The 72,089-nt window shown below is 34.2% G+C and overlaps 2 protein-coding genes across 3 annotated transcripts; one reads left to right on the top strand and one right to left on the bottom strand.

The window, feature by feature from the left end:
* The first annotated feature begins 45,060 nt into the window (after positions 1-45,060).
* LOC107909080 (probable transcriptional regulator SLK2) lies at positions 45,061-52,310 on the top strand. The gene is made up of 10 exons (XM_041074709.1): positions 45,061-45,181; positions 45,831-46,850; positions 47,150-47,281; positions 47,484-47,532; positions 48,228-48,442; positions 48,520-48,588; positions 50,241-50,341; positions 50,712-50,805; positions 50,899-50,968; positions 51,119-52,310. The coding sequence occupies exons 2-10, from the start codon at positions 45,942-45,944 to the stop codon at positions 51,997-51,999; spliced, it is 2,520 nt and encodes an 839-aa protein (XP_040930643.1). The 5' UTR covers positions 45,061-45,181; positions 45,831-45,941; the 3' UTR covers positions 52,000-52,310.
* A 2,400-nt stretch (positions 52,311-54,710) lies between these two features.
* On the bottom strand, positions 54,711-58,201 carry LOC107909149 (DNA-directed RNA polymerases II and V subunit 6B). 2 transcript variants are annotated; one of them, XM_016836627.2, is made up of 6 exons: positions 58,015-58,201; positions 57,626-57,659; positions 57,327-57,502; positions 57,209-57,260; positions 55,195-55,262; positions 54,711-54,971 (listed from the first exon to the last, which is right to left on the bottom strand). In XM_016836627.2, the coding sequence occupies exons 1-6, from the start codon at positions 58,047-58,049 to the stop codon at positions 54,902-54,904; spliced, it is 435 nt and encodes a 144-aa protein (XP_016692116.1). In that variant the 5' UTR covers positions 58,050-58,201; the 3' UTR covers positions 54,711-54,901. The 2 variants fall into 2 exon arrangements, with proteins under 2 accessions (XP_016692116.1, XP_040930642.1); XM_041074708.1 differs by having other exon boundaries at positions 57,827-58,141.
* Positions 58,202-72,089: the final 13,888 nt, after the last annotated feature.

Below are 72,089 nucleotides of genomic sequence, written 5' to 3'. Positions count from 1 at the left end.
GGAGAAAATGTCTGATACATGGTTTCCAGCATTGGACGCAAATGGAAATGTTTTATAATGGATTGAATGCTCATATAATAATGGTTTTTGACGCCTCTGCCAATGGGACTTTACTCAATAAATCATACAATGAGGCTTATGAAATTCTAGAAAGGATAGAAAATTACGATTATCAATACCCCACTACCAGAGTTGGAACTAGCAGAAAAGTTGCAAGAGCAAAGGCGCTTCATGTAATTACATCTCTAACAGCTCAAGCATCATTTTAACAAATATGATTAAAACACTAAAAAGGCCATCTATAATGCAGGAAATGAAATCAATAGAGTTAGCATGTGTTTACTGTGGAAAAGATTATGTTTTTGATGAATGGCCATTGAACCCAGCCTCAGTTTATTACATGGGGAATTTTAATCGCAATAACAACAACCCATGCTCTAACACAATCTAGGGTGGAAACAACATGCTAATTTTAGTTGGAGTAATTAAGGGGTGGGAAATGCCAGTAATGTCATTCGACAGAATGCTGTGAGTGTACCACCAAGGTACAATCAATCTTTACCACGGTAAAATGCCCAGCAAAATTTAGCTTCAAGTTCTTCATCTATGGAAGCTTTATTGAAAGAGTATATTGTAACACCCTGATTTTGGGCTTAGTCGAAACAGTCGTTTCGGGACCACAAATCTAACGATGAAAATTTTATTTTTTATTATATTTTTATGGTCCACGATTTCACAGAATAATTTCGTAAAAATTTTGTTTGAAAATTTTGACGTTTGGGCACTTAATTTAGTCAAAAGGACTAAATCATAAAAAGTGCAAAAGTTGAGTTCTACATACTAGAGGTGTCCAATTGTTATGAAATTTTAAATTGAGGGTCCTTAAATGGTAATTAGACCATTGGTTAATTGCTGGACAAAAATAGACATGAAATTGGTGTAATAAAATATTTGTAAGTTAGGGGTATTTTGGTAAACTAATAATTAAAAGAATTAAAAAGGGAAATAAGCCAAATTAGCTATCATCTTCTTCATTCAACAGTTTCTACCACAGCAGCCATGGTTAAGTTTTGTTCAAACTCCCAGGCTCGATTAGCAAGGAAAATTGAAATTCGGGCTAAAATCGAAAAATATCATGTTGTGGACAAAATGGTAAAAATGACCATTTTCGCATACGAGGTAAGTTCATATGATTTTTAATAATGCAATGTGTAATTTAATGTTATTGCCTTGATATTAAATGAGATGTAAGTTCATGTGTAAATGTTGGTAACATAATTGTCATTTTAAGTAATTTAATGTTATTTATATGATATGATGATTATTATTATGAAATATTATGCTTTGTGGTTATTGTTGAGTAATATGCAAAATTATGTGAATTACTTGATAAATATGAAATGCTACCAAGTATCGGTTCCAACATTCCGTGGAAGACGACAAAGATGTGTGATCAAGGAAAATCCCATTCGAACCTTAGGAATAGATTAGGATACAAGTGACATGTCACTAGGATATTTGAGGTTCGAGCTCGTTGAGTTGAGTCCAAGTTCGTGAGATATAACTAGGCATCCGAACTCGTTGAGTTGAGTCCGAGTTCACTTATGGATGCATTCCGTGTATCCGATTATATTCTGAGTGTTCAACGGGTAATTTGGCGAAGTATTCGTTGATGATCCCAATGAGATAAGCCATTGGTGAATATGTCTTTGAGTTATGTTACAAGTTGTACAGGTATGTACACTAAACTTATGTGTGATGCCTTGACATGTAAAGATCTATGATGTATATAGTATTTGGTGAATATTATGCAAATGACATGATTTAGAATAAGTCCTTGATACTTGATGACATTGGGATTATGGATTTATGCTTATGAAGCATAATTATATGTTCTTACCATTATGAATGAAATGATATTGTATGGATTTGGTGAATAATAGTAATGAGCGAGTAAATTTAGCCTTGGCAGTTTTGGGTTACTGTAGTGGTGCAATTTTGGAAATTCACCATAAATTTTGGAAATTGAAATAGGGGCTGAATAAAATATGAGGTTAAATCCCAATAAGTCTAGTTTCACATAGAATAAACGGTATATGCAATCGAAATTTATATTATGAGATATTTAAATTGTTGTGAGACAGAGTCTGAATGAATTCGTGATCCCCTGTTCCAATTTGAGAAAATCATTAAAAATTGTATAAAAATAATTATGGGTTGTAATTTATATTATTAAAATCCTTAATGAGTCTATTCTCTAGAAAGATAAATGAGAGCATTATCTGAATTTTGTACTATGAGAAAAATAATTTTTAGTGAAGAGACGTCAGAACTATTGGACAGCAAAATAGGGGAAACTTTAATGAATAAAATGTACTAATTGGCTAAACCAAAAATTCTGGAAATTATATGGGAGAAAGGTATATGAGTCTAGTTTCAAGTTAAATTAACTAAACTTAATTTGGAGTCTTGTTGCTCCAGATATAAATGAATTAGTAACTGTAACTCGGTAAAATAGCTTAAACTGAACAAGAGTAAATTGTACAATTATGATGTTTTACCTTAAAAAAACCATGTGGGTAATTGCTTATTAACTTCATATGGACTTACTAAGCGTAAAGCTTACCCCTCCTCTCTACTTCTTCAGTTTTGGTAGGTCAGCTCGAGGTTGGAGATCGTTGGAGGCAAAATCACACTATCAAGCTATCATTTTTGGGAGAATTAATTCAAATATTAGAAATATCAAGTGAGTGGCATGTATAAGGAAGTTGGTTTGTGATATCTATTATTATTATGACTTTGACCATACATATCGGTCTGCATTGAGTTATCGTATATGATCATGAGATGTGGTCCTTATCCATTATGGTTTGTATGTTTAATTAATCATGCCATGTCCTATGTTTTGATGTGATGATATAGTTAGCTTTGTTTGTTATGCATGATTGGTTATACATCAGGTAAGTTAAATGCAGGCCAGTGGATCATGAATTAAATGGAAATGAGTAATGTTGCCTTGAAGGATGTTTAATGGACAAATTGGTAACTACATTATGATGGTATAAAACGAGAATAAGATTTAGCATGTCTAGTTCTAGTTAGTGTAAGAATGTATATTATATACAGGATGGTAAGCAAATATGTTTAAAGTGAATGACATGTTATTGCATGATTATGGATGTGTAAGAACTCATTTATGCCACGTTATATATCTTTAAATATGAGTCTTTGCATGTGTTCGAAAAGTTTTGAATTAAATGAAATTTTATGGCCCAGTTTTCGTCTATGTGTATGGTTATGTCTAGTAATGCCTCGTACCCTGTTCCGGCCTTCGATACGAGTAAGGGGTGTTACATATATGGCCAAGAATGATGCTATCACTTAGAGCCAGGCTGCATCTTTAAGAGCTTTGGAAAATCAAGTATGGAAAATTGCCACTGCATTGAATTTGAGACCACAAGGAGCTTTACCAAGTGATAATGAGAATTCGAGATCACAAGGAAAAGAGCATTATAAAGCAATCACTCTCAGAAGTGGATCTCAGTTTACTGATATTGTTAAAGATGCCACGGTAGAAGAGGACGACTCAAGACTCAATCACAAAAAGATCTCAGAACCAACTAAAAAGCATACAGCACCTGAAAATGGTCAGCAGAAAAATGTTGTGGCAGAATCAAATCATGTTGCCAATAAAAAGGCCACAACAAAACAATATCAGCTACTTGAAGGACAACCACCTCTACCATTTCTTCAGCTAATTTATGTGTAGAAAGGCAAACTTACTATGAGGGTGAATGATCAGCAGGTTACGTTCAACATATTCGATTTCCTGAAATGTGTTGATGAGAGTGAAGATTGCTAGGCTATTGGTTTGCTAAAAACGACAGTGGAAGAAAAGTTGCATAATCTTCTATCTCCAACAGTCCCTTTGAGTAGCAAATGCTTAACTCACTTGGTCAGTTGCAGAAGCAACTCAATATTTTAGACTTAGCAACTCCAAATTGTTGCGGAATTAGAAAAAGCGTAAAAAAATATCTTTTCTGTAACAGCCCATTTTTTAGTAAAATCAAAACAATGGTTTCAAGACTACAAATCTGCATTTGAAAATTATATTTTATTCCAAAATTGAAATAGGATCGAGTTACTATGGATTTTGTATCTAGTTTACCCCTATCTTTGAGAAAGAAAGATGTCATTTGGGTTCTTGTTGATCATTTGACGAAGTCTGCACATTTTATTTTGTTACGTATAGATTTCTCCCTTGACAGATTAGTTAAGCTATGTGACAGCTCTAATGTGACCCTAGTCGGGAAGTGGTTTCGGGACCACAAAACCGAGTTATGAAAATAATTAATTGTTATATTCTATGTTTATTATGTGTGTACATGCATATGTGGAAGTTTCATTCCCTAATTTTGCCAATTGCATGAGGAATTATTAAACAGGGATCAACATGAGACATGGTGAAATATGATAGGCTAATTTTAAAGGGCTTATTAGTGCATGTCAACACAAGGGTGGACTTGCATGTCAAATTGCCCAATTCCCTTATAGTGGCCGGCCAAGATGGATTGATGATGGGCAATATATTTGTTGAATTTGATATTATAATAAGAAATTGGGTTATTGGAGTTATAATAAATAAAAGAAAGAATAAAAAAGAAAGGTAATGGAAACAAAGCTTGTATCCTTGGTTCTTCTTGGCCGATTGTAAAGAGGAAGATAGGAGGGAGGCATTCGGTCATCCTAGGCTAATAGCAAGCTCAAGAGCAAAGGGGAACTAAATCCGATAAAGGGAAGGAAAAAGTAATTGAATAGCCATTGAAGTCGTTCGACAACATCCGAGGTAAGTTTTCGAGTAATGATCCTACTTGAATTATATTGAAATGATTAGTCATACTATGACGGATAGTCGAATGTGCATAGAGACTATGTTATAAAGCCAATCGAAATCATGCTCTTTGTGTGTGGCTATTGAGCCGAAATTGGAAAGGTTTAATAAATGTTTTGTGTTTGAGCCTTAGTAACGAAAATAAGATATGGGTGTGTTATGATTATTGATATATGTGTGCATGAGCATTTGAATACATCCGGGCTAAGACCCGAAGGCATTTGTGCAAGTTGATATATCCGGGCTAAGACCCGAAGGCATTTGTGCGAGTTGATATATACGGGCTAAGACCCGAAGGCATTGGTGCAAGTTGATATATCCGGGCTAAGACCCGAAGGCAATTGTGCAAGTTGATATATCCGGGCTAAGACCCGAAGGCATTCGTGTGAGTTGCTATACCCGGGTTAAGACCCGAAGGCAATTGAGCTTGTGGTTATATCCGGCTAAATTCCAAAGAAACTTGGGTTTGAATGTGAGCGTTTTGTGCTGTAATAAATTCAATTAATACGCTCGACAAACCCAAACGATAAGGTATGTTAGCATGTGCTTCGAAAAAGTCGATTCGTTTTAAATAATATTCGTTCAATCGAGTAACGAACTTTCGGCTTTTAGATAGGTTAATACCTTGTGTGTGTATATGTTGATGAAGTGTGAAGTAAGTATGATTATGAGAATGTGAATTAATAAAGTGATTCATTTAGCTATGTGAATGTAATACTTTAGTCAAAGCCGATTTCATTACTTGAAACTTACTAAGCTTTAAAATGCTTACCCCGTTGCTTTGGCTCTCTGTTTTATAGATATTGTTCGTTAGCTATCAGATTCGGGATCATCGAAGTCGAAGTCATCCACACTATCAAAGCTCTTTTGGTACTCTTTTAGTTGAACTCTGGATATGGCATGTATAGGACTACCCCTTGTTGTTTTAAGTACTTTTTGTGATGTATGTGTGTACAGCCATGCGAAAATGGCTCGTAGAAGTGGAGTATGGCATTAGACCATTTGTGTTTATGTATGTATATATGGTTCCATGATGTGACTATGGATTGGAATGGAAGTGTTGGGCAAATGATCAGCCATTGGAATGGCTAAATATGATCATATGTGGACCTATGTATGACAAAACCCTAGTTGGTCCATGGTAACCACGAAATAGGTAAAGTTTACATTAAAAACAGCTGCTGACAGCAGCAGTGGTGTGGATTCGAAAAATCACAAAAATTTGTAGGAATGGAATTAAATAGTGAATAAATTATGTAATCGAACCTTGATGAATCTATTTTCATATGAAAGTAACGAAACAATCATATGAACATTATATTAAGAGATATTAAAGTTCTCGTGAAACAGGGCCAGAACGGTTTCTGGATCTCCTGTTTCGACTTTGATAATTCACCATAAATTATCCATGGATAGTTAGAAGTCATGCTTTATATGTATGGATTCCTCTCTGAGTCTAGTTTATATAGAAACAAACGGCATGAGTATTGAAGCTCTGTACAGGGAGATATCCAAGTCAGAATACATGAAGGTCAGAGTAGTCGAACCCAGAATCAGGGGAGACTTTAACTAATAAACTGTACCAATTGTCCCAACCAAAAATTCTAGAAATAAATCCACAGATGGATATATGAGTCTAATCTCGGGGAAAATTTACGGAATCAGTTTTTGAGTTTTTGAACTCGAGATATGATTTTTAAGGCGACAGTGACGCGGTTAGCCAGCTTGTCTGGAATTTTTTTTTAATGGACTGTGAAAACAAAGTAATTAAGTCTGTTAGCACCTCGCGTTCGACTCCGGCAACGGTCTCGGGTACGGGGTGTTACAATTTTATTGGTATCAGATCTACGATTTAGTCGATTCTACGACTACCGTAATGCGTTGGGTCTAGCTATACATGCCATTTTATGTGATTATTTGATAGTGTGGATATTTCTGACATTTGCAAATGTGTTTATTTATAGTAATGGATCCCAATCCCGACCGAGCGGTAGCTGATGATCTTGAGAGTGTAGCGCCTGCTCCCGCACAAGGGACAGCGCCGGCGGACTCTCAACCTAATGCTAGTAACCCGATTGATGAAGCTAGACAAGCTTTCTATAGCGTGATGAATGATTGGTTCAACCAATACATTCGAACTAATACGGCTGTTCCACAACCTCCATTCCCGACAAATACCACCCTCGCACCTACAATACCTCCGGTAACTGACCAAATAAGGTCAAATAAGCCCCCAGTTGACAGAATCTGAAAACATGGGGCTACTGAATTTAAGGCTACGGATAACGACGATGCCAAGCAAGCTGAATTTTGGTTGGACAACACTATCCGGGTACTCGATGAGCTATCTTGTACACCCAATGAATGCCTAAAGTGTACTATCTCCTTGCTACGCGATTCTGCCTACTATTGGTGGAGTACTCTGACTTCTGTTGTGCCCCGAGAGCAAGTAACTTGGGAGTTTTTCCAAATTGAGTTTCGGAAAAAGTATATCAGTCAGAGATTTGTTGATAAAAAACGGAAGGAATTTCTTGAGCTTAAACAAGGTTCTATGTCAGTTACTGATTACGAGCAAAAATTTGTTAGGCTTAGTAGATACGCTCGAGAATGTGTTTCGTCCGAGGCTATCATGTGTAAACGCTTCGAGGATGGGCTGAATGAAGATATAAAAATGTTCGTTGGCATTCTTGAAATACGAGAGTTTGTAGTACTTGTCGAGCGAGCTTGTAAAGCCGAAGAGCTTAGAAAAGAAAAACAAAAAGTTGATGTGGGAACTGGAGAGTTTCGTAAAAGATCCTCGGGAAAGTCTCTTCAACAGGCATCGAAGAAATTTCGAGATGATGTGGGCCGGTCTAGAGGCACTTCGGGCCTTTTTAGACGAGATCGTGATCGACCCCTTGTGGGTACACGAGGCACTTCGGTCGCCAGTGTTGGGAATGAACGTCGAGACAGAACGGAATGTCGACATTGCGGTAAATGGCATTCGGGGAGTTGTAGATTCCATGACCGCTCCTGTTACAAGTGCGGATCAGTTGACCACTTCATTAAAGGTTGCCCGAGACTGTCTGAACAGAATGTAAACCAGAGTGGGAAACCGGGTGCTACCACTGCTCGAGGTAGACCATCTAGAAATACGGGCAATGCTAGTGGTGGTCAGAGAGGATCTAGAGATGCTACGACCAGATCCGAGGCTCGTGCGCCTGCTAGAGCTTATGCTATACGTGCCCGCGAGGATGCTTCTTCGCCTAATGTTATTACCAGTACTTTTACTCTCTTTGATACTAATGTAATTGCTTTGATTGACCCCGGTTCTACTCATTCTTACATATGTGAAACCTTAGCATCCAGTAAGACTTTACCTATTGAGTCTACTGAGTTCGTAATTCGGGTGTCAAATCCCTTGGGTCGTTACGTGCTTGTCGACAAAGTGTGTAAGAAATGTCCCCTAGTAATCCGAGGTTTCTGTTTTCCGGCGGACTTGATGCTTTTGCCGTTTGATGAATTTGATGTTATTCTCGGGTTGGATTGGTTGACCGTGCATGATGCGGTTGTGAATTGCAAAAGCAAGACTATTGATTTGAGGTGCGCAAATAACGAAGTAATCCGAGTTGAGTCTACGGACTTGGATGGGTTGCCAGCTGTAATATCCTCAATGTTGGCCCAGAAATATGTAAGAAAAGGGTGTGAAGCATACCTTGCGTGTGTACTTGATGACAAAGAATTAGAAAAGAAACCCGAATCTGTGCCGGTGGTTTGTGAATACCCGGATGTTTTTCCTGAAGAATTGCCGGGTTTACCACCTGTTCAGGAGATAGAGTTTGGTATTGAGCTTGTACCTGGGACTACGCCGATTTCGATAGCTCCGTATCGTATGGCACCAACCGAGTTAAAAGAGTTGAAAGCTCAGTTGCAAGAATTGACGGATAGAGGTTTCGCTCGACCAAGTTTCTCACCTTGGGGTGCACCAGTATTGTTCGTGAAAAAGAAGGACGGAACCATGAGGTTGTGCATTGACTATCGTCAGCTGAATAAAGTGACAATAAAGAACAAATATCCGTTACCGCGTATCGATGATAGCCACACCAATGACGAAGCTACTTCAAAAGGATGTTAAGTTCGAATGGACGGAGAAATGTCAGAAAAGTTTTGATCAACTAAAAACTTATTTGACTGAAGCTCCAATTTTAGTGCAACCCGAATCAGGCAAAGAGTTTGTCATTTATAGTGACGCATCCCTACTTGGGTTGGGTTGCGTATTGATGCAAGAAGGTCGAGTGGTGGCCTATGCGTCGAGACAATTAAAGCCACATGAGAAAAATTATCCGACCCATGATCTTGAACTAGCTGCCATCGTGTTTGCTTTAAAAATATGGTGACATTACCTATTTGGTGAAAAGTGATATGTATTTTCGGATCACAAAAGTCTCAAATATTTGATGACTCAAAGAGACTTAAATCTGCAACAAAGACGTTGGCTTGAGTTGTTGAAAGATTACGAGCTTGTCATTGATTACCACCCGGGAAAGGCTAATGTGGTTGCGGACGCCTTAAGCCAGAAATCATTGTTTGCTTTACGAGCGATGAATGTGCACTTGTCTGTTCTACCCGACAATGTGTTAGTAGCTGAATTAAGAGCCAAACCATTATTGATTCATCAAATTCGTGATGCCCAGAAAGTTGATGATGAATTGGTTGCAAAACGGGCTGAGTGTGTTCCGAACAAGGAATCGGAGTTTCAAATTGATGATGATGATTGTTTGAGGTTCAGAAGTCGTTTATGTGTTCCAAGGAATTCGGAACTCATTTCGATGATTCTGAACGAAGCCCATTGTAGCCGAATGTCAATTCACCCGGGGAGTACGAAAATGTACAACGATTTGAAACGTCAGTTTTGGTGGCATGGTATGAAACGAGACATCTCCGACTTTGTTTCGAGATGTTTAATATGTCAACAAGTGAAAGCGGAACATCAAGTGCCTTCAGGATTACTTCAGCCAATCATGATACCTGAATGGAAATGGGATCGAGTCACGATGGATTTTGTATCTGGGTTGCCATTGTCGACAAGTAAGAAAGATGCGATTTGGGTTGTTGTTGATAAACTGACTAAGTCGGCTCATTTCATCCCCGTACGTACGGATTTTTCATTGGATAAACTAGCTGAATTGTATGTTTCTCAGATTGTGAGATTACACGGGGTACCGATTTCTATTGTGTCGGATAGAGATCCGAGATTCACCTCGCGATTTTGGAAGAAATTGCAAGAAGCTTTGGGTACCAAGCTGCATTTTAGCACCGCTTTTCATCCACAAACCGATGGTCAATCCGAGCGGATAATTCAGATACTTGAGGATATGTTAAGATGTTGCATCCTTGAGTTTAGTGGTTCATGGGAGTGGTATTTACCTTTGATTGAATTCGCTTACAACAATAGTTTTCAATCAAGTATTAAGATGGCACCTTACGAGGCTTTGTACGGGCGTAAATGCCGTACACCATTGTTTTGGACCGAGCTCAGTGAAAGTAAAATTTTCGGAGTTGATTTGATTAAAGATGCTGAACGGAAAGTAAAAGTAATCCGTGAAAGTCTGAAGGCAGCCACAGATCGCCAGAAGTCGTACGCGGATTTGAAACGAAAAGACATCGAGTATCAGGTGGGAGACAAAGTGTTCCTTAAGGTTTCACCTTGGAAAAAGATACTCAGATTTTGGCCGTAAGGGCAAATTGAGTCCGAGATTCATTGGGCCGTACGAAATCTCCGGACGAGTTGGTCCAGTTGCGTATAGATTGATTTTGCCCCCTGAACTTGAAAAGATTCACAACGTTTTCCATGTCTCGATGCTTCGACGATATAGATCCGACCCGTCGCATGTAATCGCTCCATCTGAGATCGAGATTCAACCTAACTTGAGTTATGAAGAAGAACCGGTTCGCATTTTGATGTGAGAAGTAAAAGAGTTGCGAAATAAGAAAATCCCATTAGTGAAGGTGTTGTGGCATAAACACGGAATTGAAGAAGCCACTTGGGAACTTGAGGACTCTATGAAGGACCGATATCCAAAATTATTCACCGGTAAGATTTTCGGGGACGAAAATTTCTTATGTGGGGGAGAGTTGTGACAGCTCTAATATGACCCTAGTCGGGAAGTGGTTTTGGGACCACAAAACCGAGTTATGAAAATAATTAATTGTTATATTCTATGTTTATTATGTGTGTACATGCATATGTGGAAGTTTCATTCCCTAATTTTGCCAATTGCATGAGGAATTATTAAACAGGGATCAACATGGGACATGGTGAAATATGATAGGCTAATTTTAAAGGGCTTATTAGTGCATGTCAACACAAGGGTGGACTTGCATGTCAAATTGCCCAATTCCCTTATAGTGGCTGGCCAAGATGGATTGATGATGGGCAATATATTTGTTGAATTTGATATTATAATAAGAAATTGGGTTATTGGAGTTATAATAAATAAAAGAAAGAATAAAAAAGAAAGGTAATGGAAACAAAGCTTGTATCCTTGGTTCTTCTTGGCCGATTGTAAAGAGGAAGATAGGAGGGAGGCATTCGGTCATCCTAGGCTAATAGCAAGCTCAAGAGCAAAGGGGAACTAAATCCGATAAAGGGAAGGAAAAAGTAATTGAATAGCCATTGAAGTCGTTCGACAACATCCGAGGTAAGTTTTCGAGTAATGATCCTACTTGAATTATATTGAAATGATTAGTCATACTATGACGGATAGTCGAATGTGCATAGAGACTATGTTATAAAGCCAATCGAAATCATGCTCTTTGTGTGTGGCTATTGAGCCGAAATTGGAAAGGTTTAATAAATGTTTTGTGTTTGAGCCTTAGTAACGAAAATAAGATATGGGTGTGTTATGATTATTGATATATGTGTGCATGAGCATTTGAATACATCCGGGCTAAGACCCGAAGGCATTTGTGCAAGTTGATATATCCGGGCTAAGACCCGAAGGCATTTGTGCGAGTTGATATATACGGGCTAAGACCCGAAGGCATTGGTGCAAGTTGATATATCCGGGCTAAGACCCGAAGGCAATTGTGCAAGTTGATATATCCGGGCTAAGACCCGAAGGCATTCGTGCGAGTTGCTATACCCGGGTTAAGACCCGAAGGCAATTGAGCTTGTGGTTATATCCGGCTAAATTCCAAAGAAACTTGGGTTTGAATGTGAGTGTTTTGTGCTGTAATAAATTCAATTAATACGCTCGACAAACCCAAACGATAAGGTATGTTTGCATGTGCTTCGAAAAAGTCGATTCGTTTTAAATAATATTCGTTCAATCGAGTAACGAACTTTCAGCTTTTAGATAGGTTAATACCTTGTGTGTGTATATGTTGATGAAGTGTGAAGTAAGTATGATTATGAGAATGTGAATTAATAAAGTGATTCATTTAGCTATGTGAATGTAATACTTTAGTCAAAGCCGATTTCATTACTTGAAACTTACTAAGCTTTAAAATGCTTACCCCGTTGCTTTGGCTCTCTGTTTTATAGATATTGTTCGTTAGCTATCGGATTCGGGATCATCGAAGTCGAAGTCATCCACACTATCAAAGCTCTTTTGGTACTCTTTTAGTTGAACTCTGGATATGGCATGTATAGGACTACCCCTTGTTGTTTTAAGTACTTTTTGTGATGTATGTGTGTACAGCCATGCGAAAATGGCTCGTAGAAGTGGAGTATGGCATTAGACCATTTGTGTTTATGTATGTATATATGGTTCCATGATGTGACTATGGATTGGAATGGAAGTGTTGGGCAAATGATCAGCCATTGGAATGGCTAAATATGATCATATGTGGACCTATGTATGACAAAACCCTAGTTGGTCCATGGTAACCACGAAATAGGTAAAGTTTACATTAAAAACAGCTGCTGACAGCAGCAGTGGTGTGGATTCGAAAAATCACAAAAATTTGTAGGAATGGAATTAAATATTGAATAAATTATGTAATCGAACCTTGATGAATCTATTTTCATATGAAAGTAACGAAACAATCATATGAACAGTATATTAAGAGATATTAAAGTTCTCGTGAAACAGGGCCAGAACGGTTTCTGGATCTCCTGTTTCGACTTTGATAATTCACCATAAATTATCCATAGATAGTTAGAAGTCATGCCTTATATGTATGGATTCCTCTCTGAGTCTAGTTTCTATAGAAATAAACGACATGAGTATTGAAGCTCTGTACAGGGAGATATCCAAGTCAGAATACATGAAGGTCAGAGTAGTCGAACCCAGAATCAGAGGAGACTTTAACTAATAAACTGTACCAATTATCCCAACCAAAAATTCTAGAAATAAATCCACAGATGGATATATGAGTCTAATTTCGGGGAAAATTTACGGAATCAGTTTTTGAGTTTTTGAACTCGAGATATGATTTTTAAGGCGACAGTGATGCGGTTAGCCAGCTTGTCTGGAATTTTTTTTTAATGGACTGTGAAAACAAAGTAATTAAGTCTGTTAGCACCTCGCGTTCGACTTCGGCAACGGTCTCGGGTATGGGGTGTTACAAGCTATATGTTTCTGAAATTGTCAAATCACACGGAGTGCTAATTTCCATTATTTTGGATAGTGATCCACGATTTACATTACGATTTTGGAGAAAGTTACAGGAAGCTCTTCGTACACAGTTATACTTTAGCACTGCATTTCATCCTCAGACCAATGGTCAGTCTGAGCAAGTAATTCAAATTCTCAAAGATATGCTTCGTTGTTGTGTATTAGAGTTTGAAGGAAACTGGGAGAAATATTTATCGTTGATTGAATTCGTGTACAGCAACAGTTTTCAATCATGTATAAAGATGGCAGCGTATGAGGCTTAAGTATGGTCGTAAGTGCCGAATTCTGTTATACTGAACTGAGCTCAGTGAGAGAAAGATACATCGGGTAGATTTGATTTGTGAGGCTAAAGAAAAAATAAAAGTGATCTGAGATAGTTGAAAAGCAGCTTCAAATTGTTAGAGTTCCAAGTCATAGAGTTCCAAGCAATATGCAGATCTTAAACGTAAAGACATAGAGTTCCAAGTTAGCGATAGAGTGTTTCTGAAAGTATCGCCTTGGAACAAAGTTCTTCGGTTTGATCGTGAAGGAAAGCTAAGTCTGCGGTTTATCAAATCGTATGAGATTACAAAAAGAATCAAACATGTTGTGTATCGATTAGCCTTGCCATCAGAATTAGAAAAGATTCAAAATGTCTTTCACGTGTCTATGTTACAACGGTACCGATCTAACCCTTCACATGTTATCTCCTTGACTAATAATGAGATTCAGCCTGATATGTCGTATAAAAAAGAACCAATGAGAATTTTGGCTCGAGAGGTGAAAGAATTGAGAAACAAGAACATAGCTTTAGTAAAGGTTCTTTGGCAACGACACGTAATAGAAGAAGCCACCTGGGAACTCGAGGAAGCTATGAGAAAGCAATATCCGAACCTCTTTTTTGGTAAGATTTTCGGGGACAAAAATCTGTTTAGGGGGAGAGTTGTAACAGCGTATTTTTAGTGGAATCAGAATAGTGGTTTTGGGACAAAATATCTGAAGTTGAAATTTTATTTTGTTTCCTACAGCATGGTAGTAGTACCATATAAAAATTCGTTAAGAAATTTTACTGATTACATGCTCAATTTGATAAAAATGACTAAATCGCGTAAAATGAAAAAGTTGAGTTCTAATAGCTGAAAGTATTAAATAGCTATAGAACCTTAAACTATGAGTCCTTGTATGGTAATTAGACAATTTATATGTTAGTGGATGAGCATGGTTTGGCATAAGTGTAATTATTAATGTTTTAAAAGGGTATATATGTAATTTAGTAATTAAATGACAAATTAAATAAAGTAAAATAAGCTTTCATCTTTTATTGTCTTCTTCAACCAATTTTCACAAAAAAAAAAGTAGCCATTTTTGAAGCTAGGGCTCGACCATGTTTGTTTGGCTCGATTCGGTATGTATTTTGTCCTGTTTTTAATGATTTCTATGTTTTCGCAATCGTTATAGCTTAATCTAGCTAGCCCAATGACTAATTTGTGAAACTGTTAAACTATTAGGTTTTACCATTGATGCATGTACATGAGTTTTGAAGTTTGATGTTAGAAAATGGATGGTTGTTGTTAGATAAACAACTTTTGTAAAGGAATTTTTGGTGAAATTGTCAAATAGGGATTAACTTGAAAAATAGAAAATTATACGTGATGAAATTGTGGAATAAATGAAATATAGGGCATGCTAAGGACCTAGCTAATATTCGCTCATAGTGGGTTGTGGTGAAACTGCATGAATTTCCATTTTTATGAGCTAGAGACTAAATTGCAAAGGAATTAAAAGTATAGGGGCAAAATGGTAATTTTACTAAAATATGTTTTTGGGCTAAATTGAATGAATTATATATTAAACTGAGTTAAATTTATCCGTATAGATCAAGACAGACCTCGTACGGCTTTAGTAAAGGCAAAGAGAAAATCTCGAATTAATCGCCTCCGTATCTACGTATACTTGTCGAGGTAAGTTTGTGCGATTAAATTGTGTTTATATGTTTTATATTGAATTGTTTATGAATTGTGAATTGTTATAAATATATATGGCTGCATATCTAATGAATTTCAACAAATATCAAGTCTCGTTTGAACCTTAGGAATCTGTAGGATACAAATGACATGTCATTAGGTTTAAATGATTTGAGTACTGGTCTTGAACGTCCTACCAATGGCTGAGGTCCTGCATATGTTGCGGATACTCCATAGCTCATGTGAGCAGCATCACATATCTACGTTCTGACCCACAGCTCATATGAGCATACCGATTTATAGCTCATGAGAATATACCGATCTACAGCTCGAGTGACCATAGCAATTCATAGCTCGTATGAGCATACATGTACATGAATTGACAGATTACAGTTATATGAGCTAGCACACTATGTGTGAGTTATCTCGAGTATCCAACGGTATTCTAAACGGTTCAATAGCTAATGTTTTGATACGAAATGATAAGAATTCGATACGAACTACTACAAGTATATACATGAATTACATGGAAATGTTGTTATATAATATATAGAAAAATGAAATGGATGATACATGTATATGGAACCTGATCAATGGTTATGTTCATCAATGTTTATTGGCTTATATATACAAACTTACTGAGCTTAAATGCTTACTCTATGTTATTTTTTTTGTTTTATAGTGAATTGGAAGCTCGTTCAGGTTGGAAGCTTGTTGGAGCTATATCACACTATCCATCGACTATTTTGGTACATTCGGTTATTTAATTTTGGTTATAATGGCATGTATTGGTATTTTGGCTAATGTTGGCCTATATGTTTTGTTGTGAATATGGTCATTTGATTTGGCTTGTGTTTTGACATATTTTGGTATGTATATAAGTAGCATTCACATGGTTGACGTGTGGCTTGTTTTGTGATTGAATAATGAAAGGTAAAATGATAGTTAAATGTGTTTTGTGATATGATAAATTTATGGTGAATTGGTACTATAGTATACATGACTTATATGGTGATTTGGTGATAGCTTATAATGGCATATTTGGTACTAATTGAAAAGTTTTAGTAAGTAAATTATATGGTATGTATTGATGCAAATATGCATGCAAGTTAGTTGATTATTTGGTCAAATTGAATACATGGTTAGACATGTTATGTATTGTCAATTGAGGTGCCAAGGCATATTGGTTGTATGATATTATACCATATGTATATGACTTATTTATGTTTGATTTGGATACCTTGTTATGGCTTGTAAGTATATGCAATGTTGTGTGTAGGTACATGGAAAATTGGGTGAGAAAAATGGCTTGTAAAATGGCCTATTTTCGTCTATACAGGCAGAGACACGGGCGGTCTCAGTCGTGTGTGACACATGGCCAAGAGACACGGCCGTGTTTCCCTTGTAGCTTTCAAAGGGTGGCAATTCAGGCTGTTACACGGCCTGGAACATGGGCGTGTGGCTTGGCTGTATAACCCAAGTCAGTGAGTTACAGGGCATGGACACAGGCTGGGACACGGCCGTGTGACCTCTACAGTGTTGAAAAATTTTCCTTGTTTCCTAAAAAATTCTTTGAGTTTCTGATTTAGTCCTGACTTGTTTCTATCATATATTTAAGGCCTCGAGGGATTGTATAAGGGACAATATGTATGATTTGACTTGGTTTTAATATGTTCATTGATATGATATGAAATGTTTGAGATTTTTGTCTATTTGAATTGTAAATTTTGGTAATACTCCGTAACCCAATTCTGGCGACGGATACGGGTTAGGGGTATTACATTTTCTATCTTTAGATTTTCTATCTTTCTTTTCTTTAATTGCTTTATTTTAATTTTGTTCTTATTATTTTTATCTTTAATTACTTAACCTTATTTTCATTTTTGATTTATGACCTTATTAATGAAATCACAGAGTCTGATAAAGAAAGGGAGGATTTGCACCTAATGAAAAGGAGCTGCTATCGGATGAAAATGAAGGGGATGAGGATGAAGCTAAAGTTGATGAGCCTGGACCTACCACACACACTGCCACTAAGGGGAAGGAGCAAAAAGGACCAGAGGGAGATGAAGAGAAGATGGAATCAGTAAATATTGAATCTGACTAAGAAAGAGAATAAGTGAACCATATTCCTACACCAACTGAACCTGCTTATAACACCCCTAGCCCGTATCCGTTGCCGGACTTGGTTTATGAGGCATTTCCGATCATATCGCAGTTTATACTTTTAAGCCTTTCATTTTACAATTCAAAATTTATATATACATCAATATTCGCGACATTAACAAATATTAAACCTTAAAAAAATTCATATCATTTATATGATAACATATTTAAAACATAATTCAGCATATAATATAATAATTTATTTATTATATATTTATAAATAGGACTTATAACAATCAACAACTTCATTAAAGGAATATTAACCTAGTTTTTATAAAAAGTCCTGCACACGAATATGTGGTACTACAGATGAAACAAATTTCAATACCAAAACTTGACATTCAACTGCACAACATTATCATATTAATCGATGTGAATTTCATATTTCATGCATTAGTACAATTTAAACACATCCATTTGATCATATATATATATATGCAATTAAAGGCATTAGACATGTTCGAATAAAACTTTATAGCAAGTCATGTTTACGATTTAATTAACGGCCGATGTATAAGAGATACAACACATGTTACCGAGCTCAAACACATTTTTACCATTTAACCTAGACCATTTTTGAACCCAAATAATAATTTAATACCAAATCATGCATATTGCACTATATTATCAAGCTGCCAGTCTATCACAAATAATGACCTTTGTACACGTTCATAAATAAAGTAGTAAAATTCATAGTACATAATTTAATAAGAAATCACATATGCATCATTGGTACAATATAACATGACCGTACCTGCTATTAGTACATATATATATACCTTGTGTTCATTTACCAAAAATTTAAAGCCACATTTAACATGCGAATACATGTTGAATAATTTACTAAAGCAATTATAGAACATATTCAATACTTGTTACCCTTCATCACTGAATCGTAAAACTTAAAGTTAAGTTCACTAAAAATTATATGTAAGAACACACGAGACTAAGTTAAAGCATATTAAGTAAATTCACATAAAACATTATGTCTAAGAAAACATGAGACTAAGTCAAAGCATATTAAGTAAATTCACATATATATACTTTATCTTAGTACAAACACATCCAGACTAATTAAACATGCTTATGACCAACTCGATCATGCTACATACAAGGTCATAAACTAACCTTAATATACAATCACATAACACAACAATAATCAACCATGACATCCAGCATGATAATCAAAATAGACTTAACCATAATTTCATCAAGACCAAACTTAAGCGTAGAAAATTAAGCCATTTTCGCATGGCTTCAATTATACATAGACCAAAATACAACATTCCAAAATATAATCCAGCCTATACATGCCATAATTCGGGTTCAACTATTTAAATACCAAAGCAGTAGATAGTGTGATGAACTTTGCTGACAATCCCCAAGCTTGTAACGTGAATCCAAAATCTATAAAACAAAGTAAACATGTACACACAGAGTAAGCTATCATAGCTTAGTAAGTCATAAGCAAATAACAACTCAATTATATAGTCAACTCATTAAATTTAAACTAAACCAATTTATTAAATTAATGTCCTAATTAATCTCAACTTATACATTCCATAAACCACACATTTTTACCATAACTATCACTTTGGCCAAATACTTATAAGATTAAATTCTACAAATTTTCGTTCAACTTTCAAAGCCAAATATCATTGCACATTCAAATATACTTCCACTCATTTATACAAGGTCACAAAACAAGATTTAACTTCATATACATACATCACTTATTTGGCCGAATACACAAGATCATATATAACATCAGATATGTCTATTTCCTATATGGCCGAATATACATGATCACACATATGCACATAGTGAAGAATCATTTCATTGATATTCAAATTATTTAATCACAAGGCCAAATACACATACTAACCTCACATATAGTTTTTCATTTCTATCATACATGATTTAACACAAAAATTCAAAGTACTTACTTACCTTATCTCACATAGGTAACAAGTTAATTCATACCTGGCCATTTAGCTCGTTTTACTTACTCAAACACAACTTATCCCTGCCTGATGAACCATTCAGAATTGGATAGGACACTCGAATAATCACATATATTGTACAATGACAACGTCCCAGACGTAGTCTTACATGTAATCACATATCGATGCCATTGTCCCAGACAGGGTCTTTCTCGCACACATATATCGGAGTCATATATCGATGCCATGGTCTTGCTCGCACACATATACTGGAATCCTATGTCATGACATATGTATCCTAACTATTCCTAAGGTTCATATGGGGCTTTCGGACGTCGTAACTTGGTCGAAATGAATTCAGAAATATAGTAACCAAACTTGTTCATATTCAACTATAGCATAAATAAATCCATATATTTCATTTCAGCATGTATACTTATCATTTATTTTAAATTAAGTACGTCTATTTGCTTATAGACTTACCTCAGACGATGTAAAACGGAATGGGACAGCTAGTCGACAACTTTTGTTTTCCCCCGATCTAAATCCGATTTCTTTAGTTCTTGATCTAAACATATTCAAATTAAGCTCACTCAAACATATTTTCATTCAATTTAGTCCAAAAACACATAAATGGGAAAATTACCATTTTGCCCCTGACATTTACACTTTTATAATTTAATCCCTATTGCACAAAACACAAAATATACAAAATTTCAATATGCCTATGTTGGGAATAATTTTACCCATACTCATAAAAGTCCAAATATTTCATTTATTTCACATTTTAGTCCCTCAAATTATTATTTTTGCAATTTAGTCCTAATTACTCAAAATCATCAAAAACTCCAATACAAAACATGTTAATCTAAAACATATCTTTCATATTTCATCATCAAACAACAAAATCACAAGCTCTCAACAATGGCATAACTCAAAATATTCACCAAAATCAAAATTTTAAGCATGGGTTTTGTAGTACTCGAAGCAACGATCTCAAAAACGTAAAAATTATCAAAAACCGAACTAAACTCATACCTTGATTGAGCTTTAAAGATGGTCGAACCCTAGCTTTGTTATTTCTTTCTCTTTTTGTTATGTTTTAGCAATTAGAAAATATAATAATGAACATGGCTTGATTTATGTTTTATTATATCTTATATTAACATTTTACTTAATTACCATTACAACCTTAATGAAATAATATAAAAATCATATAATATATGTCTATTACCGTCCAAAAAATATGCTAATGGAATATTTACAACATAAATACTCCAATTTAGAAAGCCAATAACATTTCAGCGCTTATGTTTTTAACTACCAAATTTTCAATTTACGCGATTAAGTCCTTTTATTTAATCGGATACCTAAACGACAAAATTAAATCACGAAAATTTCAAAGATATAAATTCACACAAAATAAACATAGAAAATAATTTTTTTAAATATTTTTCTAACTCAGATTTGTGGTCCCAAAACCACATTCCGATTAGGGTCTAAATCGGGCTGTTACACAACTACTGCACCTCAATCAATTGCACCTATATCGAAGCAAGATCATGAGATTAATCAACTAATTGATGATCTTATGAAATTAGATGATGTTGATGATGAGGTGCCAATCAATATGCTGAAAAGGAAGTAGCATTACAAGCACGCTACTTGAAAAACAACTCACCTGAATTAAAGTAACACCAAATTTTTCCCAAGCTTCTGTCTTTATTTTCATTTGAATATTTTTCATTATATACCATGTGTTTTTCATGCATTCATATTTTTTTTCATTGTATTGTATATATATATATGTTTGTTTTCTGCATTTTGGAATTTTAAATTGTTCATGCATTGAGGACAATGCATCCCTTAAGTTTGGGAGTGAGTTGTGTTGTGCATATAGTCTGCATTAGATATATGTTTTAATATTTGTTCATTTTGTCATTTATTTTTCCATGACATACAAATGCCAAATAATTTTCAGACTATGACAAGTATATTGTTATCTATGATGTTCGATGAAGATAATAACTCTTCGATAAATTTAGAAATTTGTGAAAGTTGATTAGGTATGTTTAGGTTAGGATAGTTGCTAGAAAATTGATCCCTAAAAGTAAAATGCCCTAATTATAATTGCAGTTAGTCTATAGTAGGTTTCTTTTAATACACTTAGAAATTCTTAAGCCTAAGATCAGTAAATTAACAATGTATAATAATAAATACCACGAAAAAACTAAGGGTAAATCAATAGGAAAATTAAAAAGACGCTATGAAGCACTCCAATGTTTGAAATTGTTGAGTAGGTTACTAATACTCTATTTGTTCCATTGTATTATTGATCATAAAAGCAAGATCAAATAAGAGTGAGTAAAAAAAAACAATTTAGAGGCACTCCACTGTAGTAGTAGGCTAAGTAGCTAAGGGGGTAATTGTTTGGTCCATCTATCTTTTTAGTCAAAAGCTTTAGCTTCATGAGTGAATTACATTCAAATTATGGGTGTATGTTCTATTGAGATTGTCAAGTAAAGAAATCATGTGATAAGATGAATTCCCTACGAAAAAAATACATATAATTAAAGTATACAATGATAGAATAATTATGAGAAGAGACATTGAGTTTTAGTGGAAAGATGAACTAAGTACATTAGAGGGTGCTTTCTATAGTCAAAATTGCATGAATATTAGAAAATTTTATTTTTAGGTAACATTTTCTACACTTTGTATGCTAAACAAACCTATAAAATTTAAACCAATTTTCTAAGGTAGAAGTATAACAGCCAGGTTTAGACCCTAGTCGGAATAGTAGTTTTGGGACCACAAATCCGAGTCAAGAAAATATTTTAATATTATTTTTAGTGTTTTTAGTGTTTATAGTATGTGAATTGATATGTGTGAAAGTTTCGTGAGAAAATTTTATCGTTTGTGTACTCGATTTAGAAAAAAGACTAAATCGCGTAAAATGCTAAAGTAGAATGCTATTTGATAAAGGTGTTATTTGGCTTTGGCTTTTAAAGCTAGGGTCCTTGCTAGGCAATTATACCCTTAATATTGATAGTGTACTTTTATGGACAATTTTGGACAACTATTAAATGATTTCTAAGTTATATTAAAAGGGATAAAATAGTAAATTATGTATTAAATACATTATAATAAAACAAAACATGAAATGGTTTTGCATGTTCATCATTTTGGCCGAATATCACCATGGAAATAGGTTTTGAATGCTCAAAATAATTCGACACTTTGAGGAAGCAATTGTAAGTCCATTTTGACCCGATTTTTAGTAATTTTATGTTTTTGAGATCGTTGCTTCATGTTTTACAAAACCCATGCTTAAATTTTTAGAATTTGATGATGAATTCATGAGATGCCATTGTTGATTTTGTGAGCTTTGTGATGATAAATGGTGAAATATGAAAGCTTGATGATAGATAAATATATTTTGTATTAGGATTTTTGATGAATTTGAGTATTTTGGGATAATTTGTGAAAATGAGAAATTGAGGGACTAAAATGTGAAAAAAAATTGTATATATGAGCTTATATGGACTAGAGGAAAATTCGGCCAAGCATAAGTGTGGTCAAATTTTGAATATTTTGTGTTTTGTGAAATAGGGACTAAATTGCAAAAAATGTGAAATATCAGGGGCAAAAGTGTAATTATCCCATTTATGTGTTTTTACATTAATTTGATTGAATATATGATTAAATAAGTTAAATTTGTATTGAATTAGATCAAGAAATGAGGAAATCGGATTTGGATCGGGGAAAGTCGAAAATTATCGAATAGTCGTTTCGGTCCATTCGTGTTAGTATGAGGTAAGTTTATAAGTAAATAAATGTAGTTAAATTGAAATATATGTGCATTATATGTGCTAAATTGAGTTGTAAAGAAATATAATTGTGAAGTTGAAATATGTAAAATGTGAATTGAATTTGAGGCACTGAGTGTGCGAGATTATAACTGCATCTGCTGAGAAAAGGGTCCTATGTGTATGATACCGATATATGTTGGTTTAATCTATTGGCACTAAGTGTGCGATACAATTATAGCTTTAGCTAATTAATTGGCACTAAGTGTGAGATACAATTATAGCTTCGGTTAATTAATTACCACTAAGTGTGCGAGTTTATTGAATGTTTAAAGACGATTGAATGAATTAATGTTTCAAGCATTGAAATGATAAGCGTGACAGATAAGAAGGTAATGGTACAAGTATGTACGAAACCTATGTGGTTGATGATGCTAAGTATGAAGTAGATGAAAAATTATGTAAATGAATGGTGAAGTGAATTGGATTGAATGGCATTATTAATGCTATTCATGAGATTAAAGATGTGAAATGAAAGTAAGATATGACTTTGAATAAAGATGAGTAGTATGATGTATTATATATACTCGCTATATGAAATTATAGTGCTATGTTTGGGATATAAAATTTACGAAACATGAAACATGACTGTGATGTATGATTTCTTGGTTCAAAAACTAAAACAGGTATTGAAATTAAAATGGTGAGTTGGATATATGATTTATATATGCAATTTGGTTTAGGTGAATAAGGACATTATAGATGTTCGAATTTGGAAGGGTTTAAAAAGAAGTTGATATAACTTTATGTATGATTCGTAATAAATGATCATGGTTAGGTTGGCAATGAAATGAATATGTGCGAGCTTGATTTATATGATGAGCTAATGGTTGTTATTCGATTTTGAGAGTATGGTTATATGTTTATTGATAAACAAGATAAGTGAAGCTATTTAATGTGTTTCTATAAATTTATAAGTATAATGAATGTACATGTGATTGAGATTTGTTAAATTCGGTTTAATGATATTGATTTATAAATTTCATTGAAATGACTTATTTGCTTATGACTTACTAAGCTTTCAAAGCTTACTCCGTGTATTATCCTATGTCTATAAAGTTTCAGAAACTTGCTCGGGTTGGAAGTTGGAGGAGACGTCATCACACTATCCGATTACCATTTCGGTAAATAAAAGCTTTAAGTTTTGGTTAGGTGGCATGTATAGGCTAGTTTTGAGATGGTTCATTTTAACTTGTGTATTTATATGTAGCCATACGAAAATGGCTCGCTAAAGATGTTAATGTTTGTGTATATTCGAACATGGTATGAGTCCATTTTTGGAAAGTATGTTTTATGGTATGTATGTATGTATGGTATAATCTTGGCATAAGATTGGTAATTTGAGATGTTGATCATGTATGAGTAAATGAATTTGGCATGTGATATTGGTATGTTTTGGTATGAAATTGACTGATGATATTATGGATTGATTGATACATGTTTGCAGTTGAATTTGTCTAAAAATGTAGTACATTGATATGTGAATGATGCTTCTAGGGAGGACTCAAATTGGGTGGCAAATTGGCTATTCAAATGGCCTATTTTTTCCACACGGGCAAAGACACGGGCGTGTGTATCAGCCATGTGCGACACACTATCATGTTACACGGCCGTGTGTCCCTTGGGGTAGTCCTAAAATTTTAAGTCAGTTTCAACCATGGCCAAGGCACATGGGCGTGTCTTGTGGCCGTATGTATAAGTCAGGATGTATGCTCTGTTTTGCCACAGCCTAAACACACGGGCGTGTCTAGACCGTGTGAGGTACACGGCCTATTCACACGGGCGTGTGACCTTTTAAAAGTGGATAATTCTTATAAGTTCGAAAACTTTTATATGTTGTCAATTTGGTCCCAAGTGCATGTTTAAGCATTGTATACTCGATTTTATGTGAATGAATAACTTTTATTAGTAATGAGATGATATTTGTTGTATAATGGTTCTGATTTAAGTTATAAGTCCGGTAATGCCTCTTAACCTATTCTGGCGATGGTTATGGGTTAGGGGTGTTACAAAAAGACTGCTGAGAATAGAGGTATAAAATATACTTCAGATAGTTTAGCAGTATATGAGGTAAATGTAGTGTTATGGCAAATTCATGGATTCATACATACTTACACATATTCTGCTTGAGGGTAAGTAAGAATTCAGGTTTGGGGGTGTGATAACTTTTGAAAAGATTTATATTTTGAGCCTCTAAACTTGAGTAAATGCATGTACTTAAGTAGATATATTTTCATTTTTAGGTTATTTTTAGAACATTGCATAATAACACTTGGATTGTGCCTTGAATGTCATTTTATGTTACTTTTCTGGTAGGGAGAAAGAGAATTGGTTGTTGTATGCGGCAGGTGCAGAAAGGATGAAGAAAAAGAGAAAAAGAAGGAAGTGAAATATTACCATGGCAAAAGGTTGGATGGATTGCCAATATAAATGCCATGACAATTTTAGGATAATGATGACGTAGCACTCAGTCCTCATCACTCTCAACTAGCTGTCCATGTACCAGATAAATCTACCTCCAAAACAGGGAGAAAAAAGTGTGCTGAGAGGGACATATCTACCCTATAAAAAGAGAAGAGAGAAGAGAGAAGAGAAGAAGGACACACGAATTGTGAGGAAAAAAGAAAAGAAGGAGAGTGATTCCTCTTTCTGCAACAAAATCCTTTGGAGAAATTGCGTGGAAAATTTAGAAGGTAGCAGCTAAAAAAAGGATATCACAATCGCGAAAAATAGGTAGAGAAATCTACCCTAAGTTTTGCGTAAAATCTTGAGAAGAAGCTGGAGTATAGCAAGAACTTCCTGCAGTTCTGCCTTTGTTCTATTTTTCTTGGTTTTAATTTCTATGATTTGTAAAACTTGAAGAATGTTGATGAATGATTTAATTTTGGATTTCATTGCCCAACCCATGATCTAATTATATTTGGGTTGGAATTATTTGGGTGAATATTGAATTATTTGTAATACCCATGATATGATTTTGATTAAAATTATTATTTCATTCGATTTATGCTCATTTTGAATGCATGCACGCAAGCTCTAGACATAGTTGAACGTATGTTATGTTCTTAGATGGATTTGAATATGAAAGGATTAAATACATCAGATTATTAATCGATTGATATAGACAAGTATTCAAAAGAATATTTCAGCACTCTAGACATAGAAGTTGCGATCTGCAAAGGTGAAGAACGTTAGTGTGGTTATCATTCATGAGTCTCGTAGGCATACATAGACTCAGGATAATAACTAAAGTCTAACTTTTGAAAGAAGTAGACTGCAGTAGTAATTCTCTGGGCAATAGTTAGTCAAAATTTTGCCATGGCATTATTATGTTATGAAAATATTCCCTGAGTAATTCCAACCTTTATCATTCAATAGCAGAAATATGGTTTACTTATTCTTTGTGAATTGCCACAACATTTAGATTGCTTTTTCATCTTTATCAGTTATAATTGATATTATTAGTCCATTCATTAATTCTCTTCATGAATTTTAGTTAAATCTGCAATAAAACCTTACCAATTGTAATCAATTTTCGATCCCTATGGAGACGATACTCACTCATCATTATATTACTTGAACCGACATGTACGCTTGTACATTTTCATTACATATTTACATGCAACACCTCCTTAACTTTGCCTAACTATGAATATATATAGCAAATTGTTTTGCCCTAACTAGGTCAATTACAAGCCATAAGGCTGAATAAGATGTGTTGTGCAGAAAAAAACAGCCTCAACATATTTTTGCTTTCCGCCACTCTGTTGTCGCGACAACACAGGACCGATGTCATGAAACTAAACTTCACAAGGAACTTATTTAGTTTCAAAGCGGGTTTTGCGACACCATATGCTGGTGTTGTGACGCTAGCATCGCCCCTGATGTTCTTGGACAAAAAATGGTGTCCTTGTTGGAAAAAATTTGATTTGAAAACAATTTCCTTACACAATAGAAAATTAAAATTTTGAAAATTAATCCGGTTTGTAATATTTATAGTAATAAACCTTAGACAAGAATCATATCTATGTTTTTGGATAAGCGAATCTTTGATTTTTTTGGCTTTCACCCAAACAATCTTCTCTACTATTCTCTTACCACGAATACTTCGAGTGTGAGCTTCAACCAATTGAATCCAATAGAATTTTTATTCTGGAAAAAATATTTAATAGTTGAAAAATAAATTCTCTCTATTTTTTGGCAAAGTAACAATCTCTTCAAGTTGTGTGTAATGCCTTACCAGTATCATCTATTTATAAGAATAGAATGTGGAACCTTTGTTAAATTGTAGAGGTTTATTTCAAAAAGATAAACAACTTCCTACTTAGAGTAGGATTTGGGTAGACGGTATCCCCTAGTATTCCTACTAGGGTTGTTGCCTCCCTCATATCCATGAGGGGTTTTTGGGTCTCTCTCATATCGAGATCAATTACAAGTACTTCTTGAACTTTTGACCTAGTACTTTGTAATTTGATCCAACCTGATTTTGTTTTTATATTTTCCAAAATAAACTTCAATATATTTATATTAAATAATTTTCTCATCCCAATTTTACCCCCAATAAAATTATAACGATTTTACCCCTGTTAAAATTTCTGAAAAACTATATCTAATGTTTCACAAATCAATTGTTCTTATGATCGAATGATTTATTTTTATTTTTAGGCTTTAAAATAGCTCAAAAATATAAACTCATTCTCTCGATCATTTCTAACTAATTCATCTACATTTGCAGATGAATAATTTCTCATTTTCATTTCCATTTTGAGAAACCTACATTCATTTCCAAATGATTCTATTTCTCTATCTCAAAGAAAACTATAATCATTCCTGAATGTTTCCTATTTCTATTCATTCTGTTTATTTCGGTTCAAACACACAATTCATTTATGGTTTCAATGAGCTAGCAGAGGGACCGGTTGGACGTATGCAGATAGGCTCAAATGATTTATAATTAGGTTTCGGCTTTTCACCTATTAATTATAAACTCATTTAGTCAAGAAGTCATTCCACTATAGTATCATGATTGAGCTCTCTTAACAACATACCATTATGAAAGTATTTATTCAGTACTTGTCCAATGACCTTGTCATAAGTGTGTTACCCTCATAGGATATCCTTAACCTTTTTGAGATAATATTCGCTCTCCTAATATGATCCTATTTAATATCATGGTAGCCAGTACATATTTCTTCATGAAAATTCAATTACTATTAAATAGTAATCAAGTTATTCATCATACAGACGAACAATCCGTGGCACATTTACTTTTCATCAACCATGTATTGCCAATGAGAGGATATCATTTGCCCATGTCTCAGGCTATGAATTCCATTGTTGTGAATGACGCTATGTATTGTAGAAGTTGTACACCGAACACACCAACTTTTAGTTCATTATCTATTTAAACTCAAGCTTTTACTTATACCAAAGTGTACGAGTCACGTATACATAGTCTGTCATCTACTTAGGATTTAGGTATGCCACACTATAAAGGTCACAAGTGAATGAATCCATAAATGGATTCAAGATCTATTCTATTTGGGTCTAGTCCAATGTACTATTAGTCCAGTCAGTCACATTTATGTCTCTATATTTTGGGAGTCGTCCCCTCCGATACCTAAGACAAAACATTTCCCTAATTGGACTTGATTATTTCTTAGATTAGGGTTTTAGCTTTTGCTTTGTTATTACTTTCTTTTCAATTCTATTTTCAGTTATTGTTCAGTTGTTTGTGTTCTTAGTTTAGATCATGAATTACTCAATTATTATTACAGATCTTCAGTTTCTACACTCAATCAATATTTAGAATCAAATTTCTTTCTTCTTGATTTTTTCTTTTGATATTTTATCTATGACTAAATTTAATTTAGAGTTTTCTTTAATTCGTTTATGGTAAACTAAAATTCGAGGGAGAATAATGAGCTGATGTGGGAATAGTTAACAACTAGTTTAGGGTTTCTTATTGTATCAGTTGGTTTGGGTTGAAAGAGTTTAGACCCTAGGCCTAACAATCCTAGGAAGTCATTTAGATAGATGAGGTCAAAAGAATAGTCTATTGAGCATCACTTAGCATGTCTCAGTTTAAACTGTGAGGTCAAGAGATAAGTAGTTATTGCCAACTAGTTAGGTTAATTAGAGGCCGAGAGGTAATAACTAGGTTAACTACTAGCTGATTGAATAGAACCTTAGATCAGGGGTTAATTATGAATACGAAAGTGAGTGAGTCTTCTATTTACATTATTAAAAGATTTACAATTGCTTTATTTCTGCTATTTAGTTTCTTTTGCATGTTTTAGTTTAATTCATTTTTTTCTATATAATTTATCGTAATATGGTTTTGAATTGATAATGCTTAGACTTGTTAGTGTGGAAGTCAATTATTAATCTAATCCAACCTCCTTTAGGTACGATCCTCAAAATACTTTCATGTTACATTGTATCAATCTATATTACAACCTGACCCGTATATTTATGGACATCACCTCAGTCTATATGTGACAACCCGAATTAGGGCCTAATCGGAATAGTGGTTTCGTGACCACAAATCTGAGATAGAAATAATTGTTTTATAATTATTTTGGGGTTTATGATATGATTTCATGATTTCGTGAAAATTTCGTGATGAAATTCTATACATTGAGCGCTTAAGTTGAGATTAGGGACTAAACAGAATAAATTGCAAAACTCGTGTTTTAGAAGTTTTTAGTATGAAATTGCTTTGAGATATTAACTAGGAGGTCTTAAATAGCAATTTGACCAATTCCTAAGTTATGGACAAAAGTTGGACATGGAGGGAAATTTTTTAAAATTTTAGTAGAAGGGCATTTTGGTCATTTGCATATTAAATGAAATAAAATGGCAAAAATAACACAAAATTGGTCATCATCTTCACTAGTTGCTGCCGAAATTCTCTCTCCTCCATAGCTAGGGTTTCTTCAACTTTCAAGCTTCATAGTAAGTGATTTCAAGCCCCGTTTTTAATGTTCTTCACATTTTTGAAATCCTCGTAGCTCGGTTTACCTATTTCTACCATTATTTCGAGTTAGGGTTTATGTTTAAAAATTTACCCATGAATGATAGGCATGTACTTTGTTGTTTTATGGTAGAATATAAATGTTTGAAATTAGGAGAACGATCTTTTCTAAGCGATTTTTAACGAAAATGAGCAAAACGGCATAATTGATAAAAATACCTATTGTTCATAACTATGTGTTAGAGTGAGAATTTGATGTTTCTATAGAAGAGAAAAATGATCAGTAGGTCATTAAACATAAGAATAAGGGCTGAAATCAAATTTCCGAGCCTTGAGGCAAAATCATAATTTTGTAAAAGTTAGGGGGCAAAAATGTAATTTTTGTATAATGTGATTTTTGGATTAAAATAAATAGTTCGAGTGTTAAATGAGCTAAATATGTTGTCATAGATCAAGAAAGGCGTGGAATCGACCTCAAACGGGGGAAGGAGAAAGTTTTGGACTAAATTGCAAAATTCCCATATTTTGCACCGAGGTAAGTTTGTATGTAAATAATACATTAATTTCATTTACATTCTTATATTTCAGCCTATTATATATATACTAGCTGATGTTGAAGTATAAATCGACTATTGGAATAAATCGACTATTGGAAGAATGGAAGAAATAAGTAATAGAGAGAGAGATCCCGGTTGAACATTCGGAAAGATCGAATAAAATAGAGGGAGCGTAGCTAGGTCACATGTATGGTGCTGAGTGCGCATCATGTGTACAAGAAAGCTACGAGATACTATGTAGTAGCTAGGTCACATGTGTGATACAGGATGTATCCCATGTAGACAAGAGAGCTACGGGAGAGATAAATGTAGCTAGGTCGCATGCGTGATTCTAAGTGAAGGACACCATGTAGACAAGAGAGCTACGAGACAAATCGACTAGGTCGCATGAGTGGTACTAAGTGTTCACCATGTGTACAAAAGACCCGAATTAAATGAAATATGATGGTGGGGCTGTGTGCTGAAACCATCAAGTATCGAGGATTAATCCGAATTGTTCAACGGGATGGCTTTGTGGTGACATTGTTGTCATGGGCCTATACTTGTGATGTATGAAATGTGGTGAAAATGATTTGTGATATATATATATATAAGTTAAAATGAGGTTAGTACAAAGAATGTGTGAAAGAGTGAAATTAGCATTAAAACTATTTTGGACAGTAGCAGTGACGTGAATTTGAAAAATCACCAAAAATAGAAGGTATTTAATTAGAGGTTGAATAAGATGTGAAATTAAAGCTTAATGAGTCTATTTTCATATAAAAGAAACATAGCAAGCAAAGGAATCCTATATTTTGAGATATTTACAATTGTGTGTGACTTGCTCCGGATGACTATGTGATCCCCTGTTCCAACTTTGAAAAATCATTAAAACTTTTAAAAAACAAATTAAGAAATATAGTTTATATGCATAAATTCCCTATTGAGTTTAGTTTTAAATGAAACAGTTTTCATGGTTATTTGAATTGTGTACTGAGAGAAATTTAATTCGTAGTGAACAGAGGTCAGATCAGTTGAGCTGTGTAACAGGGGAAACTTTAACTAATAAACTGTACTAATTGGCTGAACCAAAAATTCTATAAAAAAATTAGTAAGAATTTTTATGAGTCTAGATTCAGGAAAATTTTACGGATTTGAATTTAGAGTTTCGTAACTCGAGTTATGATTTATTTAGTGATCATGACGCAGGAGGGAAGTTTGATCAAATCGGAGTAAATAGTAAAATTAAAAATATGATATAATTGAGTTATGTTGTAAACATATTAGATTCCTTATTTGTTATTTGTATACTTACTTACTAAGCTATAAGCTTACTTTCTTTTCTCTCATTTGTCTTATAGTGTCATCCAGCTAGCACAGGAGTTAAAGATCGTTGAAGATCCGCCCGCACTATCAATACTCTTGGTATTTGAACTTAACATTTTGAAATATGGCATGTATAGCAGACTTAGTTATTTTGTTACGTGTCATAATTGTCTAGGTTTAAAATACTAATTATAGTATCAAACTAATCATTTTGTACCAAGCCTTTGAAATTGGTTTGTATTGTTAATGGCATATGTTATAATGATTCATGATCAAATTGCACGCCATATTTTTGTTGGGTTTTATTTAATAGTATATACTATAATTTGTTAATACCTCGTACCTTGTTCCGGCGACGGATACGGGTAAGGGGTGTTACATTTAGTGGTATCAGAGCTATGGTTTAGTCGGTTCTCGGACTAATAAAGTGTGTGTAAAAGTCTAGCTATACATGCCATAAAAATATTGTGATAGTGTGGTGACTCCTGATTATTCTAAACTGTGTTTTGTTTTAATATAGTAATGGATCCTGAAGGAACTGCGGCTGATGATGCTGCTAGTAATGCGCCGGCTCCCGCACAAGGGACCGCGCCTGTGGAAAGTAGACCTGAGACATTGAGACAGTGAGATGAGGCTCGGGATGCCTTTCTCCCAATGATGAACAATTGGTATACTGAGTTTATTCGAGCAAATCCAAATGCTCAACCTCCTCCACCCCCTCACATACCTCAGACGATTCCTGTAGTTGCTCAAGGCATAGATTTGGTAAGAATGAACAAGCCTCCGGTTGACAAGATTCGAAAATAATGGGCCGAAGAGTTTAGAGCAAAGATCGATGATGATCTTGAGAAAGCAGAGTTCTAGCTTGAAAATTCTACCCGTGTATTTGATGAGCTCTTATGTACACCCGAGGAGTGCTTAAAGTGTACTGTATCACTTTTGAGAGATTCGGCCTACCACTGGTGGAAGACTTTGGTAGCAGTGGTGCCAAAAGAAAGAGTTACTTGGGATTTCTTCCTGGAAGAATTGAAAAAGAAATACATAAGTCAGTGATTTATTGATCAAAAACGGAAGGAGTTCCTTCAATTGAAGCAGGGCAAGATGTCTGTGGCAGAGTATGAACGCGAATTTGTAAGACTCAGCAAGTATGCCCAGGAATGTGTGTCCACCGAGGCCATTATGTGCAAAAGGTTTGAGGATGGGCTAAATGAGGACATTAAAGTGCTTGTGGGAATTTTGAAGTTGAAAGAATTTTTAGTTTTGGTTGACCGAGCTCTTAAAGCCAAAGAATTGAACAAAGAAAGAAGAAAAGCTGCTATTGAGGCTCGAGATGCCAGAAAAAGGCCGATAAGCAAGTCATTTCAATCTCAATCAAAGAGGTCTAAAGAGACAAACACTCGAATGACAGTTTCAACTGGGGATTCACACAGAGATCGTGGTAGAGCATATTCGGGGTCTAAAGCTCAAGCTACTTCGGTGGCAAGTGTGGGTAATGTGCGACCTAGAAAGCCTGAGTGTCAGCAATGTGGCAGGCAACATTATGGTGAGTGTTGGGGAAACAAGAGAGCTTGTTTTAGGTGCGGTTCTCGCAAGCATTTTATTAGAGATTGTCCAGAGAAAGTTAAAGAAGAAATATTTCAGAGTGCTAGACAGAATACCACCGCTAGTAGAGGTAGACCACCGAGAAATACTGGAGGTGGGACTAGCAGTAAAACTACGATGAAAGATTCAGCAGCGAGATCAGAAGCTAGAGCGCCTGCTAGAGCTTATGCTATACGTGCCCGAGAGGATGCATCATCTCCCGATGTCATTACTGGTACATTTTCTCTCTATGATACTATTGTTATTGCATTGATTGATCCCGGGTCCACTCATTCCTATATTTGCATGAATTTAGTATCTAATAAAAAGTTGCCTGTTGAGTTTACTGAGTTTACGATTAAAGTGTCGAACCCCTTAGGCCAATATGTGCTAGTTGACAAGGTTTGCAAGAATTACCCATTAATGATTCAAGGTCACTGTTTTTTGGCTAATTTGATGCTGTTACCATTTGATGAGTTTGACATTATTTTGGGAATAGACTGGTTGACATTGTATGATGCCAAGGTAGATTGTAAACAAAAAACACTAGAGTTGAAATGTGAAAATGGAGAAATCCTGTGGGTTGAAACAGATGAATCAAATAAATTACCTATGGTGATTTCGCACATGTCTGCACAGAAATACATGAGGAAAGGGTGTGAAGCTTATCTGGCTTATGTAATGAATACTGAGTTGTCTCAACTGAAGTTTGAATCAGTACCGATAGTTTGTGAGTTTCCAGATGTATTTCCAGAGGAATTGCCTGGGTTGCCTCCGAATAGAGAGATAGAGTTTGCCATTGATTTGTTGCCGGGTACTGCACCGATCTCGATTGCTCCATATAGAATGGCTCTGACTGAATTAAAAGAATTGAAGGCCCAATTGCAAGAGTTAACAGATAAGGGATTTGTGAGACCGAGTTTCTCTCCCTGGGGTGCTCCTGTATTGTTCGTAAAGAAGAAGGATGGTTCAATGAGGCTTTGCATTGATTACCGTCAGCTTAATAAGGTGACTATAAAGAACAAGTACCCATTGCTGAGGGTTGATGATTTATTCGATCAGTTAAAGGGGGCCACAGTGTTTTCAAAGATCGATTTGAGGTCTAGTTACTACCAGTTGAGAGTTAAGGAGTCGGAGTGCCGAAAATCGCCTTTAGGACAAGGTATGGACATTATGAGTTTCTTGTGATGCCTTTCGGCTTAACAAATGCTCCAGCTATATTTATGGACTTGATGAACCGGATCTTTTGGCCATATTTGGATAAGTTTGTAGTAGTGTTTATAGATGACATTCTAATTTATTCTCGGGATGAGTCTGAACATGCCGAACACTTGAGAACCATATTGCAGATCTTGAGAGAAAAGAAACTGTTTGCTAAATTTAGTAAAAGTGAGTTCTAGCTTCGTGAAGTCAGATTTTTGGGACATATAGTCTCAGGTGATGGTATTCGGGTGGATCCAAGCAGAATTTCCGCGATCGTTGATTGGAAACTGCCAAAGAATGTATCCGAGGTTAGAAGCTTTTTAGGCTTGGCCGAGTATTATAGACGTTTTGTTGAGGGATTTTCGATGATTGCCTCTTCTATGACTAAGTTGTTGCAAAAGAATGTTAAGTTTGAATAGACTGATAAATGTCAGCAGGGTTTTGAAAAGTTGACAGCACAATTGACTGAAGCACCAATTTTAGTACAGCCCGAGCTAGGGAAGGAGTTTGTAATTTATAGTGATGCATCATTGACAGGGCTTGGATGTGTGTTGATGCAAGAGGGTAAAGTGGTAGCTTATGCTTCGAGACAGTTAAAACCGCATGAGAAGAACTATCCTACACATGATTTGGAATTGGCCGCTATTGTCTTTGCCTTGAAGATTTGGCGACATTATTTGTATGGTGAAAATTGCTGAATTTTTACTGATCACAAAAGTTTGAAGTATTTGATGAATCAAAAGGATTTGAATCTGCAACAGTGGAGATGGCTTGAATTATTAAAGGATTATAGCTAGTGATTGATTATCATCCGGGAAAAGCAAATGTAGTTGCTGACGCCTTGAGCAGGAAATTTCTTTTTACTTTGAGAGCCATGAATACGGGGTTAGCATTGTCTGATGATGGGTCAATCTTAGCAGAGATGAGGGCTAAATCATTATTTCTTCAGCTGATTTGTGATGCTCAAAAGAACGATAGTGAGTTACGAACCAAGAGAACTCAATGCGAATCAGGTTATGACTCAGATTTTCGAGTTGGACCAGACGACTATTTGATGTTTCGAGACAGGATATGTGTACCGAAAAACGATGAATTGATTCAGAAAATATTACATGAGGCGCACAGTGGTTGTTTATCAGTTCACCCTGGTAGCACAAAAATGTATAATGATTTAAAGAAGTTGTATTGGTGGCCAGGTATGAAAAGGGACATTTCTAAATTTGTAACCAAGTGTTTGATCTGTCAACAAGTAAAAGCTGAACATCAAGTGCCTTCAGGACTACTTCAACCGGTAATGGTGCCTGAGTGGAAATGGGACAAGATTACCATGGATTTTGTAATCGGTTTGCCTTTGACTCCTAAAAAGAAGGATGCTGTCTGGGTAGTGGTTGATAGGTTAACAAAGTCAGCCCACTTTATACCAGTACGTACCGATTACTCACTTGATAAATTAGCTGAATTATATATTGCTGAAATTGTGAGGTTGCACGGAGTACCTATGTCTATAATATCAGATAGAGATCCAAGATTTACCTCGAGATTTTGGAAAAGGTTACAAGAAGCTTTGGGTACAAAATTGAAATTTAGTACCGCGTTTCATCCACAAACAGATGGTCAGTCGGAAAGAGTAATCCAGGTACTCGAGGATATGCTTAGATGCTGTGTTTTAGAATTTGGAGGTAGTTGGGAGAAATATCTATCTTTGATTGAATTTGCCTACAATAACAGTTATCAGTCAAGTATACAAATGGCATCGTATGAAGCCTTGTATGGTCGCAAGTGTCGGACTCCTTTATATTGGACCAAACTTAGTGAGAAACAGATTCACGGAGTTGATCTAGTTAAAGAAATCGAAGAGAAAGTAAAAGTAATTCGGGATTGCTTGAAAGCTGCTTCAGATCGACAAAAGTCATATGTAGATTTAAAAAGAAAAGAGATTGAATTCCAGGTGGGTGATAAAGTGTTCTTGAAGGTGTCACCATGGAAAAAGATTCTGAGATTTAGCCGAAAAGGCAAGTTGAGTCCGCGTTTTATTGGGCCGTACGAGATTACTGAGAGGATTGGACCAGTGGCATATCGGTTGGCCTTACCGGCAGAGTTAGAAAGAATTCATAACGTGTTTCATGTATCAATGTTGCGACGTTATCGTTCTGATCCTTCACATGTGATTTCTCCAACAGAAATTGAGATTCGACCGGATATGACCTATGAGGAGGAACCAATAAAGATTTTGGCTCGGGAAATTAAACAGTTAAGAAATAAAAGTATAGCCTTAGTGAAAGTATTGTGGCACAGACATGGGATAGAAGGGGCTACTTGGGAACCGAGGAAGCTATGAGGAAACAGTACCGGAACCTCTTTACTGGTAAGATTTTCGGGGACAAAAATCTCTAAAGGGGAGAGAATTGTGACAACCCGAATTAGGGCCTAATCAGAATAGTGGTTTCGTGACCACAAATCTAAGATAGAAATAATTGTTTTATAATTATTTTTGGGTTTATGATATGATTTCATGATTTCGTGAAAATTTCGTGATGAAATTCTATGCATTGAGCGCTTAAGTTGAGATTAGGGACTAAACCGAATAAATTGCAAAACTCGTGTTTTAGAAGTTTTTAGTATGAAATTGCTTTGAGATATTAACTAGGAGGTCTTAAATAGCAATTTGACCAATTCCTAAGTCATGGACAAAAGTTGGACATGGAGGGAAATTTTTTAAAAGTTTAGTAGTAAGGGCATTTTGGTCATTTGCATATTAAATGAAATAAAATGGGAAAAATAACACAAAATTGGTCATCATCTTCACTAGTTGTTGCCGAAATTTTCTCTCCTCCATAGCTAGGGTTTCTTCAACTTTCAAGCTTCATAGTAAGTGATTTCAAGCCCCGTTTTTAATGTTCTTCAAATTTTTGAAATCCTCGTAGCTCGGTTTACCTATTTCTACCATTATTTCGAGTTAGGGTTTATGTTTAAAAATTTACCCATGAATTATAGGCATGTATTTTGTTGTTTTATGGTAGAATATAAATGTTTGAAGTTAGGAGAATGATCTTTTCTAAGCGATTTTTAACGAAAACGAGCAAAACAGCATAATCGATAAAAATACCTATTGTTCATAACTATGTGTTAGAGTGAGAATTTGGTGTTGCTATAGAAGAGAAAAATGATCAGTAGGTCATTAAACATAAGAATAAGGGCTGAAATTAAATTTCCGAGCCTTGGGGCAAAATCATAATTTTGTAAAAGTTAGGGGCAAAAATGTAATTTTTGTATAATGTGATTTTTGGATTAAAATAAATAGTTGGAGTGTTAAATGAGCTAAATATGTTGTTATAGATCAAGAAAGGCGTGGAATCGACCTCGAACGGGGAAAGGAGAAATTTTTGGACTAAATTGCAAAATTCCCATATTTTGCACCGAGGTAAGTTTGTATGTAAATAATACATTAATTTCATTTACATTCTTATATTTCAGCCTATTATATATATACTAGCTGATGTTGAAGTATAAATCGACTATTGGAAGAATGGAAATAAGTAATAGAGAGAGAGATCCCAGTTGAACATTCGGAAAGATCGAATAAAATAGAGGGAACGTATCTAGGTCACATGTATGGTGCTGAGTGCACATTATGTGTACAAGAAAGCTACGAGATACTATGTAGTAGCTAGGTCACGTGTGTGATACGGGATGTATCCCATGTAGACAAGAGAGCTACGAGACAAATCGGCTAGGTCGCATGAGTGGTACTAAGTGTTCACCATGTGTACAAGAGAGCCTAATTAAATGAAATATGATGGTGGGGCTGTGTGCTGAAACCATCAAGTATCGAGGATTAATCCGAATTGTTCAACTAGATGGCTTTGTGGTCACATTGTAGTCATGGGCCTATACTTGTGATGTATGAAATGTGGTGAAAATGATTTGTGATATATATATAAGTTAAAATGAGGTTAGTACAAAGAATGTGTGAAAGAGTGAAATTAGCATTAAAACTGTTTTGGACAGTAGTAGTGACGTGATTTTGAAAAATCACCAAAAATAGAAGGAATTTAATTAGAGGTTTAATGAGATGTGAAATTAAAGCTTAATGAGTCTATTTTCATATAAAAGAAACATAGCAAGCAAACGAATCCTATATTTTGAGATATTTACAATTGTGTGTGACTTGCTCCGGATGACTATGTGATCCCCTGTTCCAACTTTGAAAAATCATTAAAAATTTTAAAAAATAAATTAAGAAATATAGTTTATATGCATAAATTCCTTATTGAGTCTAGTTTTAAATGAAACAGGTTTCATGGTTATTTGAATTGTGTACTGAGAGAAATTCAATTCGTAGTGAACAGAGGTCAGATCAGTTGAGCTGTGTAATAGGGGAAACTTTAACTAATAAACTGTACTAATTGGCTGAACCAAAAATTCTATAAAAAAATTAGTAAGAAGTTTTATGAGTCTAGATTCATGGAAATTTTACGGATTTTAATTTCGAGTTTTTTAACTCGATTTATGATTTATTTAGTGATCATGATGCAGGAGGGACAGCTTGATCAAATCGGAGTAAATAGTAAAATTAAAAATATGATATAATTGAGTTATGTTGTAAACATATTAGATTCATTATTTGTTATTTATATACTTACTAAGCTATAAGCTTACTTTCTTTTCTCTCCTTTGTCTTATAGTGTCAACCAGCTAGCACAGGAGTTAGAGATCGTTGAAGATCCGCCCGCCCTATCAATACTCTTGGTATTTGAACTCAACATTTTGAAATATGGCATGTATAGTAGACTTAGTTATTTTGTTACGTGTCATAATTGTTTAGGTTTAAAATACTAATTATAGTATCAAACTAATCATTTTGTACAAAGCCTTTGAAATTGGTTTGTATTGTTAATGGCATATGTTATAATGATTCATGATCAAATTGCACGCCATATTTTTGTTGGGTTTTATTTAATAGTATATACTATAATTTGTTAATACCTCGTACCCTGTTCCGGCGACGGATACGAGTAAGGGGTGTTACACTATATCTTTTTTTGTAGTATTCACACTCCCGACGTTCGCACGTTGGGAGGTGGTCATGTACGTACTAAGCTTATATAAGCTTAATGTGTTATTTTTCAACGCATAGGTAGAGATTCATGTTGAAGCTATGAAGGGAAGATATCATCTCAACTCATCACATCTCAAGGATTGGAAAAGAGTATGATTTTGATATTTTTTGTTATACATTTTGGCATGTACATAGGTTAATGCAAAACATATAAACAAGATTTCTAGTGAAAATACTTAAAGAGTCTTGATCATTTTGTTAACCTTACAAACTTGTTAAATTTTGATTGAGTTAGATATGGAATCATATCATGTTTTGATGGAGATTTATGTTTTATGATGTTTAGAAGTGATTTGGAATGGTTGATGATAGTTGAAACTTGATTTTAGACATTTTAAACATGATTCAGGCAATCTATCTCCAGTGTCATGACATTAGAAATCGGTATTGCGACATTGGACTTGTAGTTAGAGCAATCTATTTTTTGTGTCATGACATTCGCATCCCAATGTCGCAACATCTGTTAGTGTCGTGACACCCACTACCCAATGTCGTGACACCAGCACCTCAATGTCGCGACATCAGTTAGTGTCATGACACCCTCTTCGTGGTGTCGCAACTTGACCCTATATAACTTGTTTTCACAAAATTAAATTAATTGATTAAATAATAATTTGAAAATTTTAAATTAATTTCTAAGTCATCTTTTATACTTAGTGAGAAAAAACATTCACTGTGGAAAGTGGTACATGCAGTCTATTTCTGTTACTTAATTATTTTCATTCATTTCATATTATTCAATTTATTTTTTGGTTATCTCGAGCTAGCGGAGGGATTGATTGAACATATATAATTAGTGTTCAAATAATTTGTAATTAAGTTTCAACTTTTTGCCTATTAATTACAACATTATTTAATCATGAAGTCATTCCTCTAAAGTATCATGATTAAACTATCCCTGATTATATACCATTACGAAAGTCACTCATTAAGTGTTCATCCAATGACATTGTCATAAGTATGTTACTCTCATGGGATATACTTAATCTATTTAGGATAAATTCATTCTCCAAATATGATCTTATTTTATCTCATGGTAACCTGTATGGTAGTGTTTGGAAAGCCACCTAGTAATTAGGTTTGAGTGTAATTAGTTGCAATTACACAAGGATGACATGCTTGGGTAACCATTATAATTGCTAGGTCTCACCGAATTGAGTGTAATTGGAGTACTCCCAATTACACTTTTCAATTCATAGGAGGAGGGTGAGAATTGGACTAATTACGTAGATAATTACACCCAAATTCAATGTTAAAAAATTATTTTATACAAGTTATAAAATTATATTATAAACCTAACATGTACGAGTGTTTGAGATGGTTATGGCAAAAAAATAGATTATAAAACCTAAAAAATAGATTATAAAAAAATTTAAAATTATGGCCAAAAAATTTATTATAAAAATAATTTACATGTTATAAAATTTTTATAATATATTTATGTATAAAAATTTATGATCAAGTATGGATATAATTTATTTATGCCTCAATGTTATATATTATAAAAATAATATACTTATTTATAAAAAAATGTTATAATTTTTTATCATAACTCATTTATAAAAATAACTTTAAAAATTATGATAAAAAATTATATTATTTATAAGAAGTGTTAAGAAAATTTTGGACAATTTATAAAATATTTTTTATAAATGTTAAATATTATAAATATTATATTATAAAAAAGAGATATAACCTAGCATAAGTGTTTCTTCAAACTAAGTTTATATAAGTTTTTATAATTAAAACTACAAACTATTTGGAATGTAAAGCAAAATTATAAGGTTTATGCTAATTATGCAGATAGAAAAAGGTTTCTTATATCATTTCATGTGGTATGATACCATTTGAAAGAATAGTGCTAGACACAAGCACTATAGACAATTCGTGAACCTTTTCATTTGGCACATTCAAGGCTTTGAAATGTGGTTGAGAAGAAATTTGTTGTTCTAAAATAATATTTATCATATTAACAACATCACATTAGAATAACATAAAAAAAAATAAGGTAGATCGTACTAACATTTGCATATTTTATAACTTCAATCAGAGGTGGAATTGACATGATCCATATACTTCAAAGAATACATGGAAGAATAAGATTTTGATAATTTTAATGATGCAAATTCAAATTCAGATAATGATGAACTCCGTTAAGGACTAACAAATGATTATTAGAAGCATATGTTAAATATTAAAGATGGAATAACCCAACAAATATGCACTAGAACATCTAGATAAAATTGCATATAATGTTTATTTGTCTTACTATTTTTATTAGTAATCATATTATCATCTACTTTTTTTAGACTAACATGATACATACGATGATTTGATTCTTACTATTTTTATTAGTAATCTTATTATTATCTACTTTTTTTAGACTAACATGATACATATGATGATTTAGTTTTAATTTTTGTTTTTTTAGTAATTAATATTTTTTTAAAATATAAATTATGTAACTATGTAATTATTATTTGTACTGCGAAATATGACATGGTGAATTACGATGTAATGACACTCTATCAACCAAACATGTCTAGGGAATTACAATTCTTTGTAATTATTAGAGAGTGTAATTATTACCTTAGTAATTGCACTTTCATTCAATTACTCTGTGCTGTCCAAATAGGCCCTGCATCTATTTAAACTCAAGCTTTTATTTACATCAAAGGATACGAGTCATGCATACATAGTCCACTATCCACTCAAGATTAAGATATGTCACACTATGAACGTCACAAGTGAATAGATCCGTAACAAATTTAGGATCTATTCTACTTGAGTCCTGTCCAATGTATTATTAGTCTAGCCAGTCATATTTATGTCTCTATCTTCTAGGAGTCATCCACTCCAATACCTAAGACAATGTATCTTCCCATTTGGACTTAATAAATGACATATTAAACTTTCAATCGATTTGCTCAATTTTGATTAAACTAAGGATGTGTTTAGATTATCTACTAATATAAGTTGTCTTTTCGAATTACGATCTGACCACGTAATGTCGTTTAATATTAGTTTAAACATTAGATAATCAACGATGTAATATTTGCTTTCATTTTGCCTTGTATGAAAAAACCGTAGAGGACATTATACAAAATATATTAATAATACAAATGATTTTTTATTAATAATACAAGTATATAGACGGAATCACTACACTTAAGGCACTAAATCTAAACATAACATTCCATCAATTTTTTAAAAAATAAAAATTAGAATATTTAGTAGAATATTTTTACATATATATATTTTTTAAATAATGTGATAATAACTTCGAATGAATTTCATCAATGATTCTTTCATCGTGTAGAGAAGGATTTTATTGATCCTTACTGATAATAAAATATCCTTGTCTAAATTGAGTGAATTCATGTATTTTGCTTTCTATAAAAAATTAATTTTTAGTATTTTCCGAGACATCAGGAGATACAGAAAAATTTTTTACTTCAAAACTTAATTCACTCGAAAAATAAAAGTGTCTTATTTCAAGGGATCACAATTAAACATTAAATTTTCAATATTTAAATTTTGAATTTTGAATTTTTTTTTTGACAACTGTGTAATTATGAATGTACTAATTTTGAATGTTGTACTGGTTTTATAACACGCCCGACGCGTAACCAACTCTCATATTTTTTTTTTTTTGGATTTCAACATAGAATTTAAAATTATCATTTTTAAAGAGACTTTGAAATTTCTTTACGAAAAAGCCATTCACACCTAGCAAAAAAATAATAATAATAAACTTCCTTTTAAAAAAAATTGTGTTTTTCTTAAAGCTCAAAGTTTCATACTTTAATAAAATCGTTAACCTGATTTTTTAATTTTTTAATTATTAACAGAAAATTGGTGGCTGCAGTTCTCTTAATCTGTGTTAGCGTTAATATTGCTTTTGTTTAATCTGTAAATCTTATGTTATTAGTGTTTTATCTGTTTTTGTTTCGAAATTGCATTCCAAAACTTGTTTTTTAATTCTTGTACTGCTTATTGTACTGTTAATTTGCTTGGTTGAAAATTTAGGTCCTTTTTACGAAGTGTTCACACGCTTAAAACCGATCTAGTCCAATAATAGGTTTTAAATTAGACCTGAAATGAATCTGAGCTTCAAAAATGAATTGGGATTCAAATTTAAAATTGATCCAGTAACCATTAGGCCTTAACAAACTGGGCTAAAGAAAATAAAAATCAAGTTCAATTTTGTAGAATGAATGACCCAATTCCAAGAATAAAAAATATAATTTTCCCTCAGCAATTCAGGTAATTTCAAGTTTTAACCTTTATTTTGATACTAAACTTTTAATCCTAACTCAAAAGTCAAACAAAATTTGATTCTACTTCAAAATTAATTTAAAAGGTTAATTTTAATTAAAAAATCTAAATAATATCATAATTCAATAAAATCAAAGCTCAAAAAACTCGAAATTGACTAGGCGAACATACTTTGTTGTCAACACTAATCATTTCCAGCTCTATCTTTTGACAAAAGCCTTCAATGTTCTTCGGTTTTCAATGACCTGGTAGACACCATTTATTGTTGTAAGCTTTTAGATTGTCCACTATTTCACCAAAAATATGTTCAATTCGAATGGAAAAGACAGGACCAATAAGCAACAAAGAGCGAAAACCCAAAAAAAGAAAAAAAATCATATTTAAAGTGGAATAAAAACATAACCCAAAATGACATCAACTCACGATATATCATAAGCCGCCTTAGGGTCAACGAATGAGATCTAGCCACGTTAGTTGCGAGCTCGCGTCGCCACTTTGCTATCTAACATCGACTTCGTTGTGCTATCAAGGGAAGGACACGTGTCCTCCTTGTGATACAACACATTCGGTGACATAGGGCAAAATTACCGGTGCAGCCGGTAACTCCCTCTCTACCGTTCCCGCTAGGTATATAAGCAGACTTCTTGAAAACACTCACTGTCCTTTTTTTTTTTTCCCAAATCAAGTCATTTAAAAAAAAAACAAAAACAGTCAAAAGTAACGTTTTGCCTTTTGTATTGTGATTTTGAGGTTAGTAGCTTCTCTCTTTTTCTTTAAGCAGTAATTTCTTCTTCATTTTTTGTTGATATTGTAAATCATATCATGGGTTCCAACTTGCTTTGATCGATCACAAAAGCAGGAAAATTTACCGGTTTTTCATTTTCATTTGTAATTTGAAGTGATTACTGCTGTTTAAGTTGCTATGAAGTTTTAATTATGCTTAATCTGTTGCTCCGAACTTTATTTTTGTAATTGGAATTCAATTACACTGAATTTTTAATGCGTGTAATCTATTTGATACTCAAGTTCAATTAGAATTTAATTAGTAGTTCGTTTCGTGATGTAGGTCTCGTGATTGCTGATATGTTCTTTTAAGGTAGAAGGGTTTTAGGTTTTCAGTTATACATTCTTGGCTTAGTGACTTGGGTCCCAAAATTAGGGTTTTTATTCAGGGGGGTGTGTGGCTTTGGGAAGAAGGGGGAGTTCAGGAAGTTCGTTTCCTTAAAATTGTGGAGATTAAGCTTGGAAGGCTTATTGGATTTTTTATTTATTTATTTATTTTTGTGTTTTCAGTCTTGATTAATTTTGTCTTAGTGGAATAACGTTTGAAACGTTGTAACTTTTTTCTCTTGAAGCATGTGCAATTCGGATTCTAACTATTATTATCTGGTTTTTCTAGTATGCATTGCTTTTAGATCTCGGCGCAAATTGTTGAGGGCGTATTTGTTATCAGAAAGGCCTGGCTCTGGACAGCTATTTAAACTCCAGCCACCAGGGGGCAGTACATTCAATGGCACCTTCACGAGTAGCTGCAGGGTTAACTCAATCTTCCTCAAGTTCTGGAATTTTCTTCCAAGGAGATGGACAGTCCCAGGTTGTAGTTAACACTCGCTTGTGCTCACCTTATGAGAACTCATCTAATTCAATTCCTGGAACTGGGCATCCTAATCTGGCTCCTGTTTCGGGGGACATGAGCATTGCTGTCTTGAATAATGTGGCGAACTCAGGACCTAGTGTTGGGGCAAGTTCTTTTGTCAAAGATGCAAATTTGGCATTTTCAAGAGGTCCCCATTTGCAGAGAAGTGCTAGCATAAATGCAGATTCATATATGCGCCTGCCAGCATCGCCCATGTCGTTTTCTTCCACCAATATAAACATGTCAGGCTCATCGGGCATTGGTGGATCCTCTATTGGCCAGCATGGCTCACATCAAGACCCCAGCGTCCAACAAATGCAGCAGATTCAGCAGCTGCAGCAGGGGACCTCAAGTGCTTCATCTTTGCCCATTTCACAAACTGGGCAAGTTTCACTTACTATGGGTCCACGAGGCCCAGGGACTTTTGTGCAAGACCCTAATATTCTATCCCAGGTGCAGAAAAAAACTCGAGTAGATGTTAAGCAAGAAGACATTCTGCAGCAGCAGGTGTTGCAACAACTGCTGCAAAGACAGGATTCCATGCAGTTGCCAGGTCGAAACCCTCAATTACAAGCCTTGATCCAGCAGCAGAGACTTAGGCAACAACAAATGTTGCAGTCAATGCCGCCTTTGCAGAGAGCCCACTTGCAGCAACAAATGCAGTTGAGGCAGCAGTTGCAACAACAGGACATGCAGCAAGTAGCCTCAATAAAGCGTCCCTCTGATGGTGTATGTGCTCGCCGGCTAATGCAATACCTATATCATCAAAGCCAAAGGCCATCTGTGAGTTTATGTTTTTTAATTATTAACTGCATGGCAGAGTCTTGTATTTTAATTGTTTTAATTTAGCAGTTTCAATCCTATTGCATCTTTTTGTGTAATTCTGCTATCCCCTTATGCAGGCTCAATTTTCTTGTTGCAGTCGAAGTTATGTAATTTTTAACTTAGTGTAGAAATTTACTGTATGCTTTTATGCATGCTCTCTTTCTCGTTGTTGAAGTCTTGAGATAAACTATATTTAACTTAGTAATTGCAGAGGTTCAAAGTGTTTTGAATACTGTTACGCCTTATTGGATTTGTAGGATAATACCATTGCATATTGGAGGAAATTTGTGGCAGAATATTATTCTCCTCGTGCCAAGAAAAGGTGGTGTTTATCTTTGTATGATAATGTTGGGAGTCATGCACATGGCATTTTCCCTCAAGCAGCTATGGTTAGTCCTTTTGCTTCTTTTTTCTAGTTTTTAATGTGGGGAATTTACCATTTTTTTATGAAGTTTAGGCCTTTCTACTGCGATGTGCAGATTAGCGTGCATGCATTCTTCTGCATGAACAATATTCTGCATTACTTGGCTTCTTAAATTACATGCTTGTATTCTAATATGTAAAATTCTTATTTTATTTTATTTTTTTCAGGATACCTGGCAGTGTGATATTTGTGGGTCTAAATCTGGAAGAGCGTTTGGTAAAGATTAATGACTCTTTACTTTGTTCTAGAATGGAAATTCATCTTAGTTGATTTGGTAGAAAAAACTTTTTTGAAATTGGGTATGAGAAAAAGACATTCCTTGGTCTGTGTTTGTTAGAGAGTGCTATCTGCAGTAAATTCATTACCTTCTTTTCATTGATTTCAGTTTTATCACCTTCAGATTCCTGAGATTATAGAATATCATTTTTCTCTCTCCATGTTGACATATTGGATTGAAGAGGGAAATGCAATGTCTTGAATTTTTTGGGTTCTGGGCTTTAGTATTGTTTGTATTCTTTCACTTTAAAACTTTCAGGTAAGCTTTTTCGTTTATTGTTCTTTCAATTGAACAATAATAAATATACCAATGGCTTGAAATCAATATATATGGTTTCTCAACATTTTCTAGATTTACCTACTCTATAATTAATTCCCATATTCTGTCTCCCTAGTTTTAGAACATAGGCTTTGTAGCTGAGGCTTCTGTCTACTTTTCGCTTCAGTCATCTATAATTGTTCTTACAAGTTGGCACTAATACCCATATTTTGCGTAACTAGCTAGAGAACAAATGCCTTGTGCCTGTGGCTTCAATCTAATTTTTCATTTCAAAAATTCCTTCTAATCACTCTTGCATCTTAGCATTTGACCACTTGCTTGAATTTGACCTAGCTAATTACTCTGATGTTCACAGAGGCAACTTTTGAAGTTCTCCCCAGACTTAATGAAATCAAATTTGGGAGCGGAGTGATTGATGAGCTTCTGTTTTTGGATTTGCCTCGTGAATGTAGATTTCCTTCTGGAATAATGATGCTGGAATATGGAAAAGCAGTTCAGGAGAGTGTATACGAGCAGCTTCGTGTTGTTCGTCAGGGCCAGCTTCGTATCATATTCACTCAGGATTTAAAGGTTAACAGAAGGTTTTACATTTAGTAGTTGTTTTTGATGTAATTTATGATAACCTGTTGACTCTTTCTGTGTTGCAGATATTGTCCTGGGAGTTTTGTGCACGTAGACATGAAGAACTTTTGCCTCGTCGTTTAGTTACACCTCAGGTACTAAACTTTGCACATATAGCTCTAAATTATTGATGATTCCTGTGTAAATTAATTCTCGCTTCTTTCCTTTTTCTTTTTCTTTTACCAGAAATTTAATATCATTGCCATACTAAATGTTACCATGCAATTCGATTTATTTATGTTCCTTAAGATGATTTTCTTTTTATTTTTTGGTTGATAAATTCAATATAATTGTTATAATTATGTTTTATAGAACATATGGTTGTATTTGAGCTTTTAAAGAAGAAGAGTGTGCAAAAGTAGGATAATTGGAAGTTGTTAACATTGCGCCCATATTCATATTGCAAGTGACTTTAGTATAACTTGCCTTGTTTTCTTTACCTGGGTTTGCATGGCTTTGATACCATATCGGTGAAGAACAAGGGAAATGATGGGAATCAATGTTTAGAGGGAAAAACAGAAATAAACAGAAACAATTAGTGAGGATTTAGGGAGAGAACGAGAAGGAATCAATAAAAGGAGAAATCTCAATAACCAATATTTTAAAGCTCAAATATTCAGCATCTAAAACCTACTTGATACTAAAATAACATAATTTTTTTATAACCAAACCAAAACCTAAATAAACTGCAAAACATCAAGTTTAACCCCAAAAAACCAAGTACTTAAAACAGAAATAAGGCACTAATTAGTATAAAAAAACTTAAATACTTGTAAAGATTACAATCAAACCCGTAAAACATAAAACAATCTTAGATAACATAAAATATTTCCCCCTTCATAAATTTTACCGTGTAAACTGTTAAACTATCTTGCTTTGAGATAACAAACTCGGGACTAAACATTTCATTTAATTTGTGCAAGGGCTTTACTTTGTTAGAGGTGATTGATACTAATTGTTGGCCATGTGTATGGAATCTATAAGAAAGACGGATATGTAATATTACTTACTTTCAATGCCATGCTTGAATATTAGCGATATTTAAAATTCACACAAAAGAGAAATGGAGGAGCTTGAAGCTTTTTAACTGTGTGTTTGAGACCTGAGAATAAATGAGTTGAAAGGTTAGAAGAGTATAGTTAATAAAGTCTCTCTAAAATATTTGGGAGTGGAAAGGAAATTAGAGTAAACTAGAGAGTTTATATGCTTATTATGCCTTATCTCTATTTAAACCATTACTAGAATATATATTTTTTTAAGTTGGAAATGACTGCAATTAAGATCCTAAGTGGAATACTTAGTTCAACTCTTCGAATAGGAGGGTAAAATAGGAGGTTAGTTTAGTCCACAAGTAGTGTAAACCTTTACTTCATTTCAGTCTGCTTTCCCTTAGTCCCTTTCTATCCAAACACGCCTTAACTGTAGCTCTGAATCCGTTGGTCATGTTAAGGAGAGTAGAATAGAAATCCTAAAATGGTGTTATCCAGTTTACATGTACCTTTAAGAGAAGGCCAAAGATGTAAATTGTTTTTTTCGCTTTCATTTTAGTCCTTTAATTCTAAAACTGCATGCCTTTGGTTTGTATAAGAGTTTCCTCTTTTGATGTAAGAGGTTCTCTTTAATTATTCTGGAAAAAATAAAATAAAATAAAATGAAAACATTTGGGTTTTCCATTTCCTGATCATTTGTTCATTTTGTTTGAAGTTCTTTAAAGACATGATATAACTTGTACTTGTATACCATTCAGGTAAATCAGTTACTTCAGGTGGCACAAAAATGCCAGAGCACAATTTGCGAAGGTGGATCTGAGGGGGTTTCTCAGGAGGACTTGCAAACGAACAGCAATATGTGTGTTGATCATACAAGCGTCTCAAATGTCAAATTCTTTTATTCCATGAATTGATGTATTTACTTATCCGGTTCCTTCGGTTAGAGCCCTTAATATTTTAAGCAAATAAGTTGCTCCAAGTCATTACTTGAGAAACCTTAGAAATATGAAAGCCCTTGTGATATCTTATGTGGTTGTAAGCTAGAGGGACACAACCCATAGAGTGTTTTTTCAGGGTCTTGAAATAGCAAGTAACTTTTTGTTACAGGAGTATTGAGTGGATAGGTCCTTTAATTAGTGAAGGTTTTTATTTTCGGTTTGCATGTTGCTCAGGATCTATTACCTGGTCATTAGAATTTTGCTGATGCAACATTGATTGCTTTCTCCCAGGGTTCTGACTGGTGGACGTCAGCTTGTGAAGAGTTTGGAGTTACAGTCACTGAATGACTTGGGTTTTTCAAAGAGATATGTGAGATGTTTGCAGGTACAGTTTAGCTTTGTGCATTTAAAATCTGGTAAATCAGTATTCATTTTCTGCTTTTGGATTTCCTTACAGTTTTCATATAATTTGTCATAGATTGCTGAGGTTGTCAATAGCATGAAAGATCTGATGGATTTTTGTCGAGAACACAAGTTTGGGCCAATTGGTAAGTTTTATATTTGCGTTTCTGACCTCTGGGATTTTGATGTTTCTATTCAGTTGGCTGGTATGTGAAATCAGAAGAGGGGAAGAAAAGAGAGGGGGGGGATATAACCTTTGATTCTAACCACCTGCTTGCTTAACACAATATGTGCAGGGGGCTTGAGAAACTATCCTAAACATGCCACTGCAGCCAAGCTCCAAATGCAGGAAATGGAGCAGCTAGCAAATGCTCAGGGTCAGCCAACTAATAGGAATACCCACAACAAACTGATGGCATTGCATCCTGGAATAAACAATCCAATGGGCAGCAGCAATCACATTGCTGGTGGAGGAGCCTCAAGTGGTTCAGCTCAAGCTGCTTTGGCACTTACTAACCACTGGAATCTGCTCTGTAGGCAGAATTCAATTAATTCAAGCCCTAACTCACATCATCAGGAAGCTTTGTCTTCCTTCAATAATTCTGTTCATAGTCCATCAAATTTCCAAGGGTCTGTGGCCTTGTTACCAGGATCGATGCAGTCCCTGCCTGTTAGTGGCCTATCAAGCCCCAATTTAGCAGCTCACCAGCATACAGCCAGCACTAATGACTTAATAAAACAGAACCACCCAGAGTCTTCTCAGGATAACGAGGTTTTACAACAACAAATGATCCACCGGCTACTCAATGAGATGTCTAATAACAATACGGGAGGTCAACAGCAATCCTTGAGTGGGCATAATGGGACTGGAAGTGAGGGAAGAAATGGAGTATGCTTTGGAAGTAATGCCCCTGCTTCTGCTGTAGCTACCTCTAATGTATCAGGAGGTGTTGCAGGCCCTGCACCAAGTCAAAGCAACAGTTTTAAAGCTGCTTCAAACAGCGACTCTTCAGCTACTGGTGGCAACAATGTATTCAAGCGGGGAGCACCAGATTTGCTTCAGAATCATCTCCATTTCCAGGATGATATAGTTCCAGATATAGCTCATGAGTTTACAGAAAGTGGTTTTTTTAACAGTGACCTTGACGATGAGCAAGGTTATGGGTGGAAGGCATAAGTAAACGTGGTTTGGCTCAACACCAATTAAAAATGGCTTCTGATGGGCGAGTATTGGCAAATCGTTGTACAGAAATTTTGAAATAGCTGCGCTTTTCTTCTCTATTGTTTTTCTCTTCTCTGGCTTCTTTTAACATGCCATCCCTGTGACACCACTAGCTTTGTTCTGCAGTAGGTATATAGTGATCTTTTTCCTTTCTGACTCCTTTATTTTCCAAGCTTTTCCAGTTTTCAAGTCTTGCAAGTGTAATCTACTGAACGAACTTGAGAACAGATTTCATTCTCTCATAATATGATATATTACATGTTTCATCGGACTGTGTTTATGATTCATTCCGTGTATTGTCAATGGAGCTGGCAAATTGGGGCTTACTCAGAGCCCTGAATTGTATGGCTTCGGATTTTTTCGGCTCTTTCAAAATAGTTCTTTTAGTTCGATTTTTTTCATATTTGGGCTCATGGGTGGGCTATAACAAATTTAACTTATAAAAAACATAAATAATATATATTTAATAAAATTAATTTATGAAATAATTGAAGTGGATGTGAATTTTAGTATTCTATGATATTATATGAATTATTAAAAATATAAACTATATATTTAATAAAATTATTTTATATAAAATAATTAAAATGGAAGTGAAATTAAAATTTTGTGATATTATATGAATTAACTTAAATATATTTTATTGTGAATAACTTTTTATCTTTCTTACTAAATTTTCATTGAATAATGATGTTTATTATAACATCATACACCAAACTTGATCATCAAATTCAAGTATGGAGCATCACGAGTCAAATTGTTAAAATGTCTGTGGTTGAAAACGAACTTAATATAATACAGCGATACTTTACAAGATTTAGGACTCAAGTAAATAGTTGTTTGTGAAAGCTTAAAAAATACCCATAAGCTTAAATGAAATTTTCCTATCGAGTTACTGCTCAGGCGGTAATTTAAAAACTCAACTCAAAATAATCCGATAACAATTAGTCATATTTAATAATAAGCCGGCACTACAAATATAGAAAATATTATTTTCAAAATACAATTTGATGCCTCTCAAATGGTGGCATCTAACGATTGTCATAATATCCCCAACAAATACATGTCACACACGAAAAACAAAAAAACGCCCACAAATGCGCTCTAATCTGGTTGTTTCCTTGCTACTACCACATTCAACCTACGACCTAAAAAGAAGGAAAAACTAGGTAAGTTCGTGAGAACTTAGTGAGTTCCTAGGAAATATAATCCTACAATAAAATATCATCAAACATTAAAAGATTAGACTCAAACTGATAGACTAGCACACCCATATTTGGCGAATACAACTCTCTCTGATCTGAAGAATCCGCTGGCGTATACTATCAAGATCAGACTCAACCTATTGACGGACACTATTTGTTAGGAAACTCACATATGACGAACACTAGCACAATTGCTCTACATGTACGCCATTTTCGCGGACTACCTTTATATAACTGTTGGATATACTGTTTACATTTAATGCTACACTTATTACTTTACACATATACACCTTTTTTCTCACGTACTCCATTCCTTGTGCTAGCTTCTAATCCTAGATCCAAAGAACCATTTTGTATGTATCTTCATCACTTATCAAATTTGTTTATCGGTTATAACCTCCATAACCCCTAACATTCCTCCTCGTTTTCGAACACGCACGCGTTCCCCTGCAAGATCAGGTTTTTACTAGTCACATTTTGCACCAGAATGTCATACCGAAAGCAAAACATTTTATATTGTGTCTTCTTTTCATCATCATAGGCAACATTCCTCCCTTGCCTCCTTACACCAACTTGGATACGAAGTTTGTGCACCAAGAAAGGAGCATTTAAACTATGTATATACTAGATTTCTAGATTTATGTAACTCTATTATTTCCCACGACTGTGTATATTCATTGTTCCATTAGATTGTTCCTTTGAAATTAAATTTAAATAGCCCTTAAAAATATAAAAATAACAAAAAATATACTATTTTCATTTTTAAAAAAACAATAAACTTAAAAAACTATATAAAATTCTTATTTAAATTACCTAAACATATTTCTCAAAAATTTTTCTCAAGTTTTAAATAAGAATTTTTTTTTACTTCTTTTGCTATATTTTAAAGTAATTTAAATAAAAATTTTATTTAATTTTTTATGTTTATTGTTTTTAAAAAAAATAAAAAAATTTATTTAATTTTAATTTTAAAATGAGACAAACCTAATCGGCAAATAAATCATAATGTTAAAAGCATTTAATCGCCGGCACTCATGATAACTCCCTTTTCATCCAATCTTTAACTTTTTATATAATCACACCGTAAATAACAGCAGCACACCCAAAATAAATTATTTTTTTAAATTAACCGATGATTGTCCTATTATGAAGGATAATGCCACCAATGTCGACAGTAGCACCAAAATTCACTGTTCAAAAGGAGTATTTTTTTATTTTACAAATGAGATACATTTGTTAATAATTAATTTATTTAAATTATTTTGAAAAAAGCCCCAAGATAAATATTATGTGGCAAGTAATGCACGGTAGCAATACCAAACCAAATACGTAGGGTCCTAAGCTAAAATTATTTAAAATTATAACGGAAGGACTTGCCTCATTCCTACTGCGACCTTAGTCTACCTCATCGCGATGCTTAAAAATAGCTAGCTTGCATATGAACTTAGCAAGAAAAGAAGATAATGTTGACAAGACATCTTTATTTTCTCTCCTTTATTTTTCTTTTTTTGAAGCCCACATACTAAACTTGCTCAGATATGAGTTCAAAGATCTCCAATGACGCTCCAAATATATGAAATAATTTAAAAAGAACAAGAAAAAGGCATCACGTAAACAGTAATTTTCCATGTTCCTCGAATAAAACGTGGTCATCAATTGCCTCCCACTTGTCTCTTCCATGAGTCTTCCACAATCAACTCATCAACTCCCCAGTCTTCATAACTGAAATGTTTTATCAAATGTTAATCCATCAGATACGCTAAAAAGAAAGCGAGTAAACAAAGGCATGAATGATCACAATCACCAAATGTCACCCCACCCCTGTTTCCCTCCTTTACTTTCCACTCTTCCCCCAAAGTTCAAAGCAAAACTACCATACAAGGGCCTGATGTTCCATTGATCTTTACATAGGACACAATTTTTATTTTTCACGACAAAATCTCACCTCCCACCAGGCAAGTACCGACGAATGGTGAAGGGGATTTTCCGCTCCCGAAGCTCCTTCATGGCAATCTAAACAAACAAAATAAATAGAGTCAGCAATGTAATATTAGGCAGTTGGAAAAATGAAATGGAGTATTCTCACCAAACATGTAATGTAGATCAGAAAGAGAAGGAAAGTGACTACAAGCAACTTGCGTATAAGTTTAAAATTGTCAAAGCCAAGCATGAGATATTAGAAACAAAGTGGGTGAACGGAATAAAGAAGATAGAACCAGGAAAAGCAACTGCTAAAATGAGAAAAACAAGGAAAAGCACATGATTGAAATTGAATCAACAATGCTTTCAAACTGAACAAGACACAAAATGAGAATAAAACCAGGGCCAAATTTGTTGTTCATTTGATTAAGGAATTATGATATTGGATGCTTGCCTATCACATTCCCTGAGCAAAGAGTTGAACAAGCTACATGCTGCAACTGGTCAATATCACAGAACTAAACAAGATACAAGGGATCACTTTGAATGTTGTTGGCAGTGTTGTGTGTGCAAGTATTTATATATAGATTGATTAACTATTATTATATAAATTAGATTATAGCACACTCACAGTTTGGGCGAAAAAAAGTTTATATAATAAATATATATTAGAAGTTTATATAAAAATCAAATGAAGTTTTAGTTGAAATGGTAAAGTTAAAGATTTAATATTCATTATGTTTTAGATTCAAATCTTACCATGTGCGAGTTCTTATTGATTTTATTTTAAAAAATCATATGTATACAAACAAAATCACCCTCATAATAATATAACTTACATTTGGGTAATACGAATGGAAAACTTCTTCAACAGAGCTACATAATACCCTCCAAAGCCAAGTTGAAGAAATAGTAATCTCTCAATAGTTACTTTTATGGGTGCGGCTGGTTGGGTGAAAAAGTAGAGAGATGAGAGGAGGGAGTGAAAAACTGGAAAGAAAGTAATTTTTTAGTGTACTTGGTTGGGAAGAAAAGCAAGAGGAAAGAAAATAGGAAAGGTGATCATTTTTGCTCCTAATGCATAAAAATCAATCATCCCAAATTGAAATGATGAGAAGAGAGAAACTGAGAGGGATGTGTAATGTTAGTTCAAAATTATGTATTTTCCAAATGTTTTATTTTCTTTACTTCCAATTTTCAACTCTACCAAGCAATGGCTGGAAAAAAAAATAATTTTCTTTTCATTTTTCCATCTCTCGTAACAAGCACACCCATGGAAAGAACAATTATGTTTTTCATCCTTCTAGTTTTCCACCCCTTCAATTTTCCATCCTTCCAATTTTCTTTCCACCCTACCAAGCACAACATTTAGCACTGCTTCTTGAAAATTACTGTAGAAATATGCTTTTGAAAAGTGTGTTTTAAAATTTCAAGTGTTAGCATTGTTATCAAAAGTGATGTGAAAGGTTTTAATGTCAATTTTAGACACAATTTTGTAAAGTAAAAATATGTTAATTAAAATGATTTTCAAATTCGTTAATATTATGATATATCACATATCATATTTAAATAAATTTAAGCAATTAATATAAATTGTTTTTAAAATTTAGTTTCAATATATAAATAATATTTGTTATATTTAATTCACATACATAACTTCTATAAAATAATAAAAGTTTCATAAGTAGAAAAATAATTGAATCAAATGCAAAGTATCTTACTTCCCCATTCTTTATTATTAATTATTATTATCACAATTCTCTACAAATCATCAGCCAAACATGAATATGGAAGCCCAGTTTCCTATACAATGTAAAAACTCATTTACAGCAATAAATAAACAAGATGAAATAGAGAACCCAATGTTCATTTTATGCATATCGATACTCAGAACTTGTATTGTCAAAAGCAGCAATCTCAAATAAGTATTCGACAGGTTTAATGGCAAGCTAACCCACAGTTTTATCAACTTTCTATATAGAAGAATATAATAAAGAAGCAGTGCAAGACAGGAAATGTAGTAAAAAATTTAGGCTTACCTCAAGCGGGTCAGTCTCACCCTCCAGCTCAACCATTACTGGTGCATTCATGCTGCTCAGAAGAAAAGGTTAAAGCATTGGAAACGCAATAAAAGGATCTAAAGCTTATTAAATTCACCTGATTTGCAGGGCACGTGTACCCAAGATTCTAGCACGCTCATATTTGGTCATGTACTTTGATGTTTTGCGACTAATTTTGTCATTAGCATCTTCGTCTTCTTTTTCTTCAGTTTCAACCAGATCAACAGGAACATCGTCATTGTTATTGTTTTCCACCTCCTCCTCGGCTCCTTCCTGTCCATCCAAAAAAAAAGACAACAATTCATTAGACAGCAAATAACCTCATTGCTCACGTGGAATTTCTGTTTTGAAAACAATGTAAAGTATTTTTTTAAGAAAACGAAATTGGATTCTCACTTCAATCTCAGGCTCTGGTGGCTCATCCTCATATCTGTAGCAACAATTTCAGCAATACAGGCTTAAGTTTTTGGGAATCAAAACACAGAGTCAAAATGCTGTAATTTCAACAATAAAGACAACAGCAAACCAGAGATGAGGCAAACACTTCACCCTCAGTTCGGTTGCTTAGAAAAGTATGGGTTCCAAAGAGAAAAATACCCTTTCCCAACGAGAAAATCAAGAAAAAAAACCATTGGTTTCCCAAGATTCCTTAACGATAGAAAAAGAAAATAAAAGGCCCAGTTCTGGGATTGCCTTTATTTATCCGAACTTCAACAGAAACTAACTACAAACTCCAATCGTCGCAATCGATAAAGAAAAAATGAAAACAGAGAAAGAGAGAGAACCCCATGTCCATGTCATTATAATCGTCGTCCGCCATTGTTGATTTGTAAAAGCAACTTTGATAAGTGTTTATTCTTGAGGGTTCTTGGGCGAAGCTTTACTTCTTTTCCAAAGCCCTAATCAGAACATTTATGTCAAATAATTCTTCATACTTATAGCCGAATTAAAAGTTAAAACTCGTTTAACTTTTGACCAAAAAAGCCGTTTAACTTAATTAAGAATAAGGCCCTGAGATTTCTTAAAATATCATTTATTGCCCTTGGCTTCTATGAAAATTGCCCATGCACCCGTTTTCAGGTCAGTTTGGTATTGTTAACAATGGATTTTTTGAAAATCTCGGTTTGGACTGTGTGAAAAAGTGCAATTTATTAATTTTGGTATTAATATAAAAAATTGCGGTGGTCTATTTTATATATTATATTGAAAATTTAAAAATAAATAATATTTAAATAAATTAATATAATCATACATAAAAAAAATATTTTAAATACTTTTTAATAATTAATAAATTATTTGTATATTTAATTATAAACAAAATATTTTAAAAGTTTAAATATAATAATGAATAATATTTAAATAATTTATTATAATAATATATATAATTAAATTACTCTAAATTTTTAAATACATTTTAAATAATTAATACAAATAATGATATTATAATAATTTGCACTTCAAAGCACAAAAAAAAAATCAAAAAGTTAAAAAATAGCTAAACTCAACTTTTGCAGTCCACACACTTCTAGCTTCAAGAATCAATGTTTGACATTGTTTTTGGGTTAAAAAACACTTTTTCACCCTTAAAAGTAATGTCAAACAAACTTACACCACGTTTGGCTGAGGTGAATGAAATAGGACTGTAATGGAATAGAATTGAAAGCAGTAATTCTATAACACCCCTAACTTGTATTTGTCGCCAGAATAGGGTTTCAGAGCATTACCAGAACATTTAGAATATTTTTCAATTAATTTACGTAAATTACTATTCATTTATCAAGATAATTTATAATGTCCCTTGATTGGGCCCTCGAGACCCAATACGAGTATTAGAATCGAGTCGGGACTTAATCGAGACCACTAAAAATTTTTCGCGACTTTTAAAAATTTTTCCAAGGTGTAGGGCTCACACGCCCTGTAACACCCCTCACCCGTATCCAACGTCAGGATAGGGTTCGAGGCGTTAACGGACTTAAACATTCACAACAACACATAACATATTACCAACCATGCATGGCAAACAAGCATATGCACATCACCAATATCTAACATAACACAAATAGCTAGATTTATAAGTCAGAATCATTAGCTCACTAAAGACCAATATATTTGGCCAAATTATAATAACACATGTTATAAAACTAGGTCTCTATACATGCCACTCACTTGATAATTCTAGCATATGTGTTTATACTGTCAAGGTATTGGCTTAATAGTGTGATACTGCCACCGACGATCTCCAACCCTGAGCTAACCTAACAACACTAAAAGAAATGGAAAGGAGGGGGTAAGCTTTACGCTTAGTAAGTTCGCATGAAATAATAATAAGCAATTTACTAACATGCTTTCCATAGTAAAACTAACCCAATTGTACATTTACACATGTTCTGGTTAAGCTGCTTTCTTGAGTCATAGTCACTAAATCATTTATATCTGGAGTTACGGAACTCCAAATTAAGATCTGTAAATTTTACCAGAAACTAGACTCATATATCCTTCCATTGTAAAATTTTCAGAATTTTTGGTCCAGCCAATAAGTACAGTTTATTATTCAAAGTCTCCCCTGTTTCGCTGTTTAACAGCTTTGACCTTTCTTCACTAAAATTTATTTATCTTATAGTACGAGACTCGAATAATATTCCTGTTTGTTTCTATTAAAATTAGACTCATAAAATATTCTAATAATATAAATTATAACCCATAATTATTTTTATACAATTTTTAACAATTTTTCCAAGTCAGAACAAGGGATCTCGAATTCATTCTGACACTATCTCACAAAAATTAGAATATCATATAATATACAACTCTTTTGCTTCCCCTGTTTCCTTTATATGAAAATAGACTCATTAAGATTTAATTCCATAATTTATTTGAAATTTAATTCAACTTACAACAATTTTTGGTGAATTTTCAAAGTCATACAACTGCTGCTGTCCAACACTGTTTTACTACTAAAATTCACTCTTACATAATTTCACTTAATCCATTTTGTCTTATCGAAGTTCACTCAAATATCGAGCATATTGCTAAAAATTTTCTTAAACATATACCTACACTTATTCATCATATAATCATGTTCACATGTATTTTTACTTAATCGATTTTCCCGTTGAACTCTTCGAAATAATAACTGATACTCAGTTGCCTGCACATATTTTCACACTTGTAGCCAAAGCTATCTGGTACGCATAGTAGCCTGCACTTTGTACTACACATACGACAAATTATCCGGTACTCGTAGTAGCCTGCTAGTACTACACACATGACCTAACCATCTGATACACGTAGTAGCCTGCACTTAGCACTACACACGTGATCGAAGTTATTGGGTACGCATAGTAGCCTGCACTTAGTACTACATATGCGACCAATTATCCGGTACACATAGTAGCCTGCACTTAGTACTACACACGTGACCTCACAATAGATCATTCGCATCGTTTCTATTCCGAAGGCTCAACCGGGAAATTCCTCACTTTCCAACATGTTACAATTTATTCATAGTCCTTTTTCAATTTGCAATTTACAACAAATAATCATTCTATAGGCAGCCACATTTCATATGATAACAAAATATAATAAAATAAAAAGAATCGAGAAATTATTTGCGTACAAACTTACCTTGGATCCAGAAATGACAATTTACCATTCTAGTCCATAACCTTGTATTTTCCCAATTTAAGCCCAAATCTCGAATTCCTTGATCTATAATATCACATTTAGCCTACTAATTAGTTACACTGTTCATATGGGTCTAAAAATCATATTTTTACAAATTTGTATTTTGACCCCTAAACTTTTACATATTTGCACTTTTGCCCAAGGTTTTGAAATTAAACTTCTTCCTATTTTCTTATGTTTTATGACATGCTGATCATTTGTCCCTTCTATGGCAACATCAAATTCTCACTCTAACATGTACTTATGAACATTAGGTATTTTTACCGATTATACCGTTTTACTCGTTTTCACTTAAAATCGCTTAGCAAAAGTTGTTTAACACAATTTCAAGCTTCATATTCTACCATTAAAAATCAAAATACATGCATATCATTCATGGGTAAATTTTTAAACATAAATCCTAGCTCAAAATAATGGTAGAAATGAGCAGATCATGTTACCAGGATTTCAAAAATATATAGAACATTACAAACGGAGCTCAGAATCACTTACTATTAAGCTTGGAAGCTTGGCCAAACCCTAACCATGGCTGCTCTTGGTACATTCTGCTGTAGCAAGAAGAAAGGGACACATTTGGAGTTTAAAATTTGTCTTTTAATTCATTTTACCCCTAAATGACCAAAATGCCCTTTTTACTATTCTTTCAAAATTTACCCAATCAAGGCCATTTTTGTCCAAAAAGTTATACAATGGTTTAATTATCATTTAAGAACCTCCCATTTAAAATTTCATAACAATTTGATACCTCTAACATGTAGAACTCAACTTTTGCACTTTTTACAATTTAGTCCTTTTTACTAAATTGAGTGCCCAAACGTCGAAATTTTCGAACGAAATTTTCACGAAATCATTCCGTGAAATCGTAGGCCATAAAAATATAATAAAAATGGAATTTTCCTAATCGGATTTGTGGTCCCGAAACCACTGTTCCGACTAAGCCCAAAATTAGGATGTTACACGCCCGTGTGACCTTGGGACACGCCCGTGTTGGAGGCCGTGTTCGAACCCGTGTAACTCTCTGACTTGCACACATGACCATGCCACATGTCCCTATGCTAGGCCGTGTGGTTAATTAATACAATTCAAAAATAGGTGTAGGTTTCACATGGCTAAAACACATGCATGTGTGCTAGGCCGTGTGGCACACACGGCTGAGACACACGCCGGTGCCTCTGCCTGTGTGCCCAATTCTGAGCATTCTGTTTCTCAAAATTAAGGTGCAGGGGACACATAGCCTAACCACATGCCCATGTTAACACGGTCTAGACACACGCCCGTATGTCTGCCCGTGTGGGCAAAATGAAGTCATTTCTAGCTTCATTTCTCACCCAAAATTTTACCTAAGACCTACACTTGAAACACACAACCAATACCAACCAAGTCTAAGCATTTAAAATAGGCAATTTCATCATTTAACATGACATATCATTACAAGCATACATGATCACCACCTTACTTTAGTTAACTTAGCATTCACAACATTAATCACATGTTCTTAACATCACATATGTGTATATGTATATATCATAATAATCTGCTTAGTCATACCAAAAAGAAACATTACTAGCCATTCCAATAGCTAGATTACAAAATAACATTTCAACCCACTAATGGCCAAGTTGTCCTATACATGCCATTATACCAAAATGATTTCACTATATATACCCAAAATAACTAGTTGATAGTGTGACGATGCTCCAATGATCTGCCAACCTTCACGAGCTTCAGAGCACTATAAAACAGGAAAAATAAACGGAGTAAGCATTACATGCTTAGTAAGTTCGTATAATGGAAACTAAACTTACCAATCTTGTTTATTAAAATCTAAGCATACAATGTTATGTTTCCATCCATTTGGCTAAATTGCCTAATCACATACATTCAATCAAACATGTTGGTCACCAAAATATTCATATCAATCAAGTGACATAGATGAGCTCATCAAGCAATATTCCTTCAAGTCATTATCATTTAATCTCAAGGTTTTCATGCCATGTTAAGAGTTCTATGCCTATTGAATCATTGAAATTCCGATGAAAGCTCAAGTAGTACACTCGAGGTGTATAATTCGTTAATCCGTCAATTCTTATCGAGGTTACCCCTTAGGGTACTTAACTAAAGAACACTCTCTCGAGCTACATATCGCATAACAGGATTACCAGTCCAGGCTAAATCCTTTATATGACGTATGCTTAAAGAGTTCAATTAGGGTTACCAATCCAGGCTAAACCCTAATCATAACGCATGCTCGAGAGGTATTATATTGGGATTACCTGTCCGGGCTAAATCCTTTATATAACAAGGTTAATGGGATTACTCGTCCAAGCTAAATCTTAACCACAACAAATGCAGAACCTTATTCGTTTCGGGGAAAGCGCATGTATTCATCAGAAATCAATGTTCAATCGGGACTTAACCCCTTTTTCACTATATCAAGCATATATAAATTTTCTCATTGTAGCATTCAAGTAATGCACATCAATATAAGTCACATTCTATACATATAACATTCAATTCAAACATATTACATGCCTGGTTAAGTTACACGAACTTACCTCGATTTGTTCGTGTAAAAAGTCTACTAATCTGAACTTTTTCTTTTCCTCGATCTAACCTCAAATTAATGTTTTCCGGATCTATATAAATGAATTTAACCATCAATTTCATACATTTCATAATTAAATGGACTCAATTTACGTTCTAGGCAAAATTACCATTTTGCCCTTAGCTTTTCGATAAATTTTGATTTTGTCTCTAGGCTCAAAAAATGAAACTTGTGAAAATTACTCCCTATTCAAGCCTAACTAAAGCCCCATTACAAATTTTACAGCACATGTATTCATAAAATTTTAGAAATTTTCATCAAATTTTTACAACTTTTCATTTTAATCCCTAAATCATGTTTTCATCAAAAATCACTTTGTAAAAGTTGTTTACCTATCAATAATCTTTCATTTTCTACCATAAATTTCTAATTTCTAGCATATACATCCATGACTCATTTTTCATACCTTGATAACTTTTCAAATTAATCCCTCAAATAGAGAGATTAAGTTATCTTGGTTTCAAAAATATCAAAATTACTAAAAACAGGAAAAGAAAACTTACCCAATTATGCCTTGAAAGTTTCCTCTCTCTCTCTCTTTCCATAGAATTTTAGGTTGAAGATGACAAAAATAATATGATATTTTCTTTTATCATCTTGTAATTAATTTAATTATTTCAAATTCCAATTTAGTCATTAACCTTTTCTAATTTTTCAATGGATGAGTCAACAAGAATCTACATACTTTTCTTTAATGGTCTAATTACCATATAAGGACTTCTAGTTTTGAATTCCATAACTATTTCATCCTTATAGCTACTAGAATTCAACTTTTGCATTTTATGCGATTTAGTCGTTCTTGTAATTAAGCACTAAATCGATAAAATTTTCGTATCAAAATTTTCACATGACATATCTACCACATTACGAACCATATAATAAAATAAAAATAAACCTTATTTCTGGGTTGGATTTGTGGTCCCGAAACCACTATTCTGATTTCACTTAAAAAATGGCCTGTTACAACTCTTCCCCCTTTAGGATTTTCGTCCTTGAAAATCTTACTAGTAAAAAGATTCGAGTATAGCTTTCTCATAGTATCCTCTGGCTTCTAGGTAGCTTCTTCTATATCGTGTCGTTGCCAAAGAACTTTTACTGAAGCTACCTTTTTATTTCTTAACTCTTTTGTTTCGCGAGCTAAGATTTCGATTGGTTCTTTACCATATGTCATATCAGGCTGAATCTCTACTTCTGTCGGAGAGATAACATGTGAAGGATCAGATCGGTACCGCCGTAGCATAGACACATGAAAAACATTATGAATCCAATCAAGCTCTGGTGGTAAAGCTAACCAATATGCAACCGATTCAATTCTTTCTGTAATTTCATATGGTCCAATGAACCTGGACTCAGTTTTCCTTTGCGTCCAAACCGGAGAACTTTCTTCCAAGACGACACTTTTAAGAATACTTTGTCACCGACTTGAAATTTTATTTCTTTTTGTTTCAAATCAACGTAGGACTTTTGACGATCAGAGGCTGCTTTCAAGCTGCCTCGAATTACCTTCACTTTTTCCTTAGTCTTTCAGATCAAGTCAACTCCATGTAACTTTTTCTCACTGAGTTATGTCCAATACAATGGAGTTCTACAGTTGCATCCATACTAGGCTTCATACAATGCCATTTTAATACTATGCTTCATACAATGCCATTTTAATACTAGATTGGTAACTGTTATTATAAGTAAATTCAACCAAAGGCAAATACCTTCCCTAGTTACCTTCAAACTCAAGTACACAACACTGAAGCATATCTGCCAAGATTTGTATTACCCATTCAGATGGACCCTCTATCTGGGGATGAAATGCAGTACTAAAGTGTAACTAAGCACCCAAAGCTTCTTGTAATTTATTCCAGAATCAAAATGTAAATCGATGATCTCTATCTGAAATAATAGAGACAGGCACTCCATGCAACCTAACAATCTTAAAAACATATAATTCAGCTAATCTATCCAAGGAATAATCCATATGTACCAGAATAAAGTGTACAGACTTTGTCAATCGATCAATGATTACCTAAATGGCATCCTTCTTCTTTGGAGACAGGGGTAATCCCGTTACAAAGTCCATTATAATTCTTTCCCATTTCCATTCTGGTATTGTAACCGGTTGTAATAGTCCAAAAGGCAACTGATGTTCAACTTTTACTTGTGGACATATCAAACACTTAGATACGAATTCAGAAATATCTCGTTTCATTCCCAACCACCAGTACATCTTTTTCAAATCATTATACATTTTATTACTACCAGGATGTATAGACATGTTACTATCATGAGCTTCATTCAAAATCTTTTGTACTAGTTCTGAACCTTTCAGTACACATACTCTGCCTCTGAATAACAAACAATCATCAGTCCCGATCTAAAATTCTAAATCCGGAGTCAATTCACTTTGTACCCATCTTGCTTGTAACTTACTATCATGTTTCTGAGCTTCAGAGATCTGTTGCAAAAACGTTGATCTAGTTTTCAACTCAACTATTGTAACATTCTGAATTAGGGGCTAGTTGGAATAGTGGTTTTAAGACCACAAATCTGAAGTAGAAATAATTATTTTATGATTCTTATGAGGTCTATAATATGATTGCATGCTTGTGTGAAAATTTTATGAAGAAATTCTATTGATAAAGTGTCCAATTTGACATTTAGGACTAAATTGCAAAAGTTGCAAAATGTGAGTTCTAGAAGCTTTAAGCATGAAATTGCCATGGATTATTAATTAGAGGTCCTTAAATAGCAATTTTCCCAATTTCTATAATTATGGACAAAAATGGGCATGGATAGAAAAAATTGAAAGAAAGGCCTGAAGGGCATTTTTGTCATTTGGTTAATAAAAAATTAAAAAGGGAAAAATAAGTCAAAATTGATGTCCATCTTCTTCATGCATGTCAAAAATTCTAAGGGTTCCATAGCTAGGGTTTCTTCAACTTTCAAGCTCAAGAGTAAGTGCATCCTAGCCCCGTTTTTAATGCTCTTTACACTTTTGAAACCCTCGTAACCCGATTTACCTATTTCTACCCATATTTTGAAGTGGGGTTCATGTTTGAAATTTGACCCATGTGTGACGTGCATGTATTTTGATGTTTCATGGTAGACTATGGAAGTTTGATGTGTGTTTAACATCTTTTACCAAGTGATTTCCAATGAAAATAACTAAAAAGGACTTATTTGTAAAGTTTGTAAAATGAGTATTAAGACGTATGCTTTAATGAGAAATGTGGGCCGCTATGAACTGGGTAACAAAAAAATGAACACATTTCATTTTATGAGCCTAGGGGCTAATTTGTAAATATGTGAAAGTTTAGGGGTAAAATTAAAATTTTGCCAAAGTATGATTTATGGACTGATTTGAACAATGTGATAATTAAATAAGTTAAATTTGCTATTATAGATCAAGAAAAACAAAGTCTGGACCTAAACCGAGGAAAGAACAAGGTTGTGGACTAAATCGAATAGTTAGCCATATTTTGGTACTGAGGTAAGTTCGTGTGTAAATAATGCAATATTACATTATTACGTTTTTAATGCTTTAATATTGCATGGATTGTGTAATTGTCTTTATGGATTTAATTAATGATGACTCGATGACAATTCGACGAAGTTTGATATCTCGAAACCCCGGTTGAACCTTAGGAATAGTTAGGATACAAATGTCATGACATTAAGGTTATGTGCGATCCCATGTAAGACCATGTTTGGGACATGGCTTTGGCATCAATATGTAATTTCGTGTAAGACCATAGCTGGACTATCGGCATCAATATGTGATCCCATGTAAGACCATATCTAGGACATGGCATTGGCATCGATATGTGATCCCATGTAAGACCATATCCGAGATATGGCATTGGCATCCTACCATGTGTATGAGAGTTTCCGAGTATCCTTTAGGATTCCAAGTAGTTCAACGGGTAATCCAACGATTATGTCAAAGAGATGACAAGGTATGATCATGTTGAAAGGATACAGGTACGTACACAAAGCTCATAAATATTGAGATTATGAATCGATGAGACCTCAGAAGAAGTGAATGAATGAATTATGATCATGACTTTTTTTGTACATTATGTAAATGACATGACTTAAAAAGTACCTATGATACTTGATGACAATGTGATAAATATTATTGTGTTATGTGTATAATAATGCATGGTTAATGTTGTTAATTATTTACATGCAAACTTACTAAGCTTTATGCTTACTCCCATTTCTTTTTCATTTTCTTATAGTATTGCCAAGCTAGCTCAGGGATCGAAGGATGTCAGAGCTCAATTCACACTATCAAACTAATCTTTTGGGTATAGTAAAATTCAAGTATTTTAAGTATGGCATATATAGAGACTTGGTCTTTTTGTTATATGTCATATTTGTGTAGCGAAATGTGTTGGCTTATAATGCTTTAATGATTCATTTTGTATATGGCCATGAGATATGGCCAATATTAATTATGGGGATGTATTCCTATTCATACATGCATACATGTGCTATGGTCACTTATATTATGGTTAAATTCATTTGGCAAGGATGAATTGTGGATATGATCATGGATTTTTGATGATGGGAAATGTGAGTAAATGGCATAATAACAACTAAGGCATGAATGTATGAAATGGAAGTAAATTGATGTTTCATACTGCATGTGATTTGGTAAGCTTGGTCTAAATAAAATATGAAGTCTTAAGCAGGTATAAATTGATAAGAAGTTGGTATGCATAAGCCATGTTTGTGAATGTGTAAGTGCTCATTTATGCTATGTAGGATGTCATTGAGATGTGTAAGTGTGCATGTTTTATTGAGGGTGACAAAAGGCTTGGAAAATAGCCTCAAAGTTGTCCACATGGGTAGGCACATGGGCGTGTGTCAAGACTGTGTGTGTAACATCCCTTACCTGTATCCGACGCCGGAGCAGGGTTCGAGGCATTACCGGACTTAAACATTCACAAACATGCAAAATCGGGTCAAAAAATTTCATTCCAAATTAAAATCGATCAAACAAGATCATATTATCCTTATTATTAAAATAAATGTACATTCAAACCTTTCTACTTACTCATCATACATACATATATACTTACTCGTCGTAAATCGATCTTTATTAAGGCATTACTCATAGGTTTAGCATACATACTTGCACTCATTGTAAAGTATCCATAGCCATACCTCTTTCATATGTCCTTCTCGGGACTTTTATTACATTCATTACATTACCCTTGAACTCTTGGAATACTATTGGATACGGGGAAACCTTGCCTATAAGTGCCACATATACAAACATAGCCAAAGCTACCACATAACATGTAATACATCCATAATGAACTCGAACCTCTCAACGAGCTCGGATGTTGCATGAATCGCATCCATTATGAACTTAGACCTTTCAACAAGCTCAAATGCTCACATCCATAATGAACTCGGACCTCTCAACGAGCTCGGATGCCACTATCTCACGAACCTGAACCACCCAACGAGTTCGAATGTCTTAGTTCCTAATGGCATGTCACTTGTATCCTAAACTATTCCTAAGGTTCAAACGGGATTTTTCCTCACTTGCATATAGTATCTCCATTGTACTTGTTCGTAACGTCGTGGATAACGATCCATAATAACATTCATGCTTTCATAACAATCAGCAAGCATATAACTCATAATTACAATAAAATATTTATTACAATATATTAAAGCGTTAAAACATACTACAACACCACATTATTTGCATATGTACTTACCTGAGTACAAAATGATGATAATTGAGCCTAATCGTCGTGTCCTTTATTCTTTCCTCGATCAAGTCCCTGTTCACTTTTTTTTATCTATAATACCAAATTTAACTTATTTATTATTCACATTGTTCAAATGGGTCCATAAATCATACTTTTGAAATTTTACATTTTGATCCCTGAACTTTTATGTATTTGCACTTTGGTCCCAAGACCCGTAAAATGAAGTGCATGCATTTTCTTGGTTACCCAAGCCTAGCCAAGCCTTTACTAAGCTTATATCAGCCTATATTTTCTCTTATTTCACATTATTACCATTCTCTTTTACACTTTTACAAACAAGTCCATTGTTTGGGTGTTTTCACTAAAAATCACCTAGTAAAAGATGTTTATCATGCATCAAACATTCATATTCCTTCATTAATCATCAAAATACATGCATGTTACACATGGGTCAAATTTTATACATGAACCCTAGCTTAAAATATAGCTAGAAACGGGTAGATCATGCTTCAAGGACTTCAAAAATACAAAGAACATTAAAAACGGGGCTAGAGAGCACTTACAATCAAGCTTGGAAATGTTGAACAAAACCCTAGCTATGGCTATTGAGAAATTTGACCAACACTTGAAGAAGTTGGACACATTTTTGCTTTGATTTTCCCTTTTTATTCTTTTAATTACCAAATGACCAAAATGCCCTTAGGGTTTCTCTTTTACATTTTTCCTATGGATGTCCATTTTTGTCCAAAATTTTAAAAATTGGTCAAATTTCTAATTAGGACCCTCTAGTTCATAATCTAAAGCAATTTCATGCTTAAAATTTCTAGAATGCAAGCTTTTCAATTTATTCAATTTGGTCCCTAAAATGCAATTAGACATTTTATGTATAGAATTTCTTCATGAAACTTTCACACAAGCATGCATTCATAATATAAACCTCATGAGAATTATAAAATAATTATTTCTATCTTCAAATTTGTGGTCTCAAAACCACTGTTCTGACTAGGCCCTAATTCGGGATGTTACAACTCTCTCCTTTTACAGATTTTTGTCACTGAAAATCTTACCGATGAAAAGGTTTGGATATTGTTTCCTCATGGCCCCATCGGGCTCCCATGTAGCATCTTCAACCCCATGTCTTTGCCATAAAAATTTCACAAGAGGAACACTTTTGTTTCTCAATTGCTTGACTTCCCGAGCCAAGATCTTAATAGGTTTTTCACCATAAGTCATATCCGGTCTGATTTCAACTTCAGTCGGTACAATCACATGTGAAGGGTCAGATCTATAGTGGCGCAACATGGACACATGAAATACATCGTGAATCTTTTCTAATTCAGTCGGTAAAGCCAATCGATAAGCAACAGGCCCTATCTTTTCGATAACCTCATACGGTCCTATAAAACGAGGACTCAACTTGCCTTTTCTATTGAATCTCAAAACCTTCTTCCATGGGGATACTTTTAAGAATACCTTATCACCAACTTGATACTCAATTTCTTTCCTTTTCAATTCCGCATATGACTTTTGTCTATCTGACGTTTCTTTCAAACAATCATGAATTACTTTCAATTTTTTCTCAGTTTCCTTAATCAAATTTATCCCATGAATTTTATTCTTCTTGAGCTCAATCCAATACAATAGTGTATGACATTTACATCCATACAATGCTTCATAAGGTGCCATCTTTAAACTAATCTGATAGCTATTGTTATAGGCAAATTCAACCAAAGGTAGGTACTTTTCCCAACTACCTTGAAATTCAAGAACACAACATCTAAGCATATCCTCAAGTGTCTAAATTACTCTCTCGGATTGTCCATCAGTCTGTGGATGAAAAGCGGTACTAAAGTTCAACTTCGTACGTAAAGCTTCTTGTAACTTCTTCCAAAACCGCGAAGTGAACCTCGGATCCCTATTCAAAATAATCGATAAAAGTACTCCATGAAGTCTCACAATATTAGAAATATACAGGTCGACTAACTTATCAAGTGAATAATCAACGCGTACCAGTATAAAATGAGCAACTTAGTTAATCTATCAACCACTACCCATACGACTTCTTTCTTGGTGTCAACGGTAAGCCTGTCATGAAGTCCATAGTAATTCTGTCCCATTTCCATTCAGGAACTAAGATAGGCTGAAGTAAACCTGAAAGTACCTGGTGTTCAGCCTATACTTGTTGGAAAATCAAGCATCTCGATACAAATTCGGATATATCTCTTTTCATGCCATTCCACCAATACATTTTCTTTAAATCATTGTACATTTTTGCGCTACCCGAGTGAACTGACATATCTCCATTATGAGCCTCATGCAAAATATTCTGAATCAACTCAGCATTCTTTGGAACATAAATCCTTCCACGGAACCTCAGATAACCATCAGAATCTCTTTGGAAATCTGATTTACTGCTCGACTCACACTGAACTTTCTTAGCTTGTTACTCCTTATCAGCTTCCTGAGCATCACAAATCTATTGAAGAAAAGTTTGTCTAGCTCTTAACTCTACTAGAATTGTACCATATGAGATAAGGTTAACCGTGCATTCATAGCTCTTAAAGTAAATAAAGACTTTCTGCTCAAGGCGTTGGCAACCACATTTGCCTTATCGGGGTGATAATTAATCACAAGTTTATAATATTTTAACAATTCAAGCCATCTTCATTGCCTCAAGTTCAAGTCCTTTTGAGTCATCAGATATTTAAGACTTTTATGGTCTTAATAGACATGGCATTTCTCCCCGAATAGGTAATGCCACCAAATCTTAAAAGCAAATACAATAGCGGCTAATTCTAAATCATGCGTAGGATAGTTCTTCTCATGGGGCTTCAGTTGCCTCAGAGCA

This window comes from Gossypium hirsutum, chromosome A08 (genome assembly GCF_007990345.1).
Source record: "Gossypium hirsutum isolate 1008001.06 chromosome A08, Gossypium_hirsutum_v2.1, whole genome shotgun sequence".
In the NCBI taxonomy this organism is placed as follows: Eukaryota; Viridiplantae; Streptophyta; class Magnoliopsida; order Malvales; family Malvaceae; genus Gossypium; species Gossypium hirsutum.
Note: the sequence above shows the minus strand (reverse complement) of the source record. Positions and strands in the feature narration are given on the sequence as shown.

What these genes read in the sequence shown, in the direction of transcription:
- LOC107909080 (XM_041074709.1), top strand. Translation starts at nt 45,942, where the DNA reads ATGGCACCTTCACGAGTAGCTGCAGGGTTAACTCAATCTTCCTCAAGT. An exon ending in TAAATCTGGAAGAGCGTTTG is followed by an intron (nt 47,533 to 48,227) that starts GTAAAGATTAAT and finishes TGATGTTCACAG; the next exon opens with AGGCAACTTTTGAAGTTCTC. An exon ending in TATTCACTCAGGATTTAAAG is followed by an intron (nt 48,443 to 48,519) that starts GTTAACAGAAGG and finishes TCTGTGTTGCAG; the next exon opens with ATATTGTCCTGGGAGTTTTG.
- LOC107909149 (XM_016836627.2), bottom strand. Translation starts at nt 58,049, where the DNA reads ATGGCGGACGACGATTATAATGACATGGACATGGG. An exon ending in CACCAGAGCCTGAGATTGAA is followed by an intron (nt 57,503 to 57,625) that starts GTGAGAATCCAA and finishes TTGGATGGACAG; the next exon opens with GAAGGAGCCGAGGAGGAGGT. An exon ending in CGGTACTTGCCTGGTGGGAG is followed by an intron (nt 54,972 to 55,194) that starts GTGAGATTTTGT and finishes AAAACATTTCAG; the next exon opens with TTATGAAGACTGGGGAGTTG.